General features: G+C 36.9%; 1 pseudogene; it reads left to right on the top strand.

Moving 5' to 3' along the window:
* Positions 1 to 32,572: 32,572 nt before the first annotated feature.
* On the top strand, positions 32,573 to 70,182 carry LOC149151571 (GTP-binding nuclear protein Ran1B-like; annotated as a pseudogene).
* Positions 70,183 to 72,089: the final 1,907 nt, after the last annotated feature.

The raw sequence follows: 72,089 nt of genomic DNA, 5'->3' as shown, positions 1-72,089 counted from the left end.
AATTAACAAGGCCCATTAAACTACGGAGCTTTGTTAGAGTGGTTGGGGCTGCCCAATCCCTAATGACTTGTATCTTGGTTGGGTCCACATGCACACCCTGCTCATCAATTATGTACCCCATATATTGAACTTGGGTCATGCCAAAAGTGCATTTTTCCAAATTGGCATACAACTTGTGTTGTCACAAGGTTTGGAGAACCTGTCAAATATGGTGGAGGCGCTCTTCCCAACTCTGGATGAAGATCAAGATGTCATCTATATACACCACCACAAAATCATTGGTGAAGGGTCCCAAGATGTCTTCCATCAATCTTATGAAGGTTTTGGGGGCATTTGTTAACCCGAAAGGCATGGCCAACCATTCGAAAAGGCCCTCCTTAGATTTGAAGGCAGTCTTCCACACATCAGAGGGTTCGATAGGTACCTATTGATAACTGGACTTCAAATCAATCTTGTTGAAATATTTGCCCCCCTTTAGCTGGTCCAAAAGGTCATCAATCTGTGGGATTGGGTACCTATTCCATATAGTGATCTTGTTCAGCGCCCAATAGTCAATACAGAGTCTCCACGTCCCATCCCTCTCTTGTACCAATACAATTGGGCTCCACAGGGTGATGAGCTTAGATTGATGTGCCCTTTATGCAACAACCCCTGAATCTGCCTCTTGATCTCATCGTTCTCTAGAACATAACGTCAATAAATCAGTCCATTATATAGCGGCATGCCCGGGGTCAGATCGATGGAGTGGTTTACATGACAGTGTAGAGGCACCCTCATAGGTGAGGATAAAATGTCCCTATACTACTCCATGACCTTTTCCATCTGCTGCTAGTGTGTGGAGGAGCCCAGTCTGGAAGCCGCGACCACAATCTTCTTCTTTCCCTAAGGGTTAATCATAAGGAAAATAAATTTCCTGGTCTGTGAAATGATCTTACTGCATTGCTTTGCAATGATCAAAGTGATGGCAGTAGGTGGGGCTATCATTGGTATCATATACAACTTATTTCCCAAAGTAACAATCACATAGCAAGGTCTAGAATCATATACAGCATGTCGCTTCCACATGTATGGTTGTCATATAATACATCATAAAATTCAAGAGGGGAAACATCACACAGTACCTCATCCATGAAGGGCTTGATGTTGTAGGTAAGGCGACATTGATGACTGATGCAGATATATCGTCCTTGGTGAAGCCACCTGCTGGTGTACAACTGTGGATGCGTTGTAGTCAGTAGGCCCAGCCGCTTCACGACCTCTACTGAAATGAGGTTCTTTTGGCTCCCGATGTCGACAATGAACTACAGCAAAGAACCCTTCACCCATATCGATGAGTGGAAGAGGCGTTCCCCCTACTTTGGATCTTCAGGCTCATTATTTTGGATCTTAGTGGTGGCCACGGTGGCACTAGGCTCCGCATTAATGATCTGCTTCCCTTTGTCAGGTTCTAACTCAAAGTCTGAACATGCGTCTGATTCAGAAGCCTTCAGCTCGGTCACTAGTGACTGCTTGGCCTGATACTCACTCGTGTTGTGATCGGAGCTCTTACGGAACTCACACCATTTCCCCATGTCCTTCTTTGTCTTCATGGTGTTGTTCTTTTCTTATGGCTTCGACGGGTTGTCCTAGGTCACCCCGCCTTAGATTTGTCTTTTTCTTTGTGGCTTGGCGGCGACTTTCCCTTACTTTGGATTCGCAGATCCAAAGTCTCGCTTCCTCTATTTAAACTTATTCTTAATCTTGACAGTGTATCAATACGTCATGTCGAGCGAGGAGATGTCCAGGAAATCCATCTCATCCTAGATGTACAAGTGTAGGTAGTCGTGGTACTTGAGTACCAAATGTCACTCAGAATCCTTGATACCCAACTTTGTGTGAAGGGTATGAAAAACATTTGTAAATTTTGGCACGACTTGGCCCCTTCCCCGTCGCAGCGTGGTCCATTTTATGTATTTATCCTCATAGCTCCCGACATGGTAGTACTACTCCTTGATGGCATCCCATAATGAATTCCAAGTGGGTGCGGCTAAAAATAGTGAGGGTGTACCTTTGTCCTTCTTCTCAAAATAGGTTTCCCACTAGTCCTTGATGTGGGGGGCAACTTTGAGAAATTCAAAAGTAATGTTTTTCCGACTAGAAAAATCATGAACAAAAAAATATCCTTCTAGCAGATTTAACCATTTATCTACGGCGTTTGCATCTATCAAACCTTCAAATATGGGGATGTCAAAGTTCACTTGTACCTTAAAGGGTGTGGCACTTCCAAAGTAGTTGTTGGAAGGAGACGCATCGCCTTTGAGTAGTCCCTAAAGAATCTGGGAAAATTGGTCAATCTTCGCATTCCTTTGTCGCTCGAGGGCTTCTTCGAGAAAGATTTTGAAAGGATCTCCTTCCCCCTCATATTTCTTCTCTTTCTCCACGGGAGTTCGTTGAGATTTGCAAGGTTGGTCTTGCAAAGGTTCGACTAGTTCGAGCCCTAACTCCTTATATCCCGACCTCATTGGGGACATGCAAAGAAAAATAGAGAAAGAGCAGACCGCTATGATACCACTAATTCGAACTTAAGTAGGAACGCAACATATTCTAGATATAACCATAAATATGGAGATGCAACAAAAATAACACTTCTTTTCATTAATATCAAATACTGAAATATGCTTACAAACAGAATGGACATAAAACTAGCTTGAGCGATGGTCGCTTATCCCTGAGAAGAGATGTGGTAGCTACATGCCTCTGAACTATGTTACAATGAGGCTCAAAGGCCAATTTATTATTGAGAAACAATGGAAAACCCTAAACATCCAAAAACATAACCCTAGGAGATGAAGCACCAAAAATATGGGCCTCGTTTGGGTAAATTGGTACATCAACTTCCTGGGGTTGTAACTTTGACATATGATCTCTATTTGACACGGAATATGCCTCGTTAAAAAAATCTATCCGAGGTATACAAATTTCACATGGAAAACATCAATAAAAGTCCCATTTTATCCCGGTTTTCCCAAAAAACATTGTTTAAGGCCTCAAAAAGGCTCTGGAAGTCGAGGACCTGAAAAAACTGCCAAAAATAGTAAGTTGTGCTAAAATTAAGGAAGCTAAAAAATTAAAAGAGGAAATGGTGGGGGTTCAAGTGGAATAGGCCGGTGGTCTCCAACATCCACCTGGATCATTCCTCCTCCCTTAGGAAGCAATGGTCCCCATTGCGTTGAGTGCCTCCATGAGATGGGGAAACTTCTACTAAACTTGGTCCCCGGTGATCCTCTTGCCTTGGTACAGGAGTGGGCCAACTTTGAAAACCCGATATAGTTGGATCTTCTGTTGGCGAGTGTTCTTGATATATGTGTCCATGATCTAATCAGTTCTAGCATGTTCCAAGCAGTATGGGTTTAACTCTGTTGGTGTGAATTGTTCTGCAATGTCGGATGTGTCTAGCAATAGTGGAAAGTATGGTCGAAGGCGGTCTACATTGAACACTGGGTCCAAACCAAGGAAAGGTGTAATGTTTAGCTCAAAGGAATTTTCCCCTACAGTCACGGGTGATGGTGTATGGATGAAGCTTGAGGTGGGGTCCAGTGAGGCGCTCCTTCTGAAAATGTAGCCTAACTTTGTTACCCATTGGAACTTGTGTGGCACCAAATGCTCATCATGACGTTGCTTGTACTTAGCATTGGATTTTTCTAATATATCATGGACCTGCTGGCGGATGTGTTGACTGCGCTTAATGAAGTTGTTAGCCTTGTTGGCTTCAGACTAGACGTGACTCAAATCTTTTTGAGTCGCTGCAAATGGTATGGCCACATCAATGGGACATAATGGTTGAAATCCTAGCCCTACCTGAAAGGGGTTGTGGCATGTTGAGCTATGGAGATCTCTATTGTATCTTTGTTGGACATAGGGGAGGCTTTCATCCCATGTGCATGGATGCTTCGAGTTGTACATGTGCATAATGTGTACAATCATCTTGTTGATGACCTCTGTTTGGCCATCAGTCTGGGGGTGGAAAGTCATGGACTAAGTAATTTTGATATCTAGCATCGACCAAAGACTTGACCAAAATGCACTTATGAATTTGTTGTCTCGATTTGACATAATGGATTGTGGGATCCCAAAGTGTACCCACACTTTCTCAAAGAAGAGATTAGGAGTGGCCTCTATTGTGATATTCTTCTTGCAGGCTGCCATAATGGCCAGGTTAGAGAATTTGTCAATGACCACAAAAATGTAGTCATTGTCGTGCTTAGCAGAAGAAATACCTGACATCTAATCCATGGAGATGGATTCCCAAGGTCGACTAGGAGTAAATAGGCCTTGGTTCTTGATGGTTGGTTTGGAAATGATGTTGGCAGTGCAGGATCGAATGTACTTCCCAACATCATGGTGAAGGTTTAGCCAATAAAAATACTTTTGCAGTACTGCCACTGTTTTCTCTACTCGGAAATGTCTAGCGATCCGACTGTAGTGTGCCTCCCAAATCATCTTGGCATGCTCGCTTGAAGTAACATAGATGTGTCCCAGGTGGCATAACAGTGCATCGTGGAGGTGAAAATTTGGAACTTTCTTACCTTCCATGAGTGTTTGGTATGTGATCCTGAATTCTGGATTGCTGTTGTAAATTTGCAGACACCCTGAAGTCTCCTGCCCATAGGAGTCGAGCACAGTGATCAGTGCCATGACTAGTGGTCGGATGAGCCAGTATGCAACATTATTGGGGTTTTCCTTCTTGTACTTAATGTTAAAATGGAATTTTTGTAGGTATGTGCACCATTTCTGATGGCGATAGTTCAACACTTTCCCTGTGTTTGTATGAATTGTAGGGGTTGGTGATCTATGTGGATGATCATTTACTTCCCAAGAATGTAATTCTTCCATTGACGACAGGCATGCACAATGGAGTACATTTCTTTTCATAGGTGGGATAATTTTAGAATGTGTCTCACTGTGGTAAGCCATTGGATGCCCCTACTGAGTAAAAATTGCACCAATAGCATAGTCAGAGGAATTTGTCTCAATCTAAAATGGTTGTTACAGGTCTGGTAATGTGAGCACTGGTGCAGATAAGAGGTGATGCTTCAACTAGGAAAATGCCTTCTGTTGGGTTTCATACCATAAGAATTTTGCTTTCGCTTCGCCATTAGTGACTTTACTTACAGGCCAAGTTATATGAGAGAACCCTAATATGAACCTGCGGTAGAAATTGGCAAGGCCCAGAAAGTTGCGGAGCTCTATAAGAGTAGTTGGGACTGGCCAACCCCGAATGAATTGTATCTTGGTTGGGTTCACATGCACACCCTGCTGATCAATGATGTACCCCAGATATTGAACCTTGGTCATGCCAAAAGTGCATTTTTCTAAATTGGCATACAACTTGTGTTGTCACAGGATTTGGAGGACTTGTTGAATATGGTGGAGGTGCTCTTCCAAACTATGGTTGAAGATCAATATGTCATCTAAATACACCACCACGAATGTATTAGTGAAGGGTCGCAATATGTCGTCCATTAATCTCATGAAGGTCGTGGGGGCATTTGTCAACCTGAAAGGCATTACCAACCATTCGAAAAGGACCTTCTTGTATTTTGAAGGTAGTCTTCCACACATCAGAGGGTTCGATAGGCACCTGATGATAACCAGACTTCAAAACGATCTTGCTGAAATATTTGGCCCCCTTAAGTTGGTCTAGAAGGTCATCAATCCATGGGATTGGGTACCTATTTCGTACAGTGATCTTGTTCAACGCCTGATAGTCAATACAGAGTCTCCACGTCCTATCCTTCTTTTGTACCAATACAATCTAGCTCCCACAGGGTGATGAGATTAACTTGATGTGCCCTTTCTGCAACAACTCTTGAATCTGCCTCTTCATCTCATCGTTCTCCAGAACAAAATGTTGATATATCAGTCTATTGGGTAGTGGCACGCTTGGGGTTAGATTGATGGAGTGCTTGACCTGACAGTGCAGGGGCACCCCCATAGTTGAGGAGAAAATTTCCCTGTACTCCACAACCTTGTCCATATTTTGTTGTTGTGCGGAAGAGCCTGGTCTGGAAGTTGTGGCCACAATCTTCTTCTTTCCCTGAGGGAGAATCATAAGGAAAACAAATTTCCTGGTTTGTGTAATGATCTTACTGCATTGCATTGTAGTGATTAAATAGATGACGGTAGGCGGGGATACCTCTAGTATCATGTACAACTTATTGCCCAAAGTAACAATCACATAGCGATGTCTAGACTCATATACAACATGACGCTTCCACATGTATGGTTGTCCTAATAATATATCAAAAACTTCAAGAGGGGCAACATCACATAGTTCCTCATCCATGAAGGGCTTGATGTTGTAGGGAAGGTGAAAATGTTGGCTGACACATATATCTCGTCCTTGGTGAAGCCACTTGATGGTGTACAGCTACGGATGTGTTGTAGTCGGTAGGCCTAGCTACTTCATGACCTCTGCTAAAATGTGGTTCTTTTGGTCCCCACTATCGACAATGAACTACAGAGGAGAACCCTTCACCCACATCTGTGAGTGGAAGAGGCATTCCCCCTCCTCTAGATCTTCATGCTCATTCTTCTAGATCTTGGTGGTGGCCACAGTGGCATTGGGCTTTTCATCAATGATATGCATCCCTTTATCATTCCCCTTGTCAGGTTTTTGACTTAAAGTCAGAACATGCGTCTAATCCGGAAGCCTTCATCTTGTCCACTAGCGACTTCTTGGCCCACCACTCACTCGTGTTGTGAGTGGAGCTCTTATGGAACTCACACCATTTCGAGCCCTAACTCCTTATATCTTGACCTCGTTGGGGACATGCAAAAAAAAAACAGAGAAAGAGAAGAATATTCTGATACCATTGAACTGAACTTAAACAAGAACACAAAAAATTCTACATATAACCATAAATATAGAGATAGAACAAAAATAACACTCCATTTCATTAATATCAAATACTGAAATATGCTTACAAACAGAATGGACATAAAACTAGCTCAGGTGATGGTATCTTATCTCTGAGAAGAGATGTGGCAGCTACATGGCTCTGAACTATGTTACAATGAGGTTTGAAGGCTTATTTATTATTGAGAGACAAGGGAAAAGCCTAAACATCCTAAAACCTAACCCTAGGAGATGAAGTGCCAAAACTAAGGGCCCCGTTTGGGGAAATTGGTACATCAACTTCCTGAGGTCGTAACTTTGGCATACGATATCTGTTTGACGCGCAGAATACCTCATTAGAAATATCTATATGAGGAATAAAACTTTTGCATGGAAAACAATAGTTGATAGCTCATGTTTTCCCCAATTTTCCCAAAAAAATGTCATTTAGGACCTCAAAATGGCTCCAGAAGTTCAGGACCCCAAAAACTATGAAAATTAGTAAATTGTGCTAGAATTAAGGAAACTGAAAAATAGAAAGAAATAGTGATGGGGGTCCAAGTGGAATAGGTTAGTGGCCACCAACATCCACCTGGATCACCACACCCACAAAAAGGATGAAGTCGAGCGTGGTTTCGCTAAGCCCCCTATCAAGGAAATCTTTCTTGGCAGCAATTGTTTGTCGATCATTTTATAAGATATTGTTTTCCCTTAAAGGCCTCTGTTTATGTCACTCTTCGAGCAACTTATTTGGATTTTGTAGGTAAATGTTGTTTCTCCCTTGCCTGTTTCTCCTTCTTTCGAACTTTCCACATAGAAAGCACATATGCATATCCAATCAAATGAATTTTTACCAACTTTAATTTGTAGAAATGTCTTTTAAATTAAATTTTGAATGACTAAATAGAATTTTAGGCAATGATTTATCTTAATTTATTATATTTTTATTGATATGAATGACGCGAGAATCTATAGAATTTTGAATAATAAAATTGCTCTTAATGTTATAATTTTCGAAGAGATTTTCATATATGGCTTTTTTATTTATTTACAAATTTACATGTTGCTTCATATAAACCACTTTACGAATATACATACTCAAGGATAATTTTAGGGGCGAATGTTCGCCCTTAGGCGAAATTAAGGGGCTTTATATTTTTAGTGGGCGAATATTTTGTATCATAGTACATTTTTACAAATCACCTCAAATAGCCCACCTTATTTTAAGGGAGAGGGTAAAAAAGGTAAATTTAGCCCTTGAAATTAGGACTTACAACCTTCGCCCATTTTCAAGAATAGGTTTTATCTAAGTGAATCCATTCGCCCATTTTCAACGATAGGTTTTATTTAAGTGAATCATATGGGCCAAATACCATATTTATAAAAAAGGTATGGTAAATTAATAAAAATATAAATAAATGAGAGGTAAGGTAAATAAATAAAACATTTTTTATATTTACTCCATAAGTCACCTTATATACATGTAAGGGTGTAAACAAATAAAAATATAAGTAAAGTGGAGGTATGGTAAATAAATAAAACGTCTTTTTATACTTACTCAAAAGGCATGGTAAATAAATAAAAATATAAATAAACTAGACGTATCGTAAATAAATAAAACCTCTTTTTATATTTAGTCCATAACCCTCGTTCTATTTATGAAAGCTCAAGAAAGAGGTTTTATTTAAGTGAATCTTATGGGCTAAATACCATATTTGTAAAAGAGGTATGGTAAATTAATAAAAATATAAATACACGAGAGGTATGGTAAACAAATAAAACATTTTTTTATATTTACTCCATAAGTCACCTTATATTTACGAACACTCAAAAAATGGGTTATATTTAGGTGAAACATATGGCCAAAATACTATGGGACAAATACCATGGACTAGATTGTTATTAATACCATGCAAAAAACCATTATTAACCCTAATATTAGAATTAATAAAAATAAAAATGGCACATGGTATTGACCCATGGTATTCACCAAAATGGCACATGGTATTGACCCATGGTATTTACCTGGAATGTAGCCTATTTAAATGGGGGAATTAAACCAGCATGTAGTCTATGCTAAGATTCACTAGGACTTTACAAAGTTTTATTATTTAGTGAAAGACTCGCCAAGATCTTACAAGATTTTAAAATTGAGTAAAATATTCGCCATGCCTGGTGAGAGATTCGCCAAAAAATTATATATACATATTATATTATTGATAAAATTGCCTTCCATTTTTCCTATATACCATGGAGATTCGCCCATTTATTATATTTATAAATTTAGGGGGGGTTCTTAAAATTTTCCCTGTACATACTTCATATAAACTGATATCCATTTCAGCATCATTTTCCATTGCTTCATTATTTTATGTGAGATCCATAATAACTAAAGTAAAATGATATTGAAAGTTCTCGATAGTGTTGTAGACAAAAAATCTCCAGCTTGGAATGGAGAATGGATTTATATATCCGGAGATGAAGTGGGAACTGCCTTTTTCAAAAAGAAAAAATGAACTCTCTTTTCATTAAAAAGATAATTGTCATTTACTTATGTTTTCTTCACATATGTCCATCCCACAAAAACACATTCTCAAAAAAAAAAAAAAATTGTAATACCACGATCCATCTATACCACCTGACAGACATAAATACCACTGATATAATCAAATCTCAAACTAAGAATGATCCCTAGCATATACCAAAAATGGAAATGAATTAAACTAATCTACGCAATCAGGTCTACCCCAATACAACACAAAATGGACAATTATATCAGGAGAGACAACATTTAGATTTCAATATACCCATCCCTTTGAAATGTGTCACCAAAAAGAAACATTGCAACATCTCTTGCCTGACACTTGGCTGCATCTTTATTTTGAAAATATATCAACGCCTATATTATGGTCTTGGAATATGTGTGTGACATAAATCCTTTAGAATGACATGATCAATGACCTGATCCCATGCATCCAATGTGAAAGAGTTGGAACCTATAAAGAAAATATTTGATTTTCCCACTCAATGATCACCTTGGAATCTCTAAATACATCTATTTCGACAATGTCCAACCACTTGGCACAATAGAGGATACCCCACAGCTCAAGTAACTCCACTCTCATATTAGTACCACAATCATTGCACCATTTAAACTTATAGAAATATCCAGGCCTCATGAAAATTAGCATTCGACTGCCACATGATAACACCCCATCCAAAAAACAAGTCGCGAATCTGTTCCAAATGTCCTTCAAACTAAAGCGTATTTTTTATATATTTTTTGTGACAAGGCCATTCTCCATAAAACAAGTAGAGCTCTTAATGTTGGTATCCCTCACATCCTGCGGAACTTCGTAAAAATTCTTAGCATTTCTAGCTTTCCAAATGTTGTCTATATGTCCCATTTTCGCAAAGATTTTTCTACATTTCTAACAACACAAGTAGAGGAGATGGTACTTGGAGGATGCATGTCCATATGTCTAGCAGGTCATAATTCTGCAGACATAAAAGAGCAAAGTGGCGTAGGACACATTCTCATCACATGCTAACTATGTTTAAAGAGATTATCAAGAAATTAATATATATTTTTAATTAACTATTATGTTTGTCTATATTAATTATATAGATAGGGTTGGTCTATATTGTAATTCGAATTCGTGAATTTCCAATCTTTAAAATATAATAGACTAGCACAACCACATTAATAAATGTGGTTGATGTACACTGATAAGACTATCTCAACCACATTAATTCTCATATAAAATTTTGGACTGGACAATTGAAAATAATAATAATAACTTAGTACAAATTCTATTAAGTAAATCATTTTATTTTATGTTGTAAAACAGTCTAATACATAAACATAAATGGGAGATATCTTTACAAATTAAAAACTAAACAATCATACAAATTATAAATTGTTAAGCCATTATTATGATTTTTCTATGTTTCTTATGTTTCTTTAAAACTTAAATTAGTATTTTCCTTTTATTGTTTTCATATCAAAATAAAATATGAAAATATTTTTCTGTTAGTGCAAATTGACCAAGCCCATTACCGGTAAATATATACCAACTTTTGGTCTTTCACCCTACAAAATTACAAAACGAAAAGTTCCAAGGTAAAATCTTGGATTCTCCACCTGAATGTTACCATACACGATTAATCTAAATAGGTCTATAATGTTCTAAGATATTAAAAAATTAAACAAACTCCGCAAACAACTCTTCTTCCATTATCAGTTTCGACTAGCCCTGATCCTAAAACTTGGTGCATATAATTTTCTCGCAACTTTATATATTTGAATAATTGAATGCCTACAACCTAGATCTTGTTTGTCTGTCCCCGGTTCAATACCCAGTCCAATCAGATCATATATAACTTGAAAAATGGCTCACAATGTCAAAACTGTAATAAATCACTTCAATGAAATAGTAATATGTTTAATATGAAACCCTAGTTACAACCCATGGAACCCTAATTACCAGGTTCCACTTCGTTCATCGTCGAGGGAAAATCAGATTCCCTGTCAATGTTCACACCAACTTTAATTCAATTTACAGGCTTGCTACAACCTATGAACCCTAATTAGCAACTTCCACTTCACTCACAATCGATGGAAAATTGGATTCCCTGTTAATGTTGACACAATTTGTAGGCTAGCCAAAGCTTTACAAATGTGAAATATATTACAATTATATCACAATCATGCTTCCACGTACAATAATGTGTTCAACATTGAGGTACTTTCATCAATCAACACTCAATCGCCAAGCCAATTGAAGCAAAGCTACACATTTCGTAAATAAATTTTTTAAAAATTATGTTTCATAGATCACAGGAGTGGACCTAATAAACTGAAAAAACTATTAGAAAACCTCTTATATTATCTATTTGATCATCCATGAGATGAATAATATTCCTAAATTTTCAAATCTAGGCCATTCATTATTTGTTATATTTTAAAGATTGGAAATTCATGAAGCCCAATTCCAATATAGACCACACATATAATAATGAGTAGCTTAGATTTGACAATTTGGTAATCTTCTTTGTCTAATACTTGATCCAATAGACTATATGAAACGTTTGCTAATTGTTTTTCAGTTTCTTAGGCATGCTCTTGTGATTTATGAAGGGTAGCTAAGGTTATAATTTATTAAAAAGTTATTTACTAAATGTGGCATTGGCTTCGCTCTACTTCATTTGGTGTGGCGATTGAGTGTTGATCAATGGGAATACCTCAATGTTGAACGTGGTCTCCTATGTTGAAGCCTGAATTCAATATAATTGTAATACATTTCATGTTTACGAAGCTTTGACTAGCCTAGAAATTGAAATGAAGTCGGTGTCAACATTGACAGGGAATCCAATTTTCCATCGATTTCAAGCAAAGTGGGAGTTGGTTATTAGAGTTCCAAGGGTTGTAACCAGGGTTTCATATTAAACATATTACTATTTCATTGAAGTGAGTTATTATAGTTTTGACATTGCGAGCTATTTTCCAAGTTATATATGATCGAATTAGACTAGGTCTTGAACTAGGGGTAGTCAAACAAGATCTTGGTTGTAGGCATTCAATTATTCAAATATATAAAGCTGGGAGACAATTGTATGCACCAAGTTTTAGGATCGGGCTGGTCGAACTTGATGAAGAAGAATGGTTTGTGGTGTTTCTCTAATTTTTTAATATCTTAGAACATTATATATCTGTTTATGAGACGACCAAAGTATGTTCACATTCAGTTGAAGAATCCAAGCTTTTACCTTGGAACGTGTAATTTTGTAAGGTGAAATACCAAACGTTGGTACAGATTTACGAATAATAGTCCCATTCGATCTGCACTCACAAGAAAATTATTTTCATATTTATTTCTTAATTTAAAATTAAAAATTTCCGAGTGTATAAAAGGGAAAAGTAATTTATAATTATAAAAGATGGGGATTCATGTGAATGTAAAATTTTTATAAAAAACAATAAAGGGAAAAATATTAATTTAAGTTTTAAACAAACTTAAGAAACATAGAAAAATCATAGTCATGGCTAACTATTTATTATTTGTATGATTGTTTTATTTATTTTTTTGTAATGATATATCACATTTATGTTTATGTATCAACATATACGAAAATGATTTATTTAATAGAATTTTTGTTAATTTTTTAATCGTTTAAGCTAAAAATTATATGAAAATTAATGAGGATGATATAGGTTTATTAGTGTATATCAACCGCATTTATTCAAAATTTGATAGACTTAAAAGATGTAGAGAAAGAGTTTAACCTTTCACTCTTCTGCAAAAAAATGTTGAGAAGTTAGAGAGAGAAGATGGAGAAATTGTCTGGGATTGTGAAGAGAGTCAAGTTGTTCGGTGGTTTACCTTTGCATCCAATTTCAAAGGTGAGAAAAGATGATGAAAAGATGTTTGGAAGGATGGTAACGAACAGTTACAGGGCAACGTTCGAGAATGTTGAGAGGGCTCAGTTGGGTTTGGATGTTCTAACTCATAAATTCTTCTTGACGATTGAAAAGATGGAAACTACCAATTGCCAGGATTATGTGCACAATGAAAATGATCAAGTTCGAGCCTACATCAACCATTTCCTGTTAATGTGAGATTGTAGAATCAATTATAATAATATCATGATTTTCTTTCTAGAAAAAGAATAATTATACCAGGGTGGGATTCTTCTGTCAGGTTTGGTATGTAATTAATTGCGCCTATGATGCCTCATTGTTTTACTCGCCTCAGTTACTAAATAAACAAGTGAGGCTGCGAGGCAGCAAGTCCCTGCATAAGGTTCAGCCTCCATTTTTGGGTTTCAGCATGCATTTCTGGTTTGACAGAACAAGCAGAAGTTTCAGCATGCATTTCTGGTTTGACAGAACAAGCAGAAGTTTCAGCATGCATTTCTGGGTTGACAGAACAAGCAAAAGTTTCAGCAGAACAGAACAAGCAGAACAACAGAACAAGAGCGACATTAGTCGCAGGTTCAAATGGCTCCGCTTCTGTCCGTTGTTCTACCTCAAGCCACAGGTCGTGTACTCAGCATTCAATCTCATACTGTCCAGGTGCCTAAAATACACCTGCTTGAATTTTACAAACGACAATTTGTTTTTTCATTTCAGTAAGTTTCAGTTACATTATTTGTTCGACTTATAGGAACATGCTAACAGCTACCAGAAACTGTATATCGAAGAATAGACGGATCTTGGTTAATTGGTACAGCAAGGGAATTTCTTATCCACCAATGTTTAAATTCCTTCATAGACAAGTTTCACCCTTTTGTGGACTGTATATCTCACCAAGCAAAGTGCAAGCCGGTTGCATTTGGCCAAATAGATACTATAAGCCATTGTAATATTCCCAAAATGGGATAGGTCATATTCGACCCAAAATGGGATAGGTCATATTCGACATTGACCCTGATAATAGGAATCATCTTGTAAAAAAAAATTGTATATCAAAGACAATTATACCATTTTAGTACTATGTTCATATGGTTTTAAGTTTTGTATTCCCAGGTCGCCATTCCTTGTTTGGGGTCAGCCAGATTGGTTTTGACTCTGCTTCAGAGTGGCGCATTGGATATGGAGTTGTTTAGGCTACTTGCTTGACTAGTTATCCATTTCCAATATTAAGAAATTTAAATGTGACCTTTCATTCAAGGGTGAAAAATTCATTGTCCTTTACATCATGTTTAAATGGCATTTACAAGGCACTGAAGATTTTTAGTTTATTCCTGTCTGTGTCGCAGAGCATTCTTAGTGCAGACCTTTGGTTTTTGAAATGATGCCCAACTAGTGAAGGCCTGTGCCTTTGTTTTTTTTCCTTTCTTGCAAATGCTACTTCAATTAATTGGAAACGTTAACATTTTACAATTATGCAGTCATTATTGGGTTTAAGGAGGAAATGCAAACTCTGCGAAACTACTGAAGGAAGTCTTGTATAAAAAATTACATTAGCAATTTACAAATATGCAGCCACTCTCGGGTTCAAGGAGGAAATGCAAGTTCTGCAAAACTACAGAGGAAAATCTCATATTCAAAATTCAACATGCTAAAACAAAATTGACGCTTGTAAATACTAAAGACTAACCCATCTAAAATTTAAAGATAGAAATGGTGTAACAAAAAACAAAAAAATGGAACTAAAGTCCAAAGTTTATGAGTCTAAATAATACTTATTAATGTATATCTATTAGTACAAGCACAAAAGCAAACAAGTCTTTTATGAATAAAAAGATAATTGCCTTGCATATGCCAAAAATTCTTTATAGGAAGATACCAATAACTTTAATAGGCTACCCTAGTTAGATTCTATGCTTAGTAATAAATTGAAAAATGCAGAGAAATCTGCCCCGAACAAGTCTAAAAAAACCAAATTCTTTCTAAAATGCATGCTGGATTATACATCCACAGGTAAACACCGCCACGCTTGATTTAATAAAATGGAAACTGCATTAAAAAGGCAACGAAAATGACGGCACGAGCACGGTGAAATCGTTTGAGTGTGAGAGACCATATTGAAGGTTATTGGATCCAAATATGCCCAGGTTTTAAAACTTTTACTTCGGCGACAATTGACTTGACGAAATATAACAGGAAAAAATATTAGTAGGAAAGAAACGATGCTAAAAATATATATAGTACATACATTATATGTCCAAAACTATAACCGTAAATTTATTTTATTTTTTGATTCTTTACTCCAGTCCCAGGATCCGAGGATTGAGCCATGTGGAACCAAATATTTAAACAATGAAACATGTTGAGAACCATCTGGGCTCCTCACGAGGGCACGAACTTATTTCCAGAACACGAAGGCCACTTGCCTCATGACCCTATTTTCCAGAAAACAAAATGCAATACGTGGATGAATACCATGCAATACGTGGATGGATTAGCAACGTTCCTTCCAGGTTTTCTATAGTTCAAATTGTGTTTAAGAATTTTTTTAGCATTGACCACTCCGTCCCTGGTGCCTGTTTCAGATTCAGCGAGCAATCATCTTTGCAGGCACTACAGCCTTCTCTTCTGCAGATTCAGCAAGCAATCATCTTTGTGGGCACTACAGCCTCCTCTTCTGCAATGGATTCCAAAGATCAAATTTTTCCAACATCTGAAGCCGGCACTTCCAAGTTGTAAGCAATCTGGCTCTCGAATTTGAAGATTTCACAATTAAAGAAATTGTGACGATGAAATTGATTTTTATTTCTTATTCTGAGTTTTTATTTCTTATTTTGAGCAAATTGATTTACTCGACAGAGAGATTTAGAGAAGGTTTGCTCAGCATGGATAGTGGGATGTTGGAATGGCAATGGGATTTTTGGTCATCACCGAACATGATATTGGATGCTCTCGGTTTGTGACTGAAACAACAACGGCTAAAGATGATTTCACTTGGTTAAAGGTGAGAATTCATCGTACAGACAAGCCTATTCAACTCTCATAGCTCGATGGCTATTTGACTGAGCTTGGCATGCTGGTAAGTAAGGTGGTTGGCCAGGATAGTGGCAATGGCTTGGCATGAGGTGCGACATGCATAATGCAGAGAAAGGCGAACTTATTATGTTGAAATAACAAAATGCCAACCCTTGTTATGTTGAAAGAACAGAATGCCAACCCGGTAGGGAACCCACTTGCTACTTTGCTGGCGCTTGAGAATAACTTCAATACAGGGGCAGTCGAACTTGCAACTTCTAGCCTAGCTGGGGCTAGTCAGTGCCAGAAGGGCAGTTGATAGTCAATCATAGCCAGTGCTCATTACCTTTGCCGAAAGGTAATAATCTAATAATCTGGTAATATTCTGCATGTAAGAATTTCCAAAAGCACAGTCATTAATAACCTCTTAATATTCTGCATGTAAGAACTTCCATACATTTTTTGTCTGCACAGGTATGTTTTTTCACAGTGAATCTAATTATATACTTCATATTTAACATGGATACAATCTGAACATTGATACAATAGGTAGAGTTGAAGGAAAGAAAAACGTAATGAAAAGTAATTGGTTTGCACGAAACCTGTTACGGCCCCAAAACATAAACCCTAAAGAGTCGATTTTCAGGAAATTAATGACAGAAAAGCAATGAATTGAATACTGACCGCGAAATGGGAGAGATTGACAATGGTCCAGGCGGTGCCAGCAGTGCATCCGAATAGACAGAGTACGATGATCCATGTGAAGAAGAGTATGAGAATGTAATTTCGAAATCATACCAAGTCCTGTAGGGTCAAGAAAAACCAATACAAGGACAGAGGGGGATATGACCTAGAATAATTCATTCAAAACTGTCATAAAGTCGTAAACATCAGTACTGGAAAAAGGGAAACCCCAATACAGGTCGAGAACGAGTGTCACGAGCCGATAGGAAGGTAGCCTGTCACAGATAGACTAAAACGGAAGTAAATCTGTGGAGGAAACTGGTCCTACCCCGACCATGGGCCACAAAATAAGAAATTAGAAACAACAGGTCAAAACCAGAGGCCGCTTTCACCACATCAAAGGAAAATCATTTCTGGTAACGCTATTCGCAAATGATGAAGGAGAAAAAAAACAATGAATAGAGAGATTCCTAATCAACAGTACCGCCCTCATTCTTAACGCAGACATTTAGCACTCGAATCGGAAAACCAGGCGATAAGAGTCAACGAGGTAATGTAGGCAAAGGGTTTCACATACCTATAGACAAATGAACCCATGACGCGACCAGGGCTTGCATCTCGTCACACCTGACCAGTCCCTCTTTCCTGTTAACACAAAGAAAAATGGAGATTAGCATCCGAAACATATTCTACAGCTCAGTTGGAAGCAAATAAACCCAAGACATCAAGGCAGTAAAACAAGCCGTGGAGTTACAGGACCCCCCAATTTTCCGGGACGAAGAGGCTTTTCGGGGGCGAGGAGGCGAGGGAGGGGAATCTGCAGCTTGACGGACCAAGCCGAAACCAGTGGCGGAGAGGCTCTTCTGACCAAATCGAACACCAACAAGCAGGTAAGTTGCTTTAATGCTTAAGTTGCTTTAATGCAACCACTGCAGTGCATGCAGCCTGCATGTTGAACACTTGCCGCCCCCTGCATGCTGAACACTTGCCGCCGGAGAATATGCCAAACCTTAGCATATGCCTGTTTGCAGAAACCTTAGCATATGAATTGATGAATTAATGTTAGCATTAAAATCAGACCACTGACGGTCACAGCGAAACATACACGCCTATTTCCGAAATAACCTAAGCTTTGGCCTCTCCCGCCTCGGGAAGAGGCCAAATAAGATGGCAGTCCTTCGGCATCCTGGCGGGGAGGGCAGACATCCTTGAAACCTTGATCTAATCGCCAAACAGCACTCCGAATTACTAAAAATCGATTCCTAAAAGGGGTGAAGTAATGCTATCTAGGGGTCATATCGATTACTATAGTCCCTGCCGGATGCCAGATGGCAGGGACTAATAACTAAAAAAAATATGTTTAGGAATTAATTCGGCCACACTAATACCAATTGGAGCTAAAATATTTCTCGTTTAACACCATTAAAAAGACTTCCACATTTTTTGTTATTGAATTTGTTAACGAGTAAGTCATTTGCTCACAAACATGTTGGGCAGTCAGGGATTAAGGATCATATGATTTATTATTGGTATCTATATTTTTATTACAAGAGCGGGATTCGAGATTCATTTTGATTAAATAAATCAGTTTAGATTCATTTTAAGCATGGATTTAACATGAGCTGAGCGATCAAATTTCTTTACATGTAAACTTTTTTAAAGTGCAAAATACAATGTGTTATTTTTCCTTGTTTAAATTGTATTTTTGAATATTAAATAGAGTATATATGCCACCAAATAAAAATTTTAACCATAAAAACTTAATTTGTTTTCTATATATATATATGAAGTTGTTATGACATAAATTAGTTATCATATATTATTATTCTTTGCAACAATAAGGTAATAATGTATTAAAACAAAATTGATGTTGACATGAAATCTAAATTGAAGAAACAGTTTTGAAAAATGAGAAGGAAAAGCAGGGAAATGGGTGACAGGCTAAAGCTACAGCACATGTAAAATCCTGGCATGCTACGAACCCAAATGAAAAAAGAAATGCCACATTAACCGTACGCCACGATTACAGACCAACCGTATGCCACATTCAATTTTGCAGACCATGATCTTGATAAGAGCATCCCAAACTTTGGAGGAATATCAGCAACAACTATATCCTTCACTAAGATTTTTTATATAATTTGAGTGAGAGAGGAAACCAAATCCTTGATTAAACCCAAACATTTCACCTTACCTGAATCAAAGGAAAAGAGATCTTTATATGGCCTTGCTATGTCCAAACCAAGCTTATCCATAATAACCTTTGGCATTAAAGTATGTGATGACCTGAGTCTAACATTGCATTATGTAGAATCAAATCATGCACATTCAAACTAACATAGAAGGGTGGGACATCTCCATCTTTAGAATCTCCTTCAACTTTTGGAACAAAATGAAGTTCAGGATGATCATCATTCAAGTTAATAGTGTATGAAAAAACTCTTATATTTAGTGCTTTGACAATTTGACTCATGTATGTATCATTCTTGATCAGTTAATTAAATGGAACGTAAATTTTTATTTTAGATATTTCATTTTCTAAACTGAGAGAAGATTGACCTTTCTCTACCTCTTTGATGGTAGTGTCTCTCTTTTTAGGAATATCTTGGGGAGGAACAAATTTTTTATGGCTAGAAGTAGGTGCATCAGCTTGGCCTTTCTTTAGAGGATTTAGTGGAACCTTTTTGTTTCTCAAGTTATACTATCTGTGTACCTCCATGATTTCATTTTGGAACCTCTACTTGTAATCTTCTGATTCAATATGCATGATATCTTCTTGTGGCTCAAAAAAGAAGTCTTGTTCTTCTTTTTTCAAAAATACATTGTCCTCTTCTTCACCAAAATAATGAATCTGGTCCTAATATTTTGTTTTCTCTTCATCGTCTACAAAATTCTCTTGGAAAGGAGGTCTGATTTGTTTCTAATCTCCTTGATTTCTTTGTTTTCTTTGCTTGAATTGAAAGAGCAGACCGCTATGATATCACTGATTCGAACTTAAGTAGGAATGCAACAAATTCTAGATATAACCATAAATATGGAGATGCAACAAAAATAACACTTCGTTTCATGAATATCAAATACTGAAATATGCTTACAAACAGAATGGACATAAAACTAGCTTGAGCGATGGTCGCTTATCTCTGAGAAGAGATGTGGTAGCTACATGCCTCTGAACTATGTTACAATGAGGCTCAAAGGCCAATTTATTATTGAGAAACAATGGAAAACCCTAAACATCCAAAAACCTAACCCTAGGAGATGAAGCGCCAAAACTATGGGCCTCGTTTGGGTAAATTGGTACATCAACTTCCTAGGGTTGTAACTTTGACATATGATCTCTATTTGACACGGAATATACCTCGTTAAAAAAATCTATCCGAGGTATACAAATTTCACATGGAAAACATCAATAAAAGTCCCAATTTATCCCGGTTTTCCCAAAAAACATTGTTTAAGGCCTCAAAAAGGCTCTGGAAGTCGAGGACCCGAAAAAACTGCCAAAAATAGTAAATTCTGCTAAAATTAAGGAAACTAAAAAATTAAAAGAGGAAATGGTGGGGATTCAAGTGGAATAGGCCAGTGATCTCCAACATCCACCTGGATCATTCCTCCCCCCTGAGGAAGCAATGGTCCCCATTGCGTTGAGTGCCTCCATGAGATGGGGAAACTTCTACTAAACTTGGTCCCCGGTGAGCCTCTTGCCTTGGTAGAGGAGTGGGCCAACTTTGACAACTCGATATGGTTGGATCTTCTGTTGGCGAGTGTTCTTGATATATGTGTCCATGATCTAATCAGCTCTAGCATGTTCCATGCAGTATGGGTTTAACTCTGTTGGTGTGAATTGTTCTGCAATGTCGGATGTGTCTAGCAATAGTGGAAAGTATGGTCAAAGGTGGTCTACATTGAACACTGGGTGAAAACCAAGGAAAGGTGTAATGTTTATCTCAAAGGAATTTTCCCCTACAGTCATGGTGATGGTGTATGGCCCATATTGCAGTGGATGAAGCTTGCGGTGGGGTCCAGTGAGGCGCTCGTTCTGAAAATGTAGCCTAACTTTGTTACCCACTGGAACTTGTGTGGCACCAAATGCTCATCATGACGTTGCTTGTACTTAGCATTGGATTTGTCTAATATATCATGGACCTGCTGGCGGATGTGTTGACTGCGCTTAATGAAGTTGTTAGCCTTGTCGGCTTCAGACTAGACGTGACTCAAATCTTTCTGAGTCGCTGCAAATGGTATGGCCACATGAATGGGACATAATGGTTGAAATCCTAGCCCTACCTGAAAGGGGTTGTGGCATGTTGAGCGATGGAGATCTCTATTGTAGCTTTGTTGGACATAGGGGAGGCTTTCATCCCATGTGCATGGATGCTTCGAGTTGTACATGTGCATAATGTGTACAATCATCTTGTTGATGACCTCTGTTTGGCCATCAGTCTGGGGGTGGAAAGTCATGGACTAAGTAATTTTGATATCTAGCATCGACCAAAGACTTGACCAAAATGCACTTATGAATCTGTTGTCTTGATTTGACATAATGGATTGTGGGATCCTAAAATGTACCCACACTTTCTCAAAGAAGAGATTAGGAGTGGCCTCTATTGTGATATTCTTCTTGTAGGCTGCCATAATGGCCAGGTTAGAGAATTTGTCAACGACCACAAAAATGTAGTCATTGTCGTGCTTAGCAGAAGAAATACCTGACATCTAATCCATGGAGATGGATTCCCAAGGTCGACTAGGAGTAGGAAGAGGAGTAAATAGGCCTTGGTTCTTGATGGTTGGTTTGGAAATGATGCTGGCAGTGCAGGATCGAATGTACTTCCCAACATCATGGTGAAGGTTTAGCCAATAAAAATACTTTTGCAGTACTGCCACTGTTTTCTCTACTCCGAAATGTCTAGCGATTCGACTGTAGTGTGCCTCCCAAATCATCTTGGCATGCTCGCTTGAAATAACATAGATGTGTCCCAAGTGGCATAACAGTGCATCGTGGAGGTGAAAATTTGGAACTTTCTTACCTTCCATGAGTGTCTAGTATGTGATCCTGAATTCTGGATTGCTGTTGTAAATTTGCAGACACCCTGAAGTCTCCTGCCCATAGGAGTCGAGCACAGTGATCAGTGCCATGAGTAGTGGTCAGATGAGCCAGTATGCAACATTATTGGGCTTTTCCTTCTTGTACTTAATGTTAAAATGGAATTTTTGTAGGTATGTGCACCATTTCTGATGGCGATCGTTCAACAACTTTCCCTGTGTTTGTATGAATTGTAGGGGTTGGCAATCTGTGTGGATGATCATTTACTTCCAAAGAATGTAATTCTTCCATTGACGACAGACATGCACAATGGGGTACATTTCTTGTCATAGGTGGGATACTTTCAGAATGTGTCTGAAAGTGTCTCACTGTGGTAAGCCATTGGATGCCCCTACTGAGTAAAACTTGCACCAATAGCATAGTCAGAGGAATTTGTCTCAATCTAAAATGGTTGTTACAGGTTTGGTAATGTGAGCACTGGTGCGGATCAGAGGTGATGCTTCAACTAGGAAAATGCCTTCTATTGGGTTTCATACCATAAGAATTTTGCTTTCACTTCGCCATTAGTGACTTTACTTACAGGCCAAGTTATATGAGAGAACCCTGATATGAACCTGCGGTAGAAATTAGCAAGGCCCAGAAAGTTGCGGAGCTCTATAAGAGTGGTTGGGACTGGCCAACCCTGGACGAATTGTATCTTGGCTGGGTCCACATGCACACCCTGCTGATCAATGATGTACCCCAGATATTGAACCTAGGTCATGCCAAAAGTGCATTTTTCTAAATTGGCATACAACTTGTGTTGTCACAGGATTTGGAGGACTTGTTGAATATGGTGGAGGTGCTCTTCCAAACTATGGTTGAAGATCAATATGTCATCTAAATACACCACCACGAATGTATTAGTGAAGGGTCGCAATGTGTCGTCCATCAATCTCATGAAGGTCGCGGGGGCATTTGTCAACCTGAAAGGCATTACCAACCATTCGAAAAGGACCTTCTTATATTTTGAAGGTAGTCTTCCACACATCAGAGGGTTCAATAGGCATCTGATGATAACCAGACTTCAAAACGATCTTGCTGAAATATTTGGCCCCCTTAAGCTGGTCTAGAAGGTCATCAATCCATGGGATTGGGTACCTATTTCGTACAGTGATCTTCTTCAACGCCTGATAGTCAATACAGAGTCTCCACGTCCTATCCTTCTTTTGTACCAATACAATCTAGCTCCCACAGGGTGAAGAGATTAACTTGACGTGCCCTTTCTGCAACAACTCTTGAATCTACCTCTTCATCTCATCGTTCTCCAGAACAAAATGTTGATATATCAGTCTATTGGGTAGTGGCACGCTTGGGGTTAGATTGATGGAGTGCTTGACTTGACAGTGCAGGGGCACCCCCATAGTTGAGGAGAAAATTTCCCTGTACTCCACAACCTTGTCCATATTTTGTTGGTGTGCGGAAGAGCCCGGTCTGGAAGTCGTGGCCACAATCTTATTCTTTCCCTGAGGGAGAATCATAAGGAAAACAAATTTCCTGGTTTGTGTAATGATCTTACTGCATTTCATTGTAGTGATTAAATAGATGACGTTAGGCGGGGATACCTCTAGTATCATGTACAACTTATTGCCCAAAGTAACAATCACAAAGCGATGTCTAGACTCATATACAACATGACGCTTCCACATGTATGGTTGTCCTAATAATATATCAAAAACTTCAAGAGGGGCAACATCACATAGTTCCTCATCTGTGAAGGGCTTCATGTTGTAGGGAAGGTGAAAATGTTGGCTGACACATATATCGCGTCCTTGGTGAAGCCACTTGATGGTGTACAGCTACGGATGTGTTGTAGTCGGTAGGCCTAGCTGCTTCATGACCTCTGCTAAAATGAGGTTCTTTTGGTTCCCACTATCGACAATGAACTACAGCGGAGAACCCTTCACCCACATCTGTGAGTGGAAGAGGCATTCCCCCTCCTCTAGATCTTCATGCTCATTCTTCTGGATCTTGGTGGTGGCCACAGTGGCATTGGGCTTTTCATCAATGATCTGCTTCCCTTTATCATTCCCCTTGTCAGATTTTTGACTTAAAGTCAGAACATGCGTCTAATCCGGAAGCCTTCATGTTGTGAGTGGAGCTCTTATGGAACTCACACCATTTCGAGCCCTAACTCCTTATATCTCGACCTCGTTGGGGACATGCAAAAAAAAACAGAGAAAGAGAAGAATATTCTGATACCGTTGAACCGAACTTAAACAAGAACACAAAAAATTCCATATATAACCATAAATATAGAGATACAACAAAAATAACACTCCATTTCATTAATATCAAATACTGAAATATGCTTACAAACATAATGGACATAAAACTAGCTCAGGTGATGGTATCTTATCTCTGAGAAGAGATGTGGCGGCTACATGGCTCTGAACTATGTTACAATGAGGCTTGGAGGCTTATTTATTATTGAGAGACAAGGGAAAACCCTAAACATCCTAAAACCTAACCCTAGGAGATGAAGTGCCAAAACTAAGGGCCTCGTTTGGGGAAATTGGTACATCAACTTCCTGAGGTCGTAACTTTGGCATACGATATCTGTTTGACGCGCATAATACCTCGTTAGAAATATCTATATGAGGAATACAACTTTTGCATGGAAAACAATAGTTGATAGCTCATGTTTTCCCCAATTTTCCCAAAAAAATGTCATTTAGGACCTCAAAATGGCTCCAGAAGTTCAGGACCCCAAAAACTATGAAAATTAGTAAATTGTGCTAGAATTAAGGAAACTGAAAAATAGAAAGAAATAGTGATGGGGGTCCAAGTGGAATAGGTTAGTGGCCACCAACATCCACCTGGATCACCACACCCACAAAAAGGATGAAGTTGAGCGTGGTTTCGCTAAGCCCCCTATCAAGGAAATCTTTCTTGGCAGCAATTGTTTGTCGATCATTTTATAAGATATTGTTTTCCCTTAAAGGCCTCTGTTTATGTCACTTTTCGAGTAGCTTATTTGGATTTTGTAGGTAAATGTTTTTTCTCCCTTGCCTGTTTCTCCTTCTTTCGAACTTTCCACATAGAAAGCACATATGCATATCCAATCAAATGAATTTTTACCAACTTTAATTTGTAGAAATGTCTTTTAAATTAAATTTTGAATGACTAAATAGAATTTTAGGCAATGCTTTATCTTAATTTATTATATTTTTATTGATATGAATGACGCGAGAATCTATAGAATTTAGAATAATAAAATTGCTCTTAATGTTATAATTTTCGAAGAGATTTTCATATATGGCTTTTCTTTTGATTTACAAATTTACATGTTGCTTCATATAAACCACTTTACGAATATAGATACTTCATATAAACTGATATCCATTTCATCATCATTTTCCATTGCTTCATTATTTTATGTGAGATCCATAATAACTAAAGTAAAATGATATTGAAAGTTCTCGATAGTGTTGTAGACAAAAAATCTCCAGCTTGGAATGGAGAATGGATTTATATATCCGGAGATGAAGTGGGAGCTGCCTTTTTCAAAAAGAAAAAATGAACTCTCTTTTCATTAAAAAGATAATTGTCATTTACTTATGTTTTCTTCACATATGTCCATCCCACAAAAACACATTCTCAAAAAAAAAAAAAAAATTGTAATACCACGATCCATCTATACCACCTGACAGACATAAATACCACTGATATAATCAAATCTCAAACTAAGAATGATCCCTAGCATATACCAAAAATGGAAATGAATTAAACTAATCTACGCAATCAGGTCTACCCCAATACAACACAAAATGGACAATTATATCAGGAGAGACAACATTTAGATTTCAATATACCCATCCCTTTGAAATGTGCCACCAAAAAGAAACATTGCAACATCTCTTGCCTGACACTTGGCTGCATCTTTATTTTGAAAATATATCAACCTCTATATTATGGTCTTGGAATATGTGTGTCACATAAATCCTTTAGAATGACATGATCAATGACCTGATCCCATGCATCCAATGTGAAAGAGTTGGAACCTATAAAGAAAATATTTGATTTTCCCACTCAATGATCACCTTGGAATCTATAAATACATCTATTTCGACAATGTCCAACCACTTGGCACAATAGAGGATACCCCACAGCGCAAGTAACTCCACTCTCATATTAGTACCACAATCATTGCACCATTTAAACTTATAGAAATATCCAGGCCTCATGAAAATTAGCATTCGACTGCCACATCACTCTGATGATAACACCCCATCCAAAAAACAAGTCGGGAATCTGTTCCAAATATCCTTCAAACTAAAGCGTATTTTTTATATATTTTTTGTGACAAGGCCATTCTCCATAAAACAAGTAGAGCTCTTAATGTGGGTATCCCTCACATCCTGCGGAACTTCGTAAAAATTCTTAGCATTTCTAGCTTTCCAAATGTTGTCTATATGTCCCATTTTCGCAAAGATTTTTCTGCATTTCTAACTACACAAGTAGTGGAGATGGTACTTGGAGGATGCATGTCCATATGTCTAGCAGGTCATAATTCTGCAGACATAAAAGAGCAAAGTGGGGTAGGAAACATTCTCATCACATGCTAACTGTGTTTAAAGAGATTATCAAGAAAGTAATATATTTTTTTTAATTAACTATTATGTTTGTCTATATTAATTATATAGATAGGGTTGGTCTATATTGTAATTCGGATTCATGAATTTCCAATCTTTAAAATATAATAAACTAGCACAACCACATTAATAAATGTGGTTGATGTACACTGATAAGACTATCTCAACCACATTAATTCTCATATAAAATTTTGGACTTGGACAATTAAAAATAATAATAATAACTTAGTACAAATTCTATTAAGTAAATCATTTTATTTTATGTTGTAAAACAGTCTAATACATAAACATAAATGGGAGATATCTTTACAAATTAAAAACTAAACAATCATACAAATTATAAATTGTTAAGCCATTATTATGATTTTTCTATGTTTCTTATGTTTCTTTAAAACTTAAATTAGTATTTTCCTTTTATTGTTTTCATATCAAAATTAAATATGAAAATATTTTTCTGTCAGTGCAAATTGACCAAGCCCATTACCGGTAAATATATACCAACTTTTGGTCTTTCACCCTATAAAATTACAAAACGAAAAGTTCCAAGGTAAAAGCTTGGATTCTCCACCTGAATGTTACCATACTTTGATCATCTCACGATTAATCTAAATAGGTCTATAATGTTCTAAGATATTAAAAAATTAAACAAACTCCGCAAACAACTCTTCTTCCATTATCAGTTTCGACTAGCCCTGATCCTAAAACTTGGTGCATATAATTTTCTCGCAACTTTATATATTTGAATAATTGAATGCCTACAACCCAGATCTTGTTTTGTCTGTCCCCGGTTCAATACCCAGTCCAATCGGATCATATATAACTTGAAAAATGGCTCACAATGTCAAAACTGTAATAAATCACTTCAATGAAATAGTAATATGTTTAATATGAAACCCTAGTTACAACCCATGGAACCCTAATTACCAGGTTCCACTTCGTTCATCATCGAGGGAAAATCAGATTCCCTGTCAATGTTCACACCAACTTTAATTCAATTTGCAGGCTTGCTACAACCTATGAACCCTAATTAGCAACTTCCACTTCACTCACAATCGATGGAAAATTGGATTCCCTGTTAATGTTGACACAATTTGTAGGCTAGCCAAAGCTTTACAAATGTGAAATATATTACAATTATATCACAATCATGCTTCCACGTATAATAATGTGTTCAACATTGAGGTACTTTCATCAATCAACACTCAATCGCCAAGCCAATTGAAGCAAAGCTACACATTTCGTAAATAATTTTTTTAAAAATTATGTTTCATAGATCACAGGAGTGGACCTAATAAACTGAAAAAACTATTAGAAAACCTTTTATATTATCTATTTGATCATCCATGAGATGAATAATATTCCTAAATTTTCAAATCTAGGCCATTCATTATTTGTTATATTTTAAAGATTGGAAATTCATGAAGCCCAATTCCAATATAGACCACACACGTAATAATGAGTAGCTTAGATTTGACAATTTGGTAATCTTCTTTGTCTAATACTTGATCCAATAGACTATATGAAAAGTTTGCTAATTGTTTTTCAGTTTCTTAGGCATGCTCTTGTGATTTATGAAGGGTAGCTAAGGTTATAATTTATTAAAAAGTTATTTACTAAATGTGGCATTGGCTTCGCTCTACTTCATTTGGTGTGGCGATTGAGTGTTGATCAATGGGAATACCTCAATGTTGAACGTGGTCTCCTATGTTGAAGCCTGAATTCAATATAATTGTAATACATTTCATGTTTACGAAGCTTTGACTAGCCTAGAAATTGAAATGAAGTCAGTGTCAACATTGACAGGGAATCCAATTTTCCCTCAATTGTGAGCGAAGTGGAAGTTGGTAATTAGGGTTTCATGGGTTGTAACTAGGCCGGAAATTTAATTGAAGTTGGTGTGAACATTAACATGGAATCCAATTTTCCATCGATTTCAAGCAAAGTGGGAGTTGGTTATTAGAGTTCCAAGGGTTGTAACCAGGGTTTCATATTAAACATATTACTATTTCATTGAAGTGAGTTATTATAGTTTTGACATTGTGAGCTATTTTCCAAGTTATATATGATTGAATTAGACTAGGTCTTGAACTAGGGGTAGTCAAACAAGATCTTGGTTGTAGGCATTCAATTATTCAAATATATAAAGCTGGGAGACAATTGTATGCACCAAGTTTTAGGATCGGGGCTGGTCGAACTTGATGAAGAAGAATGGTTTGTGGTGTTTCTCTAATTTTTTAATATCTTAGAACATTATATATCTGTTTAGATTAATCATGAGACGACCAAAGTATGTTCACATTCAGTTAGAGAATCCAAGCTTTTACCTTGGAACGTTTAGTTCTGTAATTTTGTAAGGTGAAATACCAAACGTTGGTACAGATTTACGAGTAATAGTCCCATTCGATCTGCACTCACAAGAAAATTATTTTCATATTTATTTCTTAATTTAAAATTTAAAATTTCCGAGTGTATAAAAGGGAAATCCGAGTGTATAAAAGGGAAAAGTAATTTTGATTAGAGTTTATTGTTATGGCATATTGCAAATATAATTATAAAAGATAGGGATTCATGTGAATGGAAATTTTTTATAAAAAACAATAAAGGGAAAATATTAATTTAAGTTTTAAACAAACTTAAGAAACATAGAAAAATCATAGTCATGGCTAACTATTTATTATTTGTATGATTGTTTTATTTTTATTTTTTTAATGATATATCACATTTATGTTTATGTATCAACATATACGAAAATGATTTATTTAATAGAATTTTTGTTAATTTTTTAATCGTTTAAGCTAAAAATTATATGAAAATTAATGAGGATGATATAGGTTTATTCGTGTATATCAACCGCATTTATTCAAAATTTGATGGACCTAAAAGATGTAGAGAAAGAGTTTAACCTTTTCACTCTTCTGCAAAAATGTTGAGAAGTTAGAGAGAGAAGATGGAGAAATTGTCTGGGATTGTGAAGAGAGTCAAGTTGTTCGATGGGTTACCTTTGCATCCAATTTCAAAGGTAAGAAAAGATTATGAGAAGATGTTTGGAAGGATGGTAATGAACAATTACAGGGAAACGTTCGAGAATGTTGAGAGGGCTCAGTTGGGTTTGGATGTTCTAACTGATAAATACTTCTTGACGATTGAAAAGATGGAAATTACCATATTCCAGGATTATGTGCACAATGAAAATGATCAAGTTCGAGCCTTTCTCCTTTAGAGATGACATCAACCATTTCCTATTAATGTGAGATTGTAGAATCAATTATACCAGGATTGGATTCTTCTGTCAGGTCTGGTATGTAATTAATTGCGCCTATGACGGCTCATTCTTTTACTCACCTCAATTACTAAATAAATAACTCAAAAAAATTATTTTTAGGACTTAATTCGGCCACACTAATACCAATTGGAGCTAAAATATTTCTCGTTTAACACCATTAAAAACACTTACACATTTTTTGTTATTAAATTTGTTAACGAGTAAGTCATTCACTGACAAACATGTTGGGCAGTCAGGGATTAAGGATCATATGATCTATTATTGGTATCTATATTTTTATTACAAGAGTGGGATTTATTTTGATTAAATAAATTAGCGTAAATTCATCTTAAGTATGGACCTAACATGAGTCGAGAGCGATCAAATTTCTTTACATGTAAATTTTTTTAGAGTGAAAAATACAATGTGTTATTTTTCATTGTTTAAATTGTATTTTTGAATGTTAAATAGAGTATATATGAGACCAAATAAAAATTTTAACCATAAAAACTTAATTTGTTTTCTATATATATATATATATATATATATGAAGTTGTTATGACATAAATTAGTTATCATATATTATTATTCCCTGCAACAACAAGGTAATAATGTATTAAAAAAGATTGATGTTGACATTAAATCTAAGTTGTCCAAAAATTTATGAAATTTTTCCAAAATTTAACATTAAAAATTAAAATGTATTATTTTTAAACTATATTTAAATTCATTTTATCTAAAATATTATTGGTTCAATTCTTTCACCTCTTATTATATAATAATGATAGACGTAGTTGAATAATAATAAATTGTTCTCCTCCTTTCAGTGTACTTTACTAATTAGGCCGATAGGCCTTCCTTTGAGTGAGCTTTTCGTCTACATTTTGTTTCTATGCTTGACAGGTGGCGTGCACTTTCAACTGCCATATGGTTGACATCTGTCGTGCAATTCATTTCTGTTTCTCCTCTTCAGCTTTCTGCTCTTCCTGTTTTCTTCCACGACCATTTCTATTCCTCCTGTTTCCGCTTTCTGCTTTCCGTGGGCGCTCTGCATTCTTCGCGTGCAACTTTTGTTTTCCTCATATCGTCAAGGCCTCACCTTCAGTGGTCTCGTCCTCTAATTGGGTGTCTGAAGTGCTCTTAATCTTGTTAAATGGTATGCCACAGATCTTCATGGTTCATCGTGCTTGTTTTTAAACCCTTTATTTGTTGGGTTGGATTCTGATAACATTAGTATGTTTATTTTGTGCTTATTTGTTTTGCTTTCTCTTATATTTAGGCTCTACCCGGTCAACACGCTGATTGCCCTAGCTTTAAGCTCATTATTGTTGGCGATGGAGGAACTGGTGTGCTATAAATAGGGTTTATGTTCAGTTTTGTCTGTTTTCTTTTTAAATCGGTTAGATTGACTGTAATATATTTTGTGAATCAGGGAAGACAACCTTCGTGAAGCGTCATCTTACCGGGGAGTTTGAGAAGAAATACGAGCGTGAGTACAATATGATTTGTTTTTATAATTACAAAGCTTCTGTATGCACTGTCTTCTGCAATAAATGGTATTTTGTTTGGAGGTTTTTTCCATTTTTTTTTTGTTCTTGGACACATTTGAATCCCCATCACAATTTATATTGATGTGGTTGGCTTTTAGATTTGATATAAACAGTGTCACTAGGTCGCCCCATGGATCGGTGTTGTAAAGGTTTTCAGTCATGTCCCTCTTCGTTTCAGGGTTTACTAGGTTGTGTTTTCCAGTTTGCGGCCCAACAAAAAATTACAAATATCAGATCCTATTTTTAGTGGTTCTGCAGTTTCATCTACAGTCTTTACCATAAATATGCCCATGGACAAAACTTCAAATATGATTTTCTTCATCAGCAGGTAGATCTTGGGTTGTGTAAATTAGAAAGATAATATAATGCCTTAAGCCTTAAGGAAAATCTTGCCATTTCCCCTTTCTTTCTCCTTACCTTCTTACAATCAGTTTTCTGATTAAATCACTCTAGGAGATTCAACCACCATTAATTGCATATACTTATTTTTTGGGATTCTAGTAACTAAATATTTTCCTTGATATGAAGAATCTTAATCATGCCTTGTCATAATTCTCTTTGTTGGATCCTTTGGTAGAGGAGCGGTCTCTTGGGACTTTACGAAAGTAGTGTTTTTTGTCATCCTCTACAGGTGTAGTAGACACCTGTTGATTGGAGCACTGTACATTTGAGCTTCTGGGGTGCCTTTTCAAATTTTTGCTTAAAAAGGTCCTACATGGATTTAAACTTGGATCGATCCCAAGAGAACTTTTGACTTATCACTTCTATTTTCCCATTTTGATATGTATGTTGTGTGGGCTCAATAGCAATACATTTTAACCTCAATATCAATGACAATGGAGCAACTATGAGCCCTTTTTTGGTTCCTTTTTATGAACGCTCTGTTTTACTCATTTATGTCTCTTTATTTTGAATTTTAATTTAATTTAATTTTGAATTTATAGACAAACTGTGTTATTGGTTGTTTTGATCAATACTGGTTTGCTTTTCCTGTTTCTGTTGGCATTTTCCTCGTTGAATTGGTGAGGGTTCTGTACTTTTCCACTTATATTTATTTGAATTTTAATTTAGTTTAATTTTGAATTTATAGATAGACTATGTTACTGGTTGTTTTGATCAATACTGGTTTGCTTTTCCTGTTTCTGTTGGCATTTTGTTGATTGAATTGGCGAGGGTTCCGTATTTTTCCACTTCTATTTATTTGTTTCCTTCTTATTTACTGATTGGGATTTTGTTTGTTGCAGTATATATGGGCAATGTGCAGTTATCATGTTTGATGTTACTACACGATTGACTTACAAGAATGTCCCAATGTGGCACAGAGATCTTTGCGGGTATCTCTTTTGCAGAGGGGTTGGATCTCTAAGTAGAAATGAAGGTTCCTTAATTGTGTGGTGGCACAACTGCCTGAACCGATTAGCTAAATATCTTTGTGAATTTCAGGGTGTGTGAGAACATTCCTATTGTTCTTTGTGGAAACAAGGTTGATGTGAATAATAGGCAAGTGAAAGCTAAGCAAGTTACTTTTCATAGAAAGAATAATCTTCAGTACTATGAGATATCTGCAAAAAGTAACTACAACTTTGAGAAGCCATACCTGTACTTGGCACGGAAGCTCTCAGGGTGAGCCTTTAATCTAGTTTCTGATGCTCCCTAATATAAATGTTATATTAAAAAAATTGCATTGATTCTATAATGGGTTATTTTTATAGGGATCCAAACCTTAATTTTGTGGAGTCACCTGCTCTTGCTCCCCCTGAGGTTCAGATAGACCTTGCAACCTAGCAGTAGTAAGTAGAATTCTATTTTCTTATTATTTTTTGTTAACTTTTATTGAAATAATTTGTTCCATTTCTAAAAGATTGAAACTTTGGCTTACAATCTTTTATGTTGTCCGGTACGAGGCAGAACTTGTAGCAGCTGCGGCCCAACCCCTTCCAAATGACGATGATGATGCTTTTGAATAGCTTTGTTAAAATGCTTTTGCATATTTAGGGATTGGCGGATTCAATTAGTTTTGTATCATTGGAGTTTGCTCTTGAGTTCCGACATTTAATTTTGATTTGTATTTGGGGCTTAGAATAGCATTATCGCATGTCTATATATGATTTGGGTATATGTGATTTGGGTACTGTGCAGATGTTTTCATCAATGGAGTTGGCTAAGCTATCTTAGTTCAACTCCATTACAGAGCTACTTTTATATGCTAAGACAGTTTTTTCCGTTATATACTCTTGCACATTTTGCACAGGAACTTTTTGTACTCTTCAAATATTTCAAGAATGCTCAAGTGCCTTTTGTTGTGCACTGTTGGGGGAAATGCTAGTTGCGATGATTGTTGCTTGTAATATATTATGGCTTGTTAAAACTTTCTCTGAAAATTCTAGCTATGTCTGAGGATTTATTTTAACTCTGAAATTGGTTTACATAGTTGATCATTGTGGCTATCAAGCCTACCTGGGTATTCTTGTGGGTATGTTGTCTGTCGAACACATAAAGGTATTGCCATTTCATTAATTGGGCTCTTGATTGATTTCTGCATAAAGATTCGCATTGTCTAAATCTTGACTGTAATAATAAGACATTGGAAACATTAAGTGGTTTTTCTTGACTACGGAAGGTAATTTGTTGGAAGAAAACGTTTGTTGCACATTTTGAGTTTTAGGTAAATCATAAACAGACTTGTTCATTGGGACTAAATTCCTTTTGGTAAATGAAAGCCAGGCTTTACAGTTAAGTTGGTGCTAGATAAACTGTCGGATTTTTTCAATGAAGAGGACTCGAATGAATCTTATTCGACATATTCTTTTCTTTTTGTAGAATGAGGAATGGGATTTACTTTTTTCGATCAGCTAGACCAAGCAGGAAAGTTTCATAAGTTTTAACATTGCATGCCAAGAAATAATAAATTATGGTCTTACAAATGGTTCAGGGTAAAAGTGTTAACCAATTGTTGACTGCATTGTGACTGTTAACTGGTGGGCTTGCGCAGCTTATTTCACTGATGCACAGCGCCAAGCAACGAAGGATGCTGGTGTTATTGCTGGCTTGAATGTAGCTCGTATTATCAACGAACCCATAGCTACAACAATAGCTTATGGCTTGGACAAGAAGGGTGGAGAGAAAAATATTGTTGTTTTTGATCTTGGCGGTGGCACGTTTGATGTCAGCGTTCTGACTATTGACAACGGAGTTTTTGAGGTTTTGGCTACAAATGGTGATACCCATCTTGGAGGTAATCTGTCTGAACTCTGTCTGGCAGTTTTACATTACGAATTTGAATACGTGCACGGTGGTTATCATTGACTTTTTTGGTTGGCTTTCGAGCTTTGAACTTACCGGGATGTACACTAATATGCAGGTGAGGACTTTGACCAAAGGATAATGGAATATTTCATCAAATTGATCAAGAAAAAGCACGGAAAGGATATTAGTAAGGATAGCAAAAATGAAATAAGACATTCAAAGTGTTCCTTGTAATACAGATATAAACAAAACATCTAAATAAAAGTAATTGCACAATGATTTAGTGCAAGAAAACAAGGTTTTCCACAAACCAATTAACTCTTCTAGAAAAATTCAACAATTCCAATTTAATAATCCTATCCGCCTCTCTCTTGTACCTTTTGGGACAATTACTAATATTAAAATAGATCCATAACTCATAGGGGCCACTCGGGGTGAATAGTGAATGAAACTAAACAAAATATTTATTAAAATGAAGTCGAGACAATCACTACTACCCGAAATTTTCCCTGTGATGAATTATTACTTTAATGCATTGGGATTGGTCTTACGTGTCACTTCAAAGGTCACATCACCTTCATCCACATTAATTTCAATTTTACAAAATACCCTGATTTAATTTAACCGAAGAAGCAGTTTTGAAAAATGAGAAGGAAAACCAGGGAAATGGGTGACAGGCTAAAGCTACAGGGTTGGAGCTAACCAGCCATATATTGGGTATTTAATGTCGTCAGAGCAGCACGTCACTTAGCCCGATAACACGGAGCGGGCAAATATTATTTAATGCCGAATTTGCCCGCTCCCGTGTTATCGCGTTAAGTCGCGTGCTGCTCTGAGGGCATTAAATACCCAATATATAGCTGGTTAGCTCTTTCCTTCAGCGGCGGCTCTTCTTGGAAGGTAATCCAATCAGATCTCATTTGAACTTTAAAATAAAAATATCCTTAACAAGTCAAAACCTAGATAAGCGAGTAACCCATCAAATGAATTTAAGGCGTCGGTGAGTTAGTTTACCTCGAATAATTTTCCTCTTTAAATTATTATCATTATTATTTAAATTCTACAAATTCAAAATTACGTTATAATTATTATTTAAATTTTTAAAATTCAGAATTACTTTATAACTATTATTTAAATCTACACATTCATACAATAAAATGATATATTAAACTATTAAAAAAAAATTAAATAAAAATATCTATACGTAAATAAAAAATATATAATTAAATATTTTTAAATTACAATCGAAATTTTAATTAGTTTTTTATTATTAATATCATTTTAGTATGTTAATAAAATTAACTTACTTAAAACTAAACGCTAAATATAACTAAACATTGTTAAATTACTCTCAAAATTTTATTAAATTTTTTATTATTAATATAATTTAATAATTAATAATTTACTAATTTATTAATTTTACTTTTATAGGGTAATATATACTCTCTTTGATCTCCTAATTAAAATATTATATATGTAGTCTGGATCTGACTTGTCCTCATGATAATGCGTCCACAAATGCTTTAGAATGTGATTTACGCCAAAAATCTTCTTAAAACCCTGATATGGATCATATAAGCTTAAATTCAACAATATATATTCTCTTTGACCTAATTAAAATATTATCCAATATTTTAATATAATAATATATAAATATAATTGTTGGATATTATTCATTTTTTAATAATAACTATACTAAACTTATTTTAATTATATATTTACAAATACTCAATTCTTATTATATTATATTTAAATTAATCTAACTAATTTGAATTCAATATATTTTAATTAAAAATATTAATAAACTAAAATAAAACATAACAAAATAATAATAAATTTATTCAACTAATTTGTAACGGCTAATTCATAACAGCTTTTTCCTAACAGAACCAGATGCATCCTCGTTATTTAAACTTTTTGACTGACTTATTTTTTCACCTTTGTCCCGATGATGAACCACATTAGATACTGAAAACTCATGATGTAATTAATCTGATTTTTTTTTTATCAAAATCATTTACAATGTTAAAAAATTAACCTACTCAAAACCACCACCCGTTATAATAATAGAATATTAATTTTAATTTTTAAAAAATATCTAGATTTAATTTAATTAATAAAACTTTTGAAAAATGAAAAGAAAAGAAATACAAATGCTTAAAAAGCTAAAGCTATAATACATGTAATATAACATTAAATCCTGGCATGCTACAAAAGCAAATGAAAAAACAAATGTCACATTAATATTTGTGGAAATAGCTGCTAAAACAAATACAATGAAAAAACAAATGTCACATTAATATTTGTGAAATAGCTACTAAAACAAATGCTTATTATTACCTGCGGCAGCAAGGTAATAACGTATTCAAAAAAAATTGGTGTTGACATTAAATTTAAGTTGTCCAAAAATTTATGAAAATTTTCCAAAGTTTAACATTATAAATTAAAATTTATTTTTTTTAAACCATATTTAAATTCATTTATTTCACCTCTTATTATGTAATGATGGCAGATGTACTTCACTATTAATTAATATTGTACAATTTAATGTACAACTTCCACTATAAAATGAGAGATGTACTCCATATTAAATATAAAATAAAATGTTAATTCATTCAAATATACACATAATGAATTCATTTAGTAAAGTCGTTATCCCTGTTGGATTACGCATTAAGTACAACACTACATACCAACTTTTCGGGTCCCGTCTTTCACAATCGTTAGGCTCGATGTGTATGTGCTTCATTCTCAGCCACATAAATATCTAAAAACTATATATTAAATAATTGACCTAGAGAAATCACCATGATTATTGTGGGCCCCATGAAGGGCTTGATGTTGTAGGGTAGGCGACACTGCTGGCTGATGCAGATATATCGTCCTTGGTGAAGCCACCTGATGGTGTACAACTGTGGATGTGTTGTAGTCAGTAGGCCCAGACGCTTCACGACCTCTACTGAAATGAGGTTTCTTTTGGCTCCCGATGTCAACAATGAACTACAGCAAAGAACCCTTCACCCATATCGGTGAGTGGAAGAGGCGTTCCCCCTATTTTGGATCTTCAGGATCATTCTTTTGGATCTTACTGGTGGCCATGGCGGCACTAGGCTCCGCATTAATGATCTGCTTCCCTTTGTCATTCCCCTTGTCAGGTTGTAACTCAAATTCTGAACATGCGTATGATTCAGAAGCCTTCAGCTCGGTCACTAGTGACTGCTTGGCCCGACACTCACTCGTGTTGTGAGTGGAGCTCTTACGGAACTCACACCATTTCCCCATGTCCTTCTTTGTCTTCAAGGTGTTGTTCTTTTCTTACGGCTTCGACGGGTTGTCCTGGGTCACCCCGCCTTAGCTTTGTCTTTTTCTCTGTGGCTTGGGGGCGACTTTCCCTTACTTTGGATTCGCAGATCCAAAGTCTCGCTTCCTCTATTTAAACGTATTCTTAATCTTGAATGTGTATTGGTACGTCATGTCGTGTGAGGAGATGTCCAAGAAATCCATCTCATCCTAGATGTACAAGTGTACGTAGTCGCGGTACTTGAGTACCAAATGTCACTCAAAATCCTTGATACTCAATTTTGTGCGAAGGGTATGAAAAACATTTGTAAATTTCGGCACGATTTGGCCCCTTCGCCGTCGCAGCGTGGTTCATTTTATGTATTTATCCTCATAGCTCCCGATAGGGTAGTACTAATCCTTGATTGCATCCCATAATGAATTCCAAGTGGGTGCGGCTTAAAATAGTGAGGGTGTACCTTTGTCCTTCTTCTCAAAATAGGTTTCCCACCAGTCCTTGATGTGGGGGGCAACTTTGAGAAATGCAAAAGTAATGTTTTTCCGACTGGAAAAATCATGAACAAAAAAATATCCTTCTAGCAGATTTAACCATTTATCTATGGCGTTTGCATCTATCAAACCTTCAAATATGGGGATGTCAAAGTTAACTTGTACCTTAAAGGTTGTGGCACTTCCAGGGTAGTTGTTGGAAGGAGACGCGTCGCCTTTGGGTAGTCACCAAAGAATCTGGGAAAATTTTTCCATCATCACATTCCTCTGTCGCTCGAGGGCTTCTTCGAGAAAGATTTTGAAAGGATCTCCTTCCCCCTCATATTTCTTCTCTTTATCCACGGGAGTTTGTCGAGATTTGCAAGGTTGGTCTTGCAAAGGTTCGACTAGTTCGAGCCCTAACTCCTTATATCCCGACCTCATTGGGGACATGCAAAGAAAAATAGAGAAAGAGCAGACCGCTATGATACCATTGATCCGAACTTAAGTAGGAACACAACAAATTCTAGATATAACCATAAATATGGAGATGCAACAAAAATAACACTTCGTTTCATTAATATCAAATACTGAAATATGATTACAAACAGAATGGACATAAAACTAGCTTGAGCGATGGTCTCTTATCTCTGAGAAGAGATGTGGTAGCTACATGCCTCTGAACTATGTTACAATGAGGCTCAAAGGCCAATTTATTATTGAGAAACAATGGAAAACCCTAAACATCCAAAAACCTAACCCTAGGAGATGAAGTGCCAAAACTATGGGCCTCGTTTGGGTAAATTAGTACATCAACTTCTTGGGGTTGTAACTTTGACATATGATCTCTATTTGACACGGAATATACCTTGTTAAAAAAATCTATCCGAGGAATACAAATTTCACATGGCAAACATCAATAAAAGTCCCATTTTATCCCGGTTTTCCCAAAAAACATTGTTTAAGGCATCAAAAAGGCTTTGGAAGTCGAGGACCTGAAAAAACTGCCAAAAATAGTAAATTGTGCTACAATTAAGGAAACTAAAAAGTTAAAAGAGGCAGTGGTGGGGGTTCAAGTGTAATAGGTGGGTGGTCTCCAACATCCACCTGGATCATTCCTCCCCCCTTAGGAAGCAATGGTCCCCATTGCGTTGGGTGCCTCCATGAGATGGGGAAACTTCTACTAAACTTGGTCCCCAGTGAGCCTCTTGCCTTGGTGCAGGAGTGGGCCAACTTTGACAACCCGATATAGTTGGATCTTCTGTTGGCGAGTGTTCTTGATATATGTGTCCATGGTCTAATCAGTTCTAGCATGTTCCATGCAGTATGGGTTTAACTCTATTGGTGTGAATTGTTCTACAATGTCGGATGTGTCTAGCAATGGTGGAAAGTATGGTTGAAGGCGGTCTACATTGAACACTGGGTGCAGACCAAGGAAAGGTGTAATGTTTAGCTCAAAGGAATTTTCCCCTACAGTCATGGTGATGGTGTATGGCCCATATTGCAGTGGATGAAGCTTGCGGTGGGGTCCAGTGAGGTGCTCCTTCTGAAAATGTAGCCTAACATTGTTACGCACCTGGAACTTGTGTGGCACCAAATGCTCATCATGACGTTTCTTGTACTTAGCATTGGATTTGTCTAATATATCATGGACCTGCCGGCGGATGTGTTGACTGCGCTTAATGAAGTTGTTAGCCTTGTCGGCTTCAGACTAGACGTGACTCAAATCTTTCTGAGTGGTTGCAAATGGTATGGCCACATCAATGGGACATAATGGTTGAAATCCTAGCCCTACCTGAAATGGGTTGTGGCATGTTGAGCTATGGAGATCTCTATTGTAGCTTTGTTGGACATAGGGGAGGCTTTCATCCCATGTGTGTGGATGCTTCGAGTTGTACATGTGCATAATGTGTACAATCATCTTGTTGATGACCTCTGTTTGGCCATCAGTCTGGGGGTGGAAAGTCATGGACTAAGTAATTTTGATATCTAGCATCGATTAAAGACTTGACCAAAATGCACTTATGAATCTGTTGTCTCGATTTTACATAATGGATTGTGGGATCCCAAAGTGTACCCACACTTTCTCAAAGAAGATATTAGGAGTGGCCTCTACTGTGATATTCTTCTTGCAGGCTGCCATAATGGCCAGGTTAGAGAATTTGTCGACGACCACAAAAATGTAGTCATTGTCGTGCTTAGCAGAAGAAAGACCTGACAGCTAATCCATGGAGATGGATTCCCAAGGTCGACTAGGAGTAGGCAGAGGAGTAAATAGGCCTTGGTTCTTGATGGTTCGTTTATAAATGACGCTAGCAGTGCAAGATGGAATGTACTTCCCAACATCATGGTGAAGGTTTGGCCAATAAAAATACTTTTTTCAGTACTGCCACTATTTTCTCTACTCCGAAATGTATAGCGATACGACTGTAGTGTGCCTCCCAAATCATCTTGGCATGCTCGCTTGAAATAACATAGATGTGTCCCAGGTGGCATAACAGTGCATCCTGGAGGTGAAAATTTGGAACTTTCTTACCTTCCATGAGTGTCTGGTATGTGATCCTGAATTCTGGATTGCTGTTGTAAATTTGCAGACACCCTGAAGTCTCCTGCCCATAGGAGTCGAGCACAGTGATCAGTGCCATGACTAGTGGTCGGCTGAGCCAGTATGCAACATTATTGGTGTTTTCCTTCTTGTACTTAGTGCTGAAATGGAATTTTTGTAGGTATGTGCACCATTTCTGATGGCGATCGTTCGAAAACTTTCCCTTTGTTTGTATGAATTGTAGGGTTGGTGATCTGTGTGGATGATCATTTACTTCCCCAAAATGTAATTCTTCCATTGACGACAGGCATGCACAATGGAGTACATTTCTTGTCATAGGTGGGATACTTTCAGAATGTGTCTGAAAGTGTCTCACTATGGTAAGCCATTGGATGCCCCTACTGAGTAAAAACTGCACCAATAGCATAGTCAGAGGAATTTGTCTCAATCTAAAATGGTTGTTACAGGTCTGGCAATGTGAGCACTGGTGCAGATCAGAGGTGATGCTTCAACTAGGAAAATGCCTTCTGTTGGGTTTCATACCATAATAATTTTGCTTTCGCTTCGCCATTAGTGACTTTACTTACAGGCCAAGTTATATGAGAGAACCCTAATATGAACCTGCGGTAGAAATTGGCAAGGCCCAGAAAGTTGCGGAGCTCTATAAGAGTGGTTGGGACTGGCCAACCCTGAATGAATTATATCTTGGTTGGGTTCACATGCACACCCTGCTGATCAATGATGTACCCCAGATATTGAACCTAGGTCATGCCAAAAGTGCATTTTTCTAAATTGGCATACAACTTGTGTTGTCACAGGATTTGGAGGACTTGTTGAATATGGTGGAGGTGCTCTTCCCAACTATGGTTGAAGATCAATATGTCATCTAAATACACCACCACGAATGTATTAGTGAACGGTCGCAAGATGTCGTCCATCAATCTCATGAAGGTCGTGGGGGCATTTGTCAACCTGAAAGGCATTACCAACCATTCGAAAAGGACCTTCTTATATTTTGAAAGCAGTCTTCCACACATTAGGGGGTTCGATAAGCACCTGATGATAACCAGACTTCCAAACGACCTTGCTGAAATATTTGGCCCCCTTAAACTGGTCCAGAAGGTCATCAATCCATGGGATTGGGTACCTATTTCATACAGTGATCTTTTTCAACGCCTGAGAGTCAATAGAGAGTCTCCAAGTCCTATCCTTCTTTTGTACCAATACAATCTAGCTCCTACATGGTGATGAGATTAACTTGATGTGCCCTTTTTGCAACAACTCTTGAATCTACCTTTTCATCTCATCGTTCTCCAGAACAGAATGTTGATATATCAGTCTATTGGGTAGTGGCACGCTTGGGGTTAGATTGATGGAGTGCTTGACCTGACAGTGCAGGGGCACCCCCGTAGATGAGGAGAAAATTTCCCTATACTCCACAACCTTGTCCATATTTTGTTGTTGTGCGGAAGAGCCCAGTCTGGAAGTCGTGGCCACAATATTCTTCTTTCCCTGAGGGAGAATCATAACGAAAACAAATTTCCTGGTGTGTGTAATGATCTTACTGCATTGCTTTGTAGTGATTAAATAGATGACAGTAGGCGGGGATACCTCCAGTATCATGTACAACTTATTGCCCAAAGTAACAATCACAGAGCGATGTCTAGACTCATATATAGCACGACGCTTCCACATGTATGGTTGTCCTAATAATATATCAAAAACTTCAAGAGGGGCAACATCACATAGTTCCTCATCCGTGAAGGGCTTGATGTTGTAGGGGAGGTGAAAATGTTGGCTGACACATATATCGCGTCCTTGGTGAAGCCACTTGATGGTGTACAGCTACGGATGCGTTGTAGTCGGTAGGCCCAGCTACTTCATGACCTATGCTAAAATGAGGTTCTTTTGGTTCCCACTATCGATAATGAACTGCAGCGGAGAACCCTTCACCCACATCTGTGAGTGGAAGAGGCATTGCCCCTCCTCTAGATCTTCATGCTCATTCTTCTGGATCTTGGTGGTGGCCACAGTGGCATTGGGCTTTTCATCAATGATTTGCTTCCCTTTATCATTCCCCTTGTCAGGGTTTTGACTTAAAGTCAAAACATGCATCTAATCCGGAAGCCTTCATCTTGTCCACAGTGACTTCTTGGCCCAACACTCACTCGTGTTGTGAGTGGAGCTCTTATGGAACTCACACCATTTCGAGCCCTAACTCCTTATATCTCGACCTCGTTGGGGACATGCAAAAAAAAAACAGAGAAAGAGAAGAATATTCTGATACTGTTGAACCGAACTTAAACAAGAACACAACAAATTCCATATATAACCATAAATATAGAGATACAACAAAAATAACACTCCATTTCATTAATATCAAATACTGAAATATGCTTACAAACAGAATGGACATAAAACTAGCTCAGGTGATGGTATCTTATCTCTAAGAAGAGATGTGGCGGCTACATGGCTCTGAACTATGTTAAAATGAGGCTTGAAGGCTTATTTATTATTGAGAAACAAGGGAAAACCCTAAACATCCAAAAACCTAACCCTAGGAGATGAAGCGCCAAAACTAAGGGCCCCATTTGGGTAAATTGGTACATCAAATTCCCGAGGTTGTAACTTTGGCATACGATATCTGTTTGACGCGCACAATACCTCGTTAGAAATATCTATATGAGGAATAAAACTTTTGCATGGAAAACAATAGTTGATAGCTCAGGTTTTCCCCAATTTTCCCAAAAAAATGTCGTTTAGGGCCTCAAAATGGCTCCAGAAGTTCAGGACCCCAAAAACTGTCAAAATTAGTAAATTGTGCTAGAATTAAGGAAACTGAAAAATAGAAAGAAATAGTGATGGGGGTCCAAGTGGAATAGGTTAGTGGCCACCAACATCCACTTGGATCACCACACCCACAAAAAGGATGAAGTCGAGCGTGGTTTCACTAAGCCCCCTATCAAGGAAATCTTTCTTGGCAACAATTGTTTGCTGATCATTTTATAAGATATTGTTTTCCCTTAAAGGCCTCTGTTTATGTCACTCTTCGAGCAGCTTATTTAGATTTTGTAGGTAAATGTTGTTTCTCCCTTGCCTGTTTCTCCTTCTTTCGAACTTTCCACATAGAAAGCACATATGCATATCTAATCAAATGAATTTTTACCAACTTTAATTTGTAGAAATGTCTTTTAAATTAAATTTTGAATGACTAAATAGAATTTTAGACAATGCTTTATCTTAATGTATTATATTTTTATTGATATGAATGACGCGAGAATCTATAGAATTTTGAATAATAAAATTGCTCTCAATGTTATAATTTTCGAAGAGATTTTCGTATATGGCTTTTCTTTTGATTTACAAATTTACATGTTGCTTCATATAAACCACTTTACGAATATAGATACTTCATATAAACTGATATCCATTTCATCATCATTTTCCATTGCTTCATTATTTTATGTGAGATCCGTAATAACTAAAGTAAAATGATATTGAAAGTTCTCGATAGTGTTGTAGGCAAAAAATCTCCAGCTTGGAATGGAGAAAGGATTTATATATCCAGAGATGAAGTGGGAGCTGCCTTTTTCAAAAAGAAAAAATGAACTCTCTTTTCATTAAAAAGATAATTTTCATTTACTTATGTTTTCTTCACATATGTCCATCCCACAAAAACACATTCTCAAAAAAAAAAAATTGTAATAACACGATCCATCTATATCACCTAACAGACATAAATACCACTGATATAATCAAATCTCAAACTAAGAATGATCCCTAGCATATACCAAAGATGGAAATGAATTAAACTAATCTACGCAATCAGGTCTACCCCAATACAACACAAAATGGACAATTATATCAGGAGAGACAACATTTAGATTTCAATATACCCATCCCTTGAAATGTGTCACCAAAAAGAAACATTGCAACATCTCTTGCCTGACACTTGGCTGCATCTTTATTTTGAAAATATATCAACCTCTATATTATGGTCTTGGAATATGTGTGTGACATAAATCCTTTAGAATGACATGATCAATGAGCTGATCCCATGCATCCAATGTGAAAGAGTTGGAACCTATAAAGAAGATATTTGATTTTCCCACTCAATGATCACCTTGGAATCTCAAAATACATCTATTTCGACAATGTCCAACCACTTGTCACAATAGAGGATACCCCACAGCTCAAGTAACTCCACTCTCATATTAGTACCACAATCATTGCACCATTTAAACTTATAGAAATATCCAGGCCTCATGAAAATTATCATTCGACTGCCACATCACTCTGATGATAATACCCCATCCAAAAAAAAAGTCGGGAATCTGTTCCAAATATCCTTCAAACTAAAGCGTTTTTTTTTATATATTTTTTGTGACAAGGCCATTCTCCATAAAACAAGTAGAGCTCTTAATGCTGGTATCCCTCACAAAGAAAAAAATCCTAGCACTTTGCGAGAAACCCATTATTCCCTTTCAAATAATTCAATTGGAATCCTTTTTAATCCAAATCATAATGTTTTTCAAGTTTATTCCCTTTAACATCACAAAGCATTCATGACTTTATGATAATATTGGTCTATGCAAAGTGCTTAACTTCAAATATATATATTCTAAGAATTTTAACTTCCATTGATATGTATAATGCAAAGGGGTAGCCCTAAGGGTTAGCTCAACTGATCGAGTCCCCATTGTTAAGTACCTCGCCGATCGGGAGGTCAGAGGGTCAATTCTCCTCAACGCCCTTGGGGTTAGGCCATGCTAGTCGGCCGAAGGGCTTTAAAAGACTCCCTTCGGGGTTGATTTGCCCAGATTTTCCGTGGATGTAGTGGCCACCTGTGAACCACTTCTTGCAAAAGAAAATGCAAAGGGGTTTTAGATATTCCATTTTATTTATTTAATTTAAGTTTTAATTATAATTAAATAAAAAAAAATTTATTTTATGTTTTTTATGTTTTGATTTTTATTAGGTATATTTTTCACTTAATTTTATAGGAAATTGGATAGGGATTTGTTATAACCACAAGTTTGAGTTGTGAAATTTGCATAATCCAAGTGTAATGAAAATATTTGAAAGAGACAAATCCATTTAATTTTTTTTTTTTGAATGGATAAATGGATTTTACTCTTTCAAATACTTTTAGAACACTTGGATTATGCAAATTTCACTGCGAAAACTTGTGATTATAACAAATCCTATCCAATTTCCAATAAAAATGATTGAAAAATATACCTAATAAAAATCAAAACATAAAAAATTTAAAACAATTATTTTTTATTTAATTATAATTAAAAATTAAAAAAAATATATAATATCTAAAACCCATTCACATTATAGATATCAATGGAAGTTCAAATTATTAGAATATATATCTTTGAAGTTAGGCACTTTGCATTACTTCAAAAGAGGATTACATAGACTAATATTATTTGTTGTTGGTCTTCCCGAAGGGAAACCAGAATAGTAGCATACGTTCAAAGTTTTGAAATTGCAAAGACTTTGTCTAACTAGAGCATCTTGTAAATAAAAATCTACATAAATAGGCTAGGTGTGCCAAACCTTTACATAATGCGACATGGTTAAAAAATCATTAGAACTATAAATAAAAAAAACCAGTGGTCATAACCTCCAAGAATTTGTGTTAATTGGTCACCATTCTCATCCAATATGATTTTGTTCCCTACAATTCACCTTCATTCTCCTCTAATATGTTGTCCTTGTTTTGATTGTCTTCCTCCAAACACAAATCATTATATAATATGAAAGAATCCATATCAGAATGAACTGAATAAATAGGATGGTTATTAGTCCTTTCCTTGCCACTTACCATGTATTTCATCCAGGTTTCTCTATACAATCTCCTTGGCTTTCCAGAAACATGAATTGTGGCATATGATGTGTCCATCTGTAAATTACCCTTCAATTTTGCAGACCATGATCTTGATAAGAGCATCCCAAACTTTGGAGGAATATCAGCAACAACTATATCCTTCACTAAGATTTTTTATATAATTTGAGTGAGAGAGGAAACCAAATCCTTGATTAAACCCAAACATTTCACCTTACCTGAATCAAAGGAAAAGAGATCTTTATATGGCCTTGTGATGTCCAAACCAAGCTTATCCATAATATCCTTTGGCATTAAAGTATGTGATGACCTGAGTCTAACATTGCATTATGTAGAATCAAATCATGCACATTCAAACTAACATAGAAGGGTGGGACATCTCCATCTTGAGAATCTCCTTCAACTTTTGGAACAAAATGAAGTTCAGGATGATCATCATTCAAGTTAATAGTGTATGAAACAACTCTTATATTTAGTGCTTGGACAATTTGAATCGTGTATGTATCATTCTTGATCAGTTAATTAAATGGAACATAAATTTTTATTTTAGATATTTCATTTTCTAAACTGAGAGAAGATTGACCTTTCTCTACCTCTTTGATGGTAGTGTCTCTCTTTTCAGGAATACCTTGTGGAGGAACAATTTTTTTATGGCTAGAAGTAGGTGCATCAGCTTGGCCTTTCTTTAGAGGATTTAGTAGAACCTTTTTGTTTCTCAAGTTATACTATCTGTGTACCTCCATGATTTCATTTTGGTACCTCTACTTGTAATCTTTTGATTCCATATGCATCATATCTTCTTGTGGCTCAAAAAAAAAGTCTTGTTCTTCTTTTGTCAAAAATACATTGTCCTCTTCTTCACCAAAATAATGAATCTGGTCCTAATATTTTGTTTTCTCTTCATCGTCTACAAAATTCTCTTGGAAAGGAGGTTTGATTTGTTTCTAATCTCCTTGATTTCTTTGTTTTCTTTGCTTGATTTGAACTTTAGGCCTCTAAAAATTTGGATTTCTTACTGGAGGAGGGGCATGTTGATCTATACCAACAACTTTTTTCTCTAAGGTCAATCTCTCCACCAACTTCTCCATTTTTTTCACCATGACATCCAACTTTCTATCTGATGAAGATGAAGCCTCCTCTTTAACTCCTCTTTTCTCAACTTTCATTTTGGCCTTTTTATTCAACAAATTAGCTTCCACTGCAACAACATTTTTATGCATATCCTACAAATTGGCTAGGTTCCTTTCTCTAAGTTGATAGGAAAGATCGGCATCAAAACAATGTGGATAATGAAGTAAGGCTAACCCTGGAGAGGTTTTATTTTAGTCAGTATTGAATTATATATTTTATTAAATCTTGCTGAAAAATCTTGCACTGATTCTCCTGGAGCTCTCTTCAAATTATGATACTCAGCCAAAATCTACAGAGGGCTCTTCCAGACTTCCCATTTGGCAAGGAAACTTTGTTCAAACTGCTGGAAATTGGAAATACTTGCAACTGACAGACTTCTAAACCATTTCTTTACATCTCCCGAAAAACTCTAACCAAAAAGCCTCAATTTAGCATCCTCGTGGTATACCTCTTCTAGGTCTATGAAGTCATTCAACTTATCAAGGTGTTGTTGTGATGTATTAACCCCTGCACCATCGAACTAAGGCAATATCTGATCATAGTTTTTGGGCAAATCATGTAGTGGACCTTGTAGATTCAATGGAGCATAACAGAGAGCCATAATTGTATGAGATGGACTTGTACTAACCTTTGGGGTCTGAAATTAGGATGAGGAAGGTACGGGGATTGTTGTTTGAACAATTGATGAGGAAGGAGGGGTAAGAACAATGGAGACAATAGGAGAAAGACTCAATGGGATGTTCAATGGAGCAGAAAATGTTGGGGCAGAAACAGTTAGGACATAATGTTGTAATTTGGAGGACTTAGTAGGAGCTTCCTACGACTGATAGACAAGATGTTGTAACTTATGAAATTGTTTCCAAATATCCTTTTTTGATTCCAATACACTCTCTTTTTGAAAAGGAATAAAGGATAGTAAATTTTCTTGATAAAAAATTGCTTCTATCGGATTGTTTTATGATTTAGATGTGAATAGGATTTGTTCAAAATTCAAATCAAACTGAGTGTGGTCCACTGATTCGAACTTTTATGGTAGGGACAATTATTTTTTTATGACACTGGTATCTATTTCTTTTTTAGGCTTCTTATTACTAAATAACTTCTCTGGACTAGTCAAGATCTCAGGTGGATTAGGATCTGGACGATGCCTAGTGTGTACTCTTCTAGAAGCCAGATTTCCTACAGGAATTTATTGCAGTTGGTTCTAATATCACTAAAGTTGGGTAAATATTCAACCTATTAGTTTATATTTCACAGTCACCTTCAGGAACCATATTTATCTCTAATAGCAAATTTTTTTAGGGAATTCTTCAAGCTTTATGCTACCCGACAACGACACGACTATGTTAGCACTTCATAATTCTCCAGGTTGATGAGAGGAACCCAAAGGTAACCACAAACTACTTAGAAGCCAGAATATAGCCCTTTCAGCTTCATAGAGGGCTCTCTCTATCCGAATGTCTAGTCACTTAGATCTTAGGCTAGGTATAATGGTCAGAGGGGATTAAATTTTAACAATTTGATGGTAGGGTAGAGGGAACATCTGTTGGGCATACAGTCATATAAAGTTGACTGTTTTTCCAGTGAGGAGATGAAGGGATGAGGGATATTTTGACAGGGGAAATGTAGGCATTCCTAGTGACGTTTTAAATTTAATTCGTTGTATAAAGGTGACCAGAGGAAAGGTGGAAATGACATATAGAGCATCTAACTAAAGTATGAATTCTAAATGCCACTTAAGAAGAAAACATAAATTGTTTAGCAAACTATTTCAGAGCTCTTTGACAGTGAGTTCTGAGATAAATCCTTGTTTAACCAAACATGAAGACATACATTCAAAGAATGGAAATGACAAGAGACAAACTTACAACATAGAGAAGCACATCACCATCAGGAGCTGACATAGGAATCCCTGTAAAGTCACACCTTTGTCTTTTTCATTCACTGGAAAATATCATAAAAATACAATGCACACAATGTTTCTTTTCCTAACCCTGACCAACCCTTTGCTTCATCAAGATTACATCATAAATATATAAAAGAGGATCATTTTCCACCTCTAGGAATTGAATTCGGTGAAAGGATTTCTTTTTCTACCTAATGCAGTGAATATAGAACTGCTTTTCTAAAAACTAGGTACTTTTTGACCAAGTATTTTTCAAGAAAATTTACATTAAATACAAAGTCTAATTTGAGTTTCAAAGTCCTTATATGACTCCAAACATTAACCATGACCATAAAAAGAAATTACATAACTTTTATACATAAAATCCACGGTCAAAAGGTTGATTGTGTGGGAATGTAGCACAACCTCCTAGTCCAGCAAAAATGTAGCACATAAGCACAGCGAATTGATGGTTCATATAGATCCAGTCACTTTCTAAGCTTCTCAATGACTGATGCACGTGTGAAATATCATGGATATCATAAACTTCCCCTTGAGAAACCTCCTTTCATTCTGTAGAGCTTCCATCTCTCAAGACTCCATCTACAACAAAAGTGCAACGCTTGTATGAAAGCATAGTGAAACCTATTCTTCATGATTTTGATTAGTGTTGAGGTCTCTAAATAAGATAAACAACCTAATGATGATGTTAAAATCCTTAAAGCCCTTTTCAAGTCCCCACTCACCAAAAATATGACAAAATTTCTCATTTTCATCAAACCCTAATGCCTTGTCAAAAAGTGCAAAATTGTTGAATGAGCTGCTTCTTTTGAAAAAAATTCATAAACTTAAGAACCCTGACTAACTATGCTCCTAGAAGGAATACATGCAAAATATTACTTCTCAACCTCCTTATCCAACCCCATCCAACTAGCATACTTGGGAAAAAAACCAAAACTGTTTGATTTACATGTTCCAAGACTCAAACGTTGGTTGCTTCAATGCCAAGTGATATGAGAGAACCCTAATACGAACCTACAGTATAAATTAACAAGGCCCATTAAACTACGGAGCTCTGTTAGAGTGGTTGGGGCTGCCCAATCCCTATTGACTTGTATCTTGGTTGTGTCCACATGCACACCCTACTCATCAATTATGTACCACATATATTGAACCTGGGTCATGCCAAAAGTGCATTTTTCCAAATTGGCATACAACTTGTGTTGTCACAAGGTTTGGAGAACCTGTCAAATATGGTGGAGGCGCTCTTCCCAACTCTAGATGAAGATCAAGATGTCATCTATATACACCACCACAAAATCATTGGTGAAGGGTCCCAAGATGTCTTCCATCAATCTTATGGAGGTTTTGGGGGCATTTGTTAACCCGAAAGGCATGGCCAACCATTCGAAAAGGCCCTCCTTAGATTTGAAGGTATTCTTCCACACATCAGAGGGTTCGATAGGTACCTAGTGATAACTGGACTTCAAATCAATCTTGTTGAAATATTTTCCCCCCTTTAGCTGGTCCAAAAGGTCATCAATCTGTGGGATTGGGTACCTATTCCATATAGTGATCTTGTTCAGCGCCCAATAGTCAATACAGAGTCTCTACGTCCCATCCCTCTTTTGTACCAATACACTTGGGCTCCACAGGGTGATGAGCTTAGATTGATGTGCCCTTTATGCAACAACTCCTGAATCTACCTCTTGATTTCATCGTTCTCCAGAACATAACGTCAATAAATCGGTCCATTATGTAGCGGCACGCCCGGGGTCAGATCGATGGAGTGGTTTACATTACAGTGTAGAGGCACCCTTGTAGGTGAGGATAAAATGTCCCTATACTACTCCATGACCTTTTCCATCTGCTGCTAGTGTGTGGAGGAGCCCAGTCTGGAAGCCGCGACCACAATCTTCTTCTTTCCCTGAGGGTGAATCATAAGGAAAACAAATTTCCTGGTCTGTGAAATGATCTTACTGCATTGCTTTGCAATGATCAAAGTGATGGCAGTAGGTGGGGCTTTCATTGGTATCATATACAACTTATTGCCCAAAGTAACAATCACATAGCAAGGTCTATAATCATATACAGCATGTCGCTTCCACATGTATGGTTGTCATATAATACATCATAAAATTCAAGAGGGGAAACATCATACAGTACCTCATCCACGAAGGGCTTGATGTTGTAGGTAAGGTGACACTGCTGACTGATGCAGATATATCGTCCTTGGTGAAGCCACCTGATGGTGTACAACTGTGGATGTGTTGTAGTCAGTAGGCCCAGCCGCTTCACGACCTCTACTGAAATGAAGTTCTTTTGGCTCCCGATGTCGACAATGAACTACAGCAAAGAACCCTTCACCCATATCGATGAGTGGAAGAGGCGTTCCCCCTACTTTGGATCTTCAGGCTCATTCTTTTGGATCTTAGTGGTGGCCACGGTGGCACTAGGCTCCGCATTAATGATCTGCTTCCCTTTGTCAGGTTCTAACTCAAAGTCTGAACATGCGTCTGATTCAGAAGCCTTCAGCTCGGTCACTAGTGACTGCTTGGCCTGATACTCACTCGTGTTGTGAGCGGAGCTCTTACAGAACTCACACCATTTCCCCATGTCCTTCTTTGTCTTCATGGTGTTGTTATTTTCTTATGGCTTTGACGGGTTGTCCTGGGTCACCCCGTCTTAGCTTTGTCTTTTTGTTTGTGCCTTGGGGGCGATTTTCCCTTACTTTGAATTCGCAGATCCAAAGTCTCGCTTCCTCTATTTAAACTTATTCTTAATCTTGACGGTGTATCGGTACGTCATGTTGAGCGAGGAGATGTCCAGGAAATCCATCTCATCCTAGTTGTACATGTGTAGGTAGTCGCGGTACTTGAGTACCAAATGTCACTCAGAATCCTTGATACCCAACTTTGTGCGAAGGGTATGAAAAACATTTGTAAATTTCGGCACGACTTGGCCCCTTCCCCGTCGCAGCATGGTCCATTTTATGTATTTATCCTCATAGGTCCCGACAGGGTAGTACTACTCCTTGATTGCATCCCATAATGAATTCCAAGTGGGTGCGGCTGAAAATAGTGAGGGTGTACCTTTGTCCTTCTTCTCAAAATAGGTTTCCCACTAGTCCTTGATGTGGGGGGCAACTTTGAGAAATGCAAAAGTATTGTTTTTCCGACTAGAAAAATCATGAACAAAAAAATATCCTTCTAGCAGATTTAACCATTTATCTACGGCGTTTGCATCTATCAAACCTTCAAATATGGGGATGTCAAAGTTAACTTGTACCTTAAAGGGTGTGGCACTTCCAGAGTAGTTGTTGGAAGGAGACGCGTCGCCTTTGGGTAGTCACTAAAGAATCTGGGAAAATTTGTCCATCTTCGCATTCCTTTGTCGCTCGAGGGCTTCTTCGAGAAAGATTTTGAAAGGATCTCCTTCCCCCTCATATTTCTTCTCTTTCTCCATGGGAGTTCGTCGAGATTTGCAAGGTTGGTCTTGCAAAGGTTCGACTAGTTCGAGCCCTAACTCCTTATATCCCGACCTCATTGGGGACATGCAAAGAAAAATAGAGAAAGAGCAGACCGCTATGATACCACTGATTCGAACTTAAGTAGGAACGCAACAAATTCTAGATATAACCATAAATATGGAGATGCAACAAAAATAACACTTCGTTTCATTAATATCAAATACTGAAATATGCTTACAAACAGAATGGACATAAAACTAGCTTGAGCGATGGTCGCTTATCTCTGAGAAGAGATGTGGTAGCTACATGCCTCTAAACTATGTTACAATGAAACTCAAAGGCCAATTTATTATTGAGAAACAATGGAAAACCCTAAACATCCAAAAACCTAACCCTAGGAGATGAAGCGCCAAAACTATGGGCCTCGTTTGGGTAAATTGGTACATCAACTTCCTGGGGTTGTAACTTTGACATATGATCTCTATTTGACACGGAATATACCTCGTTAAAAAAATATATCCGAGGTATACAAATTTCACATGGAAAACATCAATAAAAGTCCCATTTTATCCTGTTTTTCCCAAAAAACGTTGTTTAAGGCCTCAAAAAGGCTCTGGAAGTCGAGGACCCGAAAAAACTGCCAAAAATAGTAAATTGTGCTAAAATTAAGGAAACTAAAAAATTAAAAGAGGAAATGGTGGGGGTTCAAGTGGAATAGTCCGGTGGCCTCCAACATCCACCTGGATCATTCCTCCCCCCTTAGGAAGCAATGGTCCCCATTGCGTTGAGCGCCTCCATGAGATAGGGAAACTTCTACTAAACTTGGTCCCCGGTGAGCCTCTTGCCTTGGTACAGGAGTGGGCCAACTTTGATAACCCGATATAGTTGGATCTTCTGTTGGCGAGTGTTCTTGATATATGTGTCCATGATCTAATCAGTTCTAGCATGTTCCATGCAGTATGGGTTTAACTCTATTGGTGTGAATTGTTCTGCAATGTCGGATGTGTCTAGCAATAGTGGAAAGTATGGTCGAAGGCGGTCTACATTGAACAATGGGTGCAAACCAAGGAAAGGTGTAATGTTTAGCTCAAAGGAATTTTCCCCTACAGTCATGGTGATGGTGTATGGCCCATATTGCAGTGGATGAAGCTTGCGGTGGGGTCCAGTGAGGCGCTCCTTCTGAAAATGTATCCTAACTTTGTTACCCACTTGAACTTGTGTGGCACCAAATGCTCATCATGACGTTGCTTGTACTTAGCATTGGATTTGTCTAATATATCATGGACCTGCTGGCGGATGTGTTGACTGCGCTTAATGAAGTTGTTAGCCTTGTCGGCTTCAGACTAGACGTGACTCAAATCTTTCTGAGTCGCTGCAAATGGTATGACCACATCAATGGGACATAATGGTTGAAATCCTAGCCCTACCTGAAAGGGGTTGTGGCATGTTGAGCTATGGAGATCTCTATTGTAGCTTTGTTGGACATAGGGGAGGCTTTCATCCCATGTGCATGGATGCTTCGAGTTGTACATGTGCATAATGTGTACAATCATCTTGTTGATGACCTTTGTTTGGCCATCAGTCTGGGGGTGGAAAGTCATGGACTAAGTAATTTTGATATCTAGCATCGGCCAAAGACTTGACCAAAATGCACTTATGAATCTGTTGTCTCGATTTGACATAATGGATTGTGGGATCCCAAAGTGTACCCAGACTTTCTCAAAGAAGAGATTAGAAGTGGCCTCTATTATGATATTCTTCTTGCAGGCTGCCATAATGGCCAGGTTAGAGAATTTGTCAACGACCACAAAAATGTAGTCATTGTCGTGCTTAGCAGAAGAAAGACCTGACATCTAATCCATGGAGATGGATTCCCAAGGTCGACTAGGAGTAGGCAGAGGAGTAAATAGGCCTTGGTTCTTGATGGTTGGTTTGGAAATGACGCTGGTAGTGCAGGATCGAATGTACTTCCCAACATCATGGTGAAGGTTTAGCCAATAAAAATACTTTTGCAGTACTGCCACTGTTTTCTCTACTCCGAAATGTCTAGCGATCTGACTGTAGAGTGCCTCCCAAATCATCTTGGCATGCTCGCTTGAAATAACATAGATGTGTCCCAGGTGGCATAACAGTGCATCGTGGAGGTGAAAATTTGGAACTTTCTTACCTTCCATGAGTGTTTGGTATGTGATCCTGAATTTTGGATTGCTGTTGTAAATTTGCAGACACCCTGAAGTCTCCTGCCCATAGGAGTCGAGCATAGTGATCAATGCCATGACTAGTGGTCGGATGAGCCAGTATGCAACATTATTGGGGTTTTCCTTCTTGTACTTAATGTTAAAATGGAATTTTTGTAGGTATGTGCACCATTTATGATGGCGATCGTTCAAAAACTTTCCCTGTGTTTGTATGAATTGTAGGGGTTGGCGATCTGTGTGGATTAGCATTTACTTCCCAAGAATGTAATTCTTCCATTGACGACAGACATGCACAATGGAGTACATTTCTTGTCATAGGTGGGATACTTTCAGAATGTGTCTGAAAGTGTCTCACTGTGGTAAGCCATTGGATGCCCCTACTGAGTAAAAATTGCACCAATAACATAGTCAGAGGAATTTGTCTCAATCTAAAATGGTTGTTACAGGTCTGGTAATGTGAGCACTGGTGCAGATCAGAGGTGATGTTTCAACTAGGAAAATGCCTTCTGTTGGGTTTCATACCATAAGAATTTTGCTTTCGCTTCGCCATCAGTGACTTACTTACAGGCCAAGTTATATGAGAGAACCCTAAAATGAACCTACGGTAGAAATTGGCAAGGCCCAGAAAGTTGCGGAGCTCTATAAGAGTGGTTGGGACTGGCCAACCCTGAATGAATTGTATCTTGGTTGGGTCCACATGCACACCCTGCTGATCAATGATGTACCCCAGATATTGAACCTAGGTCATGCCAAAAGTGCATTTTTCTAAATTGGCATACAACTTGTGTTGTCACAGGATTTGGAGGACTTGTTGAATATGGTGGAGGTGCTCTTCCCAACTATGGTTGAAGATCAATATGTCATCTAAATACACCACCATGAATGTATTAGTGAAGGGTCGCAATATGTCGTCCATCAATATCATGAAGGTTGCGGGGGCATTTGTCAACCTGAAAGGCATTACCAACCATTCGAAAAGGACCTTCTTATATTTTGAAGGTAGTCTTCCACACATCAGAGGGTTCGATAGGCACCTGATGATAACCAGACTTCAAAACGATCTTGCTGAAATATTTGGCCCCCTTAAGCTGGTCTAGAAGGTCATCAATCCATGGGATTGGGTACCTATTTTGTACAATGATCTTGTTCAACGCCTAATAGTCAATATAGAGTCTCCACATCCTATCCTTCTTTTGTACCAATACAATCTAGCTCCCACAGGGTGATGAGATTAACTTGATGTTCCCTTTCTGCAACAACTCTTGAATCTGCCTCTTCATCTCATCGTTCTCCAGAACAGAATGTTGATATATCAGTCTATTGGGTAGTGGCACGCTTGGGGTTAGATTGATGGAGTGCTTGACCTGACAGTGCAGGGGCACCCCCATAGTTGAGGAGAAAATTTCCCTGTACTCCACAACCTTTTCCATATTTTGTTGTTGCGCGGAAGAGCCAGGTCTGGAAGTCGTGGCCACAATCTTCTTCTTTCCCTGAGGGAGAATCATAAGGAAAACAAATTTCCTGGTTTGTGTAATGATCTTACTGCATTGCATTGTAGTGATTAAATAGATGACGGTAGGCGGGGATACCTCTAGTATCATGTACAACTTATTGCCCAAAGTAACAATCACAGAGCGATGTCTAGACTCATATACAGCATGACGCTTCCACATGTATGGTTGTCCTAATAATATATCAAAAACTTCAAGAGGGGCAACATCACATAGTTCCTCATCTGTGAAGGGCTTGATGTTGTAGGGAAGGTGAAAATGTTGGCTGACACATATATCTCGTCCTTGGTGAAGCCACTTGATGCTGTACAACTACGGATGCGTTGTAGTCGGTAGGCCTAGATGCTTCATGACCTCTGCTAAAATGAGGTTCTTTTGGTTCCGACTATCGATAATGAACTACAGCAGAGAACCCTTCACCCACATCTGTGAGTGCAAGAGGCATTCCCCCTCCTCTAGATCTTCATGCTCATTCTTCTGGATCTTGGTGGTGGCCACAGTGGCATTGGGCTTTTCATCAATGATCTGCTTCCCTTTATCATTCCCCTTGTCAGGTTTTTGACTTAAAGTCAGAACATGCGTCTAATCCGGAAGCCTTCATCTTGTCCACCAATGACTTCTTGGCCCAACACTCACTCGTGTTGTGAGTGGAGCTCTTATGGAACTCACACCATTTTGAGCCCTAACTCCTTATATCACGACCTCCTTGGGGACATGCAAAAAAAAAACAGAGAAAGAGAAGAATATTCTGATACCATTAAACCGAACTTAAACAAGAACACAACAAATTCCACATATAACCATAAATATAGAGATACAACAAAAATAACACTCCATTTCATTAATATCAAATACTGAAATATGCTTACAAACAGAATGGACATAAAACTAGCTCAGGTGATGGTATCTTATCTCTGAGAAGAGATGTGGCGGCTACATGGCTCTGAACTATGTTACAATGAGGCTTGAAGACTTATTTATTATTGAGAAACAAGGGAAAACCCTAAACATCCAAAAACCTAACCCTAGGAGATGAAGTGCCAAAACTAAGGGCCCCGTTTGGGTAAATTGGTACATCAACTTCCTAAGGTCGTAACTTTGGCATACGATATCTGTTTGACGCGCACAATACCTCGTTAGAAATATCTATATGAGGAATACAACTTTTGCATTGAAAACGATAGTTGATAGCTCATGTTTTCCCCAATTTTCCCAAAAAATGTCATTTAGGGCCTCAAAATGGCTCGAGAAGTTCAGGACCCCAAAAACTATCAAAATTAGTAAATTGTGCTGGAATTAAGGAAACTGAAAAATAGAAGGAAATAGTGATGGGGGTCCAAGAGGAATAGGCTAGTGGCCACCAACATCCACCTGGATCACCACACCCACAAAAAGGATGAAGTCGAGCGTGATTTCGCTAAGCCCCCTATCAAGGAAATCTTTCTTGGCAGCAATTGTTTGTCGATCATTTTATAAGATATTGTTTTCCCTTAAAGGCCTCTGTTTATGTCACTCTTCGAGCAACTTATTTGGATTTTGTAGGTAAATGTTGTTTCTCCCTTGCCTGTTTCTCCTTCTTTCGAACTTTCCACATAGAAAGCACATATGCATATCCAATCAAATGAATTTTTACCAACTTTAATTTGTAGAAATGTCTTTTAAATTAAATTTTGAATGACTAAATAGAATTTTAGGCAATGATTTATCTTAATTTATTATATTTTTATTGATATGAATGACGCGAGAATCTATAGAATTTTGAATAATAAAATTTCTCTTAATGTTATAATTTTCGAAGAGATTTTCATATATGGCTTTTCTTTTGATTTACAAATTTACATGTTGCTTCATATAAACCACTTTATGAATATAGATACTTCATATAAACTGATATCCATTTCATCATCATTTTCCATTACTTCATTATTTTACGTGAGATCCATAACAAATAAAGTAAAATGATATTGAAAGTTCTCGATAGCGTTGTAGACAAAAAATCTCCAGCTTGGAATGGAGAATGGATTTATATATCCGTAGATGAAGTGGGAGCTGCCTTTTTCAAAAAGAAAAAATGAACTCTCTTTTCATTAAAAAAATAATTGTCATTTACTTATGTTTTCTTCACATATGTCCATCCCACAAAAACACATTCTCAAAAAAAAAAAAAAATTGTAATACCAAGATCCATCTATACCACCTGACAGACATAAATACCACTGATATAATCAAATCTCAAACTAAGAATGATCCCTAGCATATACCAAAAATGGAAATGAATTAAACTAATCTATGCAATCATGTCTACCCCAATACAACACAAAATGGACAATTATATCATGAGAGACAATATTTAGATTTCAATATACCCATCCCTTTGAAATGTGTCACCAAAAAGAAACATTGCAACATCTCTTGCCTCACACTTGGCTGCATCTTTATTTTGAAAATATATCAACCTCTATATTATGGTCTTGGAATATGTGTGTGACATAAATCCTTTAGAATGACATGATCAATGACCTGATCCCATGCATCCAATGTGAAAGAGTTGGAACCTATAAAGAAAATATTTGATTTTCCCACTCAATGATCACCTTGGAATCTCTAAATACATCTATTTCGACAATGTCCAACCACTTGGCACAATAGAGGATACCCCACAGCTCAAGTAACTCCACTCTCATATTAGTACCACAATCATTGCACCATTTAAACTTATAGAAATATCCAGGTCTCATGAAAATTAGCATTCGACTACCACATCACTCTGATGATAACACCCCATCCAAAAACAAGTCGCGAATCTGTTCCAAATATCCTTCAAACTAAAGCTTATTTTTTATATATTTTTTGTGACAAGGCCATTCTCCATAAAACAAGTAGAGCTCTTAATGCTGGTATCCCTCACATCCTGCGGAACTTCGTAAAAATTCTTAGCATTTCTAGCTTTCCAAATGTTGCCTATATGTCCCATTTTCGCAAAGATTTTTCTGCATTTCTAACAACACAAGTAGAGGAGATGGTACTTGGAGGATGCATGTCCATATGTCTAGCAGGTCATAATTCTGCAGACATAAAAGAGCAAAGTGGGGTAGGACACATTCTCATCACATGCTAACTGTGTTTAAAGAGATTATCAAGAAAGTAATATATATTTTTAATTAACTATTATGTTTGTCTATATTAATTATATAGATAGGTTTGGTCTATATTGTAATTCGGATTCATGAATTTCCAATCTTTAAAATATAATAAAGTAGCACAACCACATTAATAAATGTGGTTGATGTACACTGATAAGACTATCTCAACCACATTAATTCTCATATAAAATTTTGGACTTGGACAATTAAAAATAATAATAATAACTTAGTACAAATTCTATTAAGTAAATCATTTTATTTTATGTTGTAAAATAGTCTAATACATAAACATAAATGGGAAATATCTTTACAAATTAAAAACTAAACAATCATACAAATTATAAATTGTTAAGCCATTATTATGATTTTTCTATGTTTCTTATGTTTCTTTAAAACTTAAATTAGTATTTTCCTTTTATTGTTTTCATATCAAAATTAAATATGAAAATATTTTTCTGTCAGTGCAAATTGACCAAGCCCATTACCGGTAAATATATACCAACTTTTGGTCTTTCACCCTACAAAATTACAAAACGAAAAGTTCCAAGGTAAAAGCTTGGATTCTCCACCTGAATGTTACCATACTTTGATCATCTCACGATTAATCTAAATAGGTCATTAATGTTCTAAGATATTAAAAAATTAAACAAACTCCGCAAACAACTCTTCTTCCATTATCAGTTTCGACTAGCCCTGATCCTAAAACTTGGTGCATATAATTTTCTCGCAACTTTATATATTTGAATAATTGAATGCCTACAACCCAGATCTTGTTTGTCTGTCCCTGGTTCAATACCCAGTCCAATCGGATCATATATAACTTGAAAAATGGCTCACAATGTCAAAACAGTAATAAATCACTTCAATGAAATAGTAATATGTTTTAATATGAAACCCTAGTTACAACCCATGGAACCCTAATTACCAGGTTCCACTTCGTTCATCATCGAGGGAAAATCAGATTCCCTGTCAATGTTCACACCAACTTTAATTCAATTTGCAGGCTTGCTACAACCTATGAACCCTAATTATCAACTTCCACTTCACTCACAATCGATGGAAAATTGGATTCCCTGTTAATGTTGACACAATTTGTAGGCTAGCCAAAGCTTTACAAATGTGAAATATATTACAATTATATCACAATCATGCTTCCACGTACAATAATGTGTTCAACATTGAGGTACTTTCATCAATCAACACTCAATCACCAAGCCAATTGAAGCAAAGCTACACATTTCGTAAATAAATTTTTTAAAAATTATGTTTCATAGATCACAGGAGTGGACCTAATAAACTGAAAAAACTATTAGAAAACCTTTTATATTATCTATTTGATCATCCATGAGATGAATAATATTCCTAAATTTTCAAATCTAGGCCATTCATTATTTGTTATATTTTAAAGATTGGAAATTCATGAAGCCCAATTCCAATATAGACCACACACGTAATAATGAGTAGCTTAGATTTGACAATTTGGTAATCTTCTTTGTCTAATACTTGATCCAATAGACTATATGAAAAGTTTGCTAATTGTTTTTCAGTTTCTTAGGCATGCTCTTGTGATTTATGAAGGGTAGCTAAGGTTAATAATTTATTAAAAAGCTATTTACTAAATGTGGCATTGGCTTCGCTCTAGTTCATTTGGTGTGGCGATTGAGTGTTGATCAATGGGAATACCTCAATGTTGAACGTGCTCTCCTATGTTGAAGCCTGAATTCAATATAATTGTAATACATTTCATGTTTACGAAGCTTTGACTAGCCTAGAAATTGAAATGAAGTCGGTGTCAACATTGACAGGGAATCCAATTTTCCCTCAATTGTGAGCGAAGTGGAAGTTGGTAATTAGGGTTTCATGGGTTGTAACTAGGCCGGAAATTTAATTGAAGTTGGTGTGAACATTAACATGGAATCCAATTTTCCATCGATTTCAAGCAAAGTGGGAGTTGGTTATTAGAGTTCCGAAGGGTTGTAACCAGGGTTTCATATTAAACATATTACTATTTCATTGAAGTGAGTTATTATAGTTTTGACATTGTGAGCTATTTTCCAAGTTATATATGATCGAATTAGACTAGGTCTTGAACTAGGGGTAGTCAAACAAGATCTTGGTTGTAGGCATTCAATTATTCAAATATATAAAGCTGGGAGACAATTGTATGCACCCAGTTTTAGGATCAGGCTGGTCGAACTTGATGAAGAAGAATGGTTTGTGGTGTTTCTCTAATTTTTTAATATCTTAGAACATTATATATCTGTTTAGATTAATCATGAGAGGACCAAAGTATGTTCACATTCAGTTAGAGAATCCAAGCTTTTACCTTGGAACGTGTAATTTTGTAAGGTGAAATACCAAACGTTGGTACAAATTTACGAGTAATAGTCCCATTCGATCTGCACTCACAAGAAAATTATTTTCATATTTATTTCTTAATTTAAAATAAAAAATTTCCGAGTGTATAAAAGGGAAATCCGAGTGTATAAAAGGGAAAAGTAATTTTGATTAGAGTTTAATTGTTATGGCATTTTGCAAATATAATTATAAAAGATAGGGATTCATGTGAATGGAAAATTTTTATAAAAAACAATAAAGGGAAAAATTTTAATTTAAGTTTTAAACAAACTTAAGAAACATAGAAAAATCATAGTCATGGCTAACTATTTATTATTTGTATGATTGTTTTATTTATTTTTTTGTAATGATATATCACATTTATGTTTATGTATCAACGTATACGAAAATGATTTATTTAATAGAATTTTTGTTACAGGGCAACGTTCGAGAATGTTGAAAGGGCTCAGTTGGTTTTGGATGTTCTAACTCATGAATTCTTCTTGACGATTGAAAAGATGGAAACTACCAATTGCCAGGATTATGTGCACAATGAAAATGATCAAGTTCGAGCCTACATCAACCATTTCCTGTTAATGCGAGATTGTAGAATCAATTATACCAGGGTGGGATTCTTCTGTTAGGTTTGGTATGTAATTAATTGCGCCTATGATGCCTCATTGTTTTACTTGCCTCAGTTACTAAATAAATAACTCAAAAAAAAAATGTTTAGTTACTAAATAAATAACTCAAAAAATAAATATGTTTAGGACTTAATTCGGCCACACTAATACCAATTGGAGCTAAAATATTTCTCGTTTAACACCATTAAAAAGACTTCCACATTTTTTGTTATTAAATTTGTTAACGAGTAAGTCATTTACTCACAAACATGTTGGGCAGTCAGGGATTAAGGATCATATGATCTATTATGGGTATCTATATTTTTATTACAAGAGCGGGGTTCGAGATTCATTTTGATTAAATAAATCAGTTTAGATTCATCTTAAGCATGGATTTAACATGAGCCGAGAGCGATCAAATTTCTTTACATGTAAACTTTTTTAGAGTGCAAAATACAATGTGTTATTTTTCATTGTTTAAATTGTATTTTTGAATGTTAAATAGAGTATATATGCGACCAAATAAAAATTTTAACCATAAAAACTTAATTTGTTTTCTATATATATATATGAAGTTGTTATGACATAAATTAGTTATCATATATTATTATTCCCTGCAACAATAAGGTAATAATGTATTAAAACAAAATTGATGTTGACATGAAATCTAAATTGTCCAAAAATTTATGAAATTTTTCCAAAATTTAACATTATAAATTAAAATTTATTATTTTTAAACTATATTTAAATTCATTTATCTAAAATATTATTGGTTCAATTTTTTCACCTCTTATTATATAATAATGATAAACATACTTAAATAATAATGAACGATTATCCTCCTTTCAGTATACTTTACTAATATTAAAATAGATCCATAACTCATAGGGGCCACTCAGGGTGAATAGTGAATGAAACTAAACAAAATATTTATTAAAATGAAGTCGAGACAATCACTACTGCCCGAAATTTTCCCATGTGATGAATTATTACTTTAATGCATTGGGATTGGTCTTACATGTCACTTCAAAGGTCACATCACCGTCATCCACGTAACTGGAGATTAATTTCAATTTTTACAAAATAACCTGATTTAATTTAACCGAAGAATAAGTTTTGAAAAATGAGAAGGAAAACCAGGGAAATGGGTGACAGGCTAAAGCTACAGCACATGTAAAATCCTGGCATGCTACGAACCCAAATGAAAAAAGAAATGCCACATCAACCGTACGCCATGATTACAGACCAACACTACGAGTATGGCTACAGTAATATTCGTGGAATAGCCATAAAAGTTAGTACTATGAAATATCTGCAAAAAGTAACTACAACTTTGAGAAGCCATCCCTGTACTATGTGCAGCGACGCCGATGTTTGGAGCAAATGATAAAGGATGATTGTCAGCCCAATGTGTTGACCTTCAATGCTGTCATCAATGGCCTCTGCAATGCGGGCAACATTGAGGAGGCCAGGAATATGATGACTCAAATGCTGCTCAGCGGTGGGAAAGCTGATGTCGTGACTTATAGTACCATTATCAAAGGTCTCTGTGCAGACGGGAAGATTGAAGATGCCATGGAGGTCTTGAAGGAGATGACGAAGAAGGAATTGTGTCCAAATGCCATCACTTATGGGAGTATAGTCTCTGGGCATTGCAGTAGAGGCACGGTAAATGATGGTATCAAGGTTTTTGATGAGATGCTTGAAAAAGGACTTGTGCCAAATATTCGAACTTACAATTTACCAATCAGTGCTCTTTGTGAGGAATGGGAGATGATAAGGCTAGAAATCTGTTGAATCAAATGCCCACAAAGGGCTGCATGCCTAATTTTGTTGCTTTCAACACTGTCCTGTGTGGGCTTTGTAATGTCAGAAGCCGAGGAGCTTATGAAGACAATGTTTTGTAAAGGTCATCCACCAGATGCCACCACCTATACTGCAATGATTATGGGGTACTGCAAAAAGGGAGATGCAGAGAAAGCTCTACACATTTTCGATGAGATGTCACAGAAGGGTTTTAGTCTTGGGCTTGAGAATGGCTCTGCTGTTATTGGTTGGTTGTGCAAGGAAAGCAAGGCTTCAAAGGCAAAAATAGTTCTGGATGGAATGTGCAAAATGGGAAATGCACCTGATACTGCTATCTATACACATGTGCTGCATGCCCTCTGTAAAGAGGACATGTTGCATGAAGCAATACGGTCCTTGATGATGTGGTGAAAAATAGAGGGGTGCCTGATCTTGAAACATGCAGGACTCTAATTGAGGGCTTTTCTAAGAAAGGCGCGATGTTGCAAACATTGAAGCTTTTGCGTGCAATGCTAAAAGAAGATTGCTTACCTGAGATCAATACCTGCATTACCTTGATAAATGGCTTTTGTTCAAAGCAGCAGGTGCCTGAAGCATATATGCTTGTTAGCTTATTGCTTGACAAGGTTTACATTGTAGATAGTGACATTTATAGTGTATTTATAAGTGCACTTTGTAGGTCAGGCAATGTTAATGAAGCTTTGAAAGCCTTTAATCAATCGACATCTAAAGGATGTGCTCCAGATACAGAGTCATGCAAGATTCTGGTTGATACTCTTCACAGTGCAGGCAGAATAAAAGAAGCCCAGACTGTATTAACAAAGCTTTCCCGTGATGGTTCAAATGAAAAGCTTTTTGTTATGAGTCAAGCAGTTCACTCTCCATTGAATTAGCTGAAATTTGGAAGAAGGTGGTGTAGAAGTAAATGCTATTTTGAAAGCCTGCAAACCAGGGAGCAAATTTTAGTTCCTATCCAATATTTGTGTGTTTGACATCTTAGATTTGCCATTTTTGAACAAGGTTTGTGTGGGAGGAAATCTTCTGAGAACTGCTTCTTGTATTGCTTAGTTACATTAGTTGCACATCAAAAGAACATGCATTGGGACTCATTCACCCAGATAGCGGCACTTGTTGGAATGACTTATTCCTATTTAAAGGTTGAAGTACAGTTTGTTCAGCTATCTTCTTTAACTGGAAGAGAATATGGATGTCTCTGGTATAACTGGTATGGTACAGTGGATTTATAGTTCTTCTTTTGACTGGAGGTTATCATGGAGTTTGGATCTTCTATTATGGTGCAACCCTTCATTTATGCAGAGTTAGTTACAATGATTCTTTGTAAGCACTCGGGCTTTAAGTCCCAGAATGACAGGAGCAGCCATGATGCACCCTACTTTATACATGAAGGTATGGATCCTTAAGTCATCAATCTTATCTTTATAAAAAAGGAATCTCAGTTTTAGTTTTATGCCCAGGGGCACACCATTTGGCTCTAGTAAAATTATTTCCGAACTCTTTGCATTCGATCACTCTGACTATAGGTTAATGGATTTAATTTCATTGACATAGCTCCATTCCTGTAAATTGAATTACAGTGTCTTTTTTTTTACTTAATGGACAACAATACTATGTGCAGTGACGCCGATGTTTGGAGCAGATGATAAAGGATGATTTTCAGCCAATGTGTTGACCTTCAATGCTGTCATCAATGGCCTCTGCAAAGCGGGCAACATTGAGGAAGCCAGGAATATGATGACTCAAATGCTGCTCAGTCGTGGGAAAGCTGATGTTGTGACTTATAGTACCATTATCAAAGGTCTCTGTGCAGACAGGAAGATTGAAGATGCCATGGAGGTCTTGAAGGAGATGACGAAGAAGGAATTGTGTCCGAATCCCATCGCTTATGGGAGTATAGTCTCTGGGCATTGTAGTAGAGGCACGGTAAATGATGGTATCAAGGTTTCTGATGAGATGCTTGAAAAAGGACTTGTGCCAAATATTCGAACTTACAATTTACTTATCAGTGCTCTTTGTGAGGAAGGGGAGATGATAAGGCTAGAAATCTATTGAATCAAATTCCCACAAAGGGCTGCATGCCTAATTTTGTTGCTTTCAACACTGTCCTGTGTGGGCTTTGTAATGTCAGAAGCCGAGGAGCTTATGAAGACAATGTTTTGTAAAGGTCATCCACCAGATGCCACCACCTATACTGCAATGATTATGCGGTACTGCAAAAAGGGAGATGCAGAGAAAGCTCTACACATTTTCGATGAGATGTGACAAAAGGGTTTTAGTCTTGGGCTTGAGAATGGCTCTGCTGTTATTGGTTGGTTGGTTGTGCAAGGAAGGCAAGGCTTCAAAGGCAAAAATAGTTCTGGATGGAATGTGCAAAATGGGAAATGCACCTGACACTGTTATCTATACACGTGTTGCATGCCCTTTGTAAAGAGGACATGTTGCATGAAGCAATACGGTCCTTGATGATGTGGTGAAAAATAGAGGGATGCCTGATCTTGAAACATACAGGACTCTAATTGAGGGCTTTTCTAAGAAAGGCGAGATGTTGCAAGCATTGAAGCTTTTGCGTGCAATGCTAAAAGAAGAGTGCTTACCTGAGATCAATACCTACAGTACCTTGATAAATGGCTTTTGTTCAAAGCAGCAGGTGCCTAAAGCATATATGCTTGTTAGCTTATTGCTTGACAAGGATTACATTGTAGATAGTGACATTTATAGTGTATTTATAAGTGCACTTTGTAGGTCAGGCAATGTTAATGAAGCTCTGAAAGCCTTTAATCAATCGACATCTAAAGGATGTTCTCCAGATACAGAGTCATGCAAGATTCTGGTTGATACTCTTCACAGTGCAGGCAGAATAAAAGAAACCCAGACTGTATTAACAGAGCTTTCCCGTGATGGTTCAAATGAAAATTCTATTATGTAGAGAAATGAAATTTAACCGGAAGGATATGGTATTCAAGTTAACGTCCTCAGGAAAAATAATTTTTAAGGTACATCAAAAATAATTTGAGTTAAAAGAGGGCAGGTCTGATTGTTTGGGGTACCTCAATTGGTATGCATGTACCATTCGTATTCAGTTTAGTGGCTTACAAAAGTAAGTGGACTAGACCAGGGTTTCAGTTGGAAAGGGTAAGGTATTTGCTTTTTTGTTTTCTCTTTAGATTTCAGCTTTGGTATTTCAGTATTATAGGAGGGAAGAAAAGAATATTAGATAACTGTTAATTGTCTACCTTCTACCCAATGCTACATGGCTAATATACAACCAAATCACCTTAAAAAAGTTTTTACTCCGACAGATTCTGAATGGCCATTACTAATATCCCACGTGGTTATTACATCCATGTAGAAGAGCAGCAAAAATAGAGAGAATTCAAAATCACAAAGTGGCTTTTTAACCATCTGATGGTGATTTGTAATTCACAACCACGTTTATGCCTCCAAGATTCCTATTCCAAATGTTGTATATCCTGACGGTCTGCTTCAATGAACCATCTGGAGTCTTGTCTGCTTCATTAAGGTTTTATGACTCTAATTAGTTAGCAATCCCTCTACAGCCCGTGGAAGAAATTCTGAATGGTAATTAATTTGGATGGGTCTTAATTGTAGGCCTATTTCAAACAACTAAGTAAATTTTAGAAAGTAATTGTTTTAGTGGGAATCCAATAAACTGCCTGTCATGCAGGACGGGTTGCTCTAACTGACCTGTGCAATCTGTGTCCCCCAGGATTACTGGCTTTTTGTTATGAGTCAAGCAGTTCACTCTCCATTGAATTAGCTGAAATTTGGAAGAAGGTGGTGTAGAAGTAAATGCTATTTTGAAAGCCTGCAAACCAGGGAGAAAATTTTAGTTCCTATCCAATATTTGTGTGTTTGACATCTTAGATCTGCCATTTCTGAACAAGGTCTGTGTGGGAGGAAATCTTCTAAGAACTGCTTCTTGTATTGCTCAGTTACATTAGTTGCACATCAGAAGAACATGTATTGGGATTCATTCACCCAGATAGTGGCACTTGTTGGTATGACTTATTCCTATTTAAAGGTTGAAGTACAGTTTGTTCAGCTATCTTCTTTAACTGGAAGAGAATATGGATGTCTCTGGTATAACTGGTATGGTACAGTGGATTTATAGTTCTTTTGACTGGAGGTTATCATGGAGTTTGGAACTTAACACAATAACACTTTACAACAATGAACTAACAATATTCATGATGAAAATAGCAATATGGAAGATTTATCTGCATAATGAAAAAGGCAATATGGGAGATTCCAATCACATTCCAAGGCATTTTTTAAAATGTGGATGTGACAAAAGGTTGTTGTGGAAGGTGCTGTTTGTATATGGGAAATTTCTTGATCATTGTGTATAATCCTAATGTTGATAGATATGTCTACTAAGTGGTTCTAGTTAATGGGGGATTGATTTGAGCGTTCAATATATTTTTATTCTTTATCAAAGTATTCTTGTGTTGTATTTGTGTTCTTCAATTTATGCCTTACGGCGTTTCCTTTGCAACATCTGGTGCAAATGCTAGTATAAATGTTATATTAAAAAATTTGCATTGATTTTATAATGGGTTATTTTTATAGGGATCCAAATCTTCATTTTGTGGAGTCACCTGCTCTTGCTCCTCCTGAGGTTCAGATAGACCTTGCAACCTAGCAGCAGTAAGTAGAATGCTATTTTCTTATTATTTTTTGTTAACTTTTATTGAAATAATTTGTTCCATTTCTAAAGGATTGAAACTTTGGCTTACAATCTTTTATGTTGTCAGGTACGAGGCAGAACTTGTAGCAGCTGCGGCCCAACCCCTTCCAGATGACGATGATGATGCTTTTGAATAGCTTTGTTAAAATGCTTTTACATATTTAGGGATTGGTGGATTCAATTAGTTTTGTATCATTGGAGTTTGCTCTTGAGTTCCGACATTTAATTTTGATTTGTATTTGGGGCTTAGAATAGCATTATCGCATCTCTATATGTGATTTGGGTACTGTGCAGATGTTTTCATCGATGGAGTTGGCTAAGCTATCTTAGTTCAACTCCATTACAGAGCTATTTTTATATGCTAAGACAATTTTTTCCATTATATACTCTTGCACATTTTGCACAAGAACTTTTTGTACTCTTCAAATATTTCAAGAATGCTCAAGTGCCTTTCGTTGTGTACTGTTGGGGGAAATGCTAGTTGCGATGATTGTTGCTTGTAATATATTATGGCTTGTTAAAACTTTCTCTGAAAATTCTAGCTATGTCTGAAGATTTATTTTAACTCTGAAATTGGTTTACATAGTTGATCACTGTGGCTATCATGCCTACCTGGGTATTCTTGTGGGTATGTTGTCTGTCAAACACATAAAGGTATTGCCATTTCATTAATTGGGCTCTCGATTGATTTCTGCATAAAGATTCGCATTGTCTAAATCTTGAATGTAATAATAAGACATTGGAAACATTAAGTGGTTTTTCTTCACTACGAAAGGTAATTTGTTGCAAGAAAACGTTTGTTGCACATTTTGACTTTTAGGTAAATCATAAACAGACTTGTTAATTGGGACTAAATTCTTTTTGGTAAATGAAAGCCAGGTTTTACAGTTAAGTTGGTGCTAGATAAACTGTCGAGTTTTTTCAATGAAGAGGACTCGACTGAATTTTATTCTACATATTCTTTTCTTTTTGTAGAATGAGGAATGGGATTTACTTTTTTCGATCAGCTAGACCAAGCAGGAAAGTTTCATAAGTTTTAACATTGCATGCCAAGAAATAATAAATTATGGTCTTACAAATGGTTCAGGGTAAAAGTGTTAACCAATTGTTGACTGCATTGTGACTGTTAACTTGTGGGCTTGCGCAGCTTATTTTACTGATGCACAGCGCCAAGCAACGAAGGATGCTGGTGTTATTGCTGGCTTGAATGTAGCTCGTATTATCAACGAACCCACAGCTGCAGCAATAGCTTATGGCTTGGACAAGAAGGGTGGAGAGAAAAATATTGTTGTTTTTTATCTTGGCGGTGGCACGTTTGATGTCAGCGTTCTGACTATTGACAACGGAGTTTTTGAGGTTTTGGCTACAAATGGTGATACCCATCTTGGAGGTAATCTGTCTGAACTCTGTCTGGCAGTTTTACATTACGAATTTGAATACGTGCACGGTGGTTATCATTGACTTTTTTGGTTGGCTTTCGAGCTTTGAACTTACCGGGATGTAAACTAATATGCAGGTGAGGACTTTGACCAAAAGATAATGGAATATTTCATCAAATTGATCAAGAAAAAGCACGAAAAGGATATTAGTAAGGATAGCAAAAATGAAATAAGACATTCAAAGTGTTCCTTGTAATATAGATATAAACAAAACATCTAAATAAAAGTAATTGCACAATGATTTAGTGCAAGAAAACAAGGTTTTCCACAAACCAATTAACTCTTCTAGAAAAATTCAACAATTCCAATTTAATAATCCTATCCGCCTCTCTCTTGTATCTTTTGGGACAATTACTAGTATTAAAATAGGGAGTTGTCTATAATGCGACTTTTTGGAGATTCCGGTGACGGAATCCGGTGGAAGAAATTGAGATTAAATCACGATTTGTTGCAGTTAAAATGGTTTTTTAACTGCATATTCGGATTCAACACCCTGAAAAACCCCTGGGATGCTTTGATTGTGCAGAAACTAGCCATCAAACTTGCTATTCCAATAAATTGCTGCCAGATTTTCACCGGAAAAACCCGCTAGAAAGGCTTTCAAAAAGTCGCGTTATAGACCACTGCTTAAAATAGATCCATAACTCATAAAAGCCACTCGGAGTGAATTGTGAATGAAATCCTGGCATGCTACGAACCCAAATGAATATTGGTAATAAATAGAGCATGAATACAACTATTTGTGGGGTCTACATTGATTTTAAGTAATTGTCCGTACCTGTATCCTGGCGAAATCCGCTGGGAAGTGGAGGTTGTACCAACGAGAAGTAGCGAAAATCCGCCACTTCCGCATCCCAAAAACTGCAAACCAATGAGACTGCCTTAGAAAATGAACATTCATAAACTGCAAACTAACCAAATAGACTGCCT

This window comes from Pinus tabuliformis, chromosome 9 (assembly GCF_031772625.1).
Source record: "Pinus tabuliformis cultivar Carrire ecotype Pingquan chromosome 9, CPIR1, whole genome shotgun sequence".
Classification (NCBI taxonomy): domain Eukaryota; kingdom Viridiplantae; phylum Streptophyta; class Pinopsida; order Pinales; family Pinaceae; genus Pinus; species Pinus tabuliformis.
Note: the sequence above shows the minus strand (reverse complement) of the source record. Positions and strands in the feature narration are given on the sequence as shown.